A 72,089-nucleotide genomic window follows, 5' to 3' on the forward strand; every position below is an offset into this window, starting at 1 on the left:
ATTCAAAAGAGGGCAACCATCCAAGAAGACTATTTCAAGGTTAATTGCACTCTCTGTTTTTTTCTGTTTCTCTGTACAAGAAATTTAAAAAGGCATGGGAAAAGGCTGAACATTAGGAATAATTAAAGATATGCAAATACAAATGACAAAAACCTATCAGCTCACACCAGTCAGAATGCCCAGCAGCAAAAATTCTGCAAACAATAAAGGCTGAAGGGGTTTTGGAGAAATGCCTACCCTTGGTTCAACGTGGGACATTGTAAGAGCCAGTAATGAAAACAAAAATGAGGTGCCTTGGAAAGGTAAATACTGAGCTACCATTCAATCAAGCATACCCACTGCTGGGCCTATCGCCTGAGGGGATGAGAATCAAAAAGACACTGGCTGGGCGTCACTGGTGGCGCAGTGGTTCAGAGTCCGCCTGCCAATGCAGGGGACACGGGTTCATGCCCTGGTTCAGGAAGATGCCACATGCCGTGGAGCGGCCGGTCCCGTGAGCTATGGCTGCTGGGCCTGCATGTCCGGAGCCTGTGCTGTGCAATGGGAGGGTCCACGGCAATGAGAGGCCCACGTACAGCCAAAAAGAAAAGACACAGACTGGTAATCCTGCACTACAGCAATATTTAACATAGCCAATACTTGGAAGCTACGAAAATGTCCATCAACAGAGGAATGCACAAAGAAGAAGTGGTCCATGTACACAGTGGAATATGACTCCAATCAGAAAACTATAAATTCAATACATAAAGCAAACATAAGTAAGGAGACATCAGCTTTTGGGGGCACATTCCACTCTAATATATAACCGAGGAACACCACTGCCGGGATGGTCTGTTTCCCTAGTTACCAGATTGGGAAAAGCAGAAATGCTGCCGCCCTCTGGCCGTTACCTGCAACAGCAGCTTTAAAACCTGTGCTAAGGGTCACTTCATATGCACCAGTACTGGAGGGCTGTAAATGAAACCTGACCTCAAAATGTCTTGAGGGAGGTAATGGCCAAAATATTTCTAAATGTCACACATACTTCATGAAAACAATTTGAAGAGGTAAGCTGTACTCACAGTTTGAGGAACATAAGGACATGTGAGAAAGCTCCATTTCAAGGGATTATGAGACGCATGAAAATCCAACCACAAAGTGGTGTCAGCTCACACTAGTCAGAATAAACATCAGCAAAAATACTACAAACAATAAACACTGAAGGTGTCGTGGAGAAGATCATAACCTCAACTTTAAGTGGGACGTAACCTGGTAAGAGCCAGTAATGAGAACAGAATGGAGGGTCTTCCAGAAGGTAAACATTTTGCTACCATATGATACAGCAGGCCCACTCCTGGGCCTAGACCCTAAGAAGACAGAATTGGAAAGACACAGGCAGGCAAATGTGCATTGCCGCAGCATTGCAGTAGCCATGACATGGAAGCAACCAAAAAGTCCCTCAACAGATGACTGGACAAAGACGAACTGGTACATGTACAGACAGAATATTAGCCCAGGAAAAAAAGGACACAATGCCATTTGCAGCACCGTAGATGAGTCTAGAGGTAATCACGTGACTTGTAGTAAGTCAGAAAGAGAAAGACACATATCATATGATATCACTTATAGGTGTTACCTAAAAATTGATACCAGTGAAGATATTTCCACAGAGAAGGGCAATCACAGATTCATTAAACAAACTTATGGTTCACTACTGGAAGGGTGTGAGGATTGGATATATTAGGATATTGGGGTTAACAGACATATACAAACACAGGTGAAATATAGAATCACCAAACACCTACGGAATACCAAGAGAAGACTACTCAACATTCTGTCATAACGTACATGGGAAAAGGGTCCCAGGAAGAACAGACATTTGTATATTTGCAAAAGAAGCACATCTTGCACACCTACAACAAGCCAAACATTGTAATCAAACTTGCTGTGATAAAAAATAAAAATTAAATTTAAAAAACGAACAAGAAGTCGTGAGACAAACTTAAGGGGCTTTTTCCTGGCACATTCCATTCGAAATTACAACCTAGAACACGACTTCCACTGAGGCTCTGTTGCCCTAGTAACCAGATTTGGTAAAGGAGAACTGCTGCCACCTTGTGGCCGTTTCACACAACAGCAGCTGTAAGCCCAGCGCTAATGGTCAGTTGATATTCAAGATAATTGCAGGCCTGTAAATGACACCTGCCCTGAAAACAAATCCTGGGTTCGTATATCGACCCAAAATTTTAAAAGGCGTCCATATTTCAAAACAACAGTTTCAAGAGGCATATTTTACGCACATCTCTGTTCTGCTCCCTTTTCTTTCTTTATTTTTTTTTGCTAAAATACGGGAATGGAAAAAGGCAACCCTCAAAATGGGAGAAAATATTTGCAAAGAAATCAATGGACAAAGGTTTAATCTCCAATATATATAAAGAGCTCATGCAGCTTAATATTAAAGAAACAAACAACCCAATAGAAAAATGGGTAGAAGATCTAAATAGACATTTCTTCAAAGAAGATGCAGAGATGGACCAGACGCACATGAAAAGCTTCTCGACATCACTAATTATTAGAGAAATGCAAATCAAAACTACCATGAGGTATCACCTCACACCTGTTAGAATGGGCATCATCAGAAGATCTACAAACAACAAATGCTGGGGAGGGTGTGGACAAAAGGTACCCTCTTCCACCATTGGTGGGAATGTAAATTGATACAGTCACTATGGAGAACAGTATGGAGGTTCCTTAAAAATCTAAAAATAGAATTACCATATGATCCAGCAATCCCACTTCTGGGCATATACCCAGAGAAAACCATAAATCCAAAAGACACATTCACCACAATGTTCACTGCAGCACTATTTACAATAACCACGTAATGGAAGCAACCTAAATGCCCACAGACAGACGAAAGGATAAAGATGTGGCACATATATAAAATGGAATATTACTCAGCCATACAAAGGAATGAAACTGGGTCATTTGTAGAGACGTCGATGGATCTAGAGACTCTCCTACAGAGTGAAGTAAGTCAGAAAGAGAAAAACAAATATTGTTTATTAATGCATATATGTGGAACCTAGAAAAATGATACAGATGAACCGGTTTGCAGGGCAGAAATAGAGACACAGAGGTAGAGAACAAACGTATGGACACCAAGGGGGGGAATCCATGGGGTGGTGGTGGTGGGGTGAGTTGGGAGATTGGGATTGACCTGTATACATGTATATGTATAAAATAGATAACTAATAATAACCTGCTGTATAAAAAAATAAATAAAATAAAATTTCAAAATTTCCAAAAATAAATAAAATTGAAAAATAAAACAGAAAAATGTTCTTCCCTTCACACAGATGTATTTATAGGAATGAATTATTTCCATGCTTATATCTATAAATACATAAAAGAGAAATAAATCTACCTTGAACCAAAAAAGAAAAAAAAAAAAACAGAAGCCACCAGTTATCCAGAGGAAAACGCTATCAGGGCACTTGCTCCAGTGGTAAACAATTCTGAAGTTGGTCAGAGGTGGGGAATCATCTCCCATGCAGCCAGCAGGCCCCCCGCAAGAAGCGACCTCATTGCAAACCTGGGGGACCATGCCGAGGCGTCTGAGCGTAAACGTGAGGGGAGCCCCAGGTCAGCTGCTGCTGAACTGTTCCCACCCTTCCCAGGTAAAACACCTGAATATGTACAAGGACTTGAAAGCCTAGAGGAAGGGCCGTGGAGCCACACCAGCGACAGCACGCAGGCCGACTTGGTGCCTGCAGGCCAGCCAGGATGCTCCTGAGCCCGGGCGCTCTTCTGGAAGCTTTCCATTTCCCTGCCTGAAATACCCCTCCTGTCCCGGCCCCCACTGCTTTTTTCCTTCCTCACCTCTGCCCGGGGAGAAATTCCAGCCGAAGGTATGGGTGACACATCCTCTTCTTTAGCAGGTGGCAGCCTGGCAACTCCTGCAGAATCTCCAGCAGAGCCCCACTCACACCGGACCGCCCACAAAGCCGTGGCCCCTCCCACCCTCCCACCAGCACAGCCCCGAGGCTGCTGACGGGGCAGAGAATATGGCGTCAGGCATACCTGCAGTGCCTCTTGCTGCCTGGAGTGGTGTTTATATTGACCTCAACACAGGCACACCTGGGCAGGGCTGGCCGGCAGGGTCAGGCTGCCCAGCTCAGCCAATCCTCAAACCTCAGGGGCTCACACTGCAGAAAATGGACCTCGCTGAACCGGCCAGGTCCAAGGAACAGGTGTGGGCTCCTAAGAGTCAGGATAGACAAGGGGCTGCAGCTCTGGCTTGTTTTCTAATCATTTTATCGGGCCCATGAGTGGGAGACAACTTCAAGAAGACACTCTCTTAATGAGAGGAACCCAGGAGTCAGGGAGAGGAGGGGTGATGGGTGGAGACAGAGGCCTGGTCCCCGTCTGCAGTGGAAGTCTCTGGAAGACCAGGCAGAGGGAGGCCGCACAGAGTGACGCCCAGGGTCACAGACCTGTCGGAGATGCTGTTTGTTAGTTCAAGTCCTGCTCTGACGTGCTCTGTGTCAGCTCTGAGAGACAGGCCATCTGGGGTGCTCTGAAATGAGGGCTACGTGCACGATTCCTGTGTTCCCGGCCCTGCTGTCCTACCTGCCCACGGGAGCTACATATCCTGGGAGGGGCCTGATCACGAGAGCCCCATGGGCTGCTGGGTAGTTGCACAGGTGAGCTCCATAACCTGGGAGTAGCCTGACCATGAGAGCCCTGTGGTCTGCTGGGGACCTGCCCAGGTGAGCCCCATATCCTGGGAGGGGCCTGACCACGAGAGCCCCATGGGCTGCTGGGTAGTTGCGCAGGTGAGCTCCATAACCTGGCATTGCCCTGACCACATCAGCCCCGTGGGCTGCTGGGGACGTGGTAAAGGATATCAGGACAGTCAGTGAAGTCACCGAGGATATACATCCAGTAGTCCCTAATTCCTACACCCTGCTGGCCATTCTACCATCCACCAGGACATGGTTTTCTGTATTAGACTTCAATGATGCCTTCTTCTGTATTCCATTGGTCCCAGAAAGGCTCTGCTGCCCAGTAACTAGATGTGGGAATGGAGAAATACCGCCACCTTGTGTCCATTTCCAACAACAGCAGCTTTAAACCCAGTGCTAATGGTCACTAAATATTCACACTCATTGCAGGCCTGTGAATGACACCTGCCCTCAAAAACAATCCTGGGGTCGAACATTGACCAAAAAATTCAAAAGAGGGCAACCATCCAAGAAGACTATTTCAAGAGGTTAATTGCACTCTCTGTTTTTTTCTGTTTCTCTGTACAAGAAATTTAAAAAGGCATGGGAAAAGGCTGAACATTAGGAATAATTAAAGATATGCAAATCCAAATGACAAAAACCTATCAGCTCACACCAGTCAGAATGCCCAGCAGCAAAAATTCTGCAAACAATAAAGGCTGAAGGGGTTTTGGAGAAATGCCTACCCTTGGTTCAATGTGGGACATTGTAAGAGCCAGTAATGAAAACAAAAATGAGGTGCCTTGGAAAGGTAAATACTGAGCTACCATTCAATCAAGCATACCCACTGCTGGGCCTATCGCCTGAGGGGATGAGAATCAAAAAGACACAGGCTGGGCGTCACTGGTGGCGCAGTGGTTCAGAGTCCGCCTGCCAATGCAGGGGACACGGGTTCATGCCCTGGTTCAGGAAGATGCCACATGCCGTGGAGCGGCCGGTCCCGTGAGCTATGGCTGCTGGGCCTGCATGTCCGGAGCCTGTGCTGTGCAATGGGAGGGTCCACGGCAATGAGAGGCCCACGTACAGCCAAAAAGAAAAGACACAGGCTGGTAATCCTGCACTACAGCAATATTTAACATAGCCAATACTTGGAAGCTACGAAAATGTCCATCAACAGAGGAATGCACAAAGAAGAAGTGGTCCATGTACACAGTGGAATATGACTCCAATCAGAAAACTATAAATTAAATACATAAAGCAAACATAAGTAAGGAGACATCAGCTTTTGGGGGCACATTCCACTCTAATATATAACCGAGGAACACCACTGCCGGGATGGTCTGTTTCCCTAGTTACCAGATTGGGAAAAGCAGAAATGCTGCCGCCCTCTGGCCGTTACCTGCAACAGCAGCTTTAAAACCTGTGCTAAGGTTCACTTCATATGCACCAGTACTGGAGGGCTGTAAATGAAACCTGACCTCAAAATGTCTTGAGGGAGGTAATGGCCAAAATATTTCTAAATGTCACACATACTTCATGAAAACAATTTGAAGAGGTAAGCTGTACTCACAGTTTGAGGAACATAAGGACATGTGAGAAAGCTCAATTTCAAGGGATTATGAGACGCATGAAAATCCAACCACAAAGTGGTGTCAGCTCACACTAGTCAGAATAAACATCAGCAAAAATACTACAAACAATAAACGCTGAAGGTGTCGTGGAGAAGACCATAACCTCAACTTTAAGTGGGACGTAACCTGGTAAGAGCCAGTAATGAGAACAGAATGGAGGGTCTTCTAGAAGGTAAACATTTTGCTACCATATGATACAGCAGGCCCACTCCTGGGCCTAGACCCTAAGAAGACAGAATTGGAAAGACACAGGCAGGCAAATGTGCATTGCCGCAGCATTGCAGTAGCCATGACATGGAAGCAACCAAAAAGTCCCTCAACAGATGACTGGACAAAGACGAACTGGTACATGTACAGACAGAATATTAGCCCAGGAAAAAAAGGACACAATGCCATTTGCAGCACCGTAGATGAGTCTAGAGGTAATCACGTGACTTGTAGTAAGTCAGAAAGAGAAAGACACATATCATATGATATCACTTATAGTTGTTACCTAAAAATTGATACGAGTGAAGATATTTCCACAGAGAAGGGCAATCACAGATTCATTAAACAAACTTATGGTTCACCACTGGAAAGGTGTGAGGATTGGATATATTAGGATATTGGGGTTAACAGACATATACAAACACAGGTGAAATATAGAATCACCAAACACCTACGGAATACCAAGAGAAGACTACTCAACATTCTGTCATAACGTACATGGGAAAAGGGTCCCAGGAAGAACAGACATATGTATATGTGCAAAAGAACCACATCTTGCACACCTACAACAAGCCAAACATTGTAATCAAACTTGCTGTGATAAAAAATAAAAATTAAATTTAAAAAACGAACAAGAAGTCGTGAGACAAACTTAAGGGGCTTTTTCCTGGCACATTCCATTCGAAATTACAACCTAGAACACGACTTCCACTGAGGCTCTGTGGCCCTAGTAACCAGATTTGGTAAAGGAGAACTGCTGCCACCTTGTGGCCGTTTCACACAACAGCAGCTGTAAGCCCAGCGCTAATGGTCAGTTGATATTCAAGATAATTGCAGGCCTGTAAATGACACCTGCCCTGAAAACAAATCCTGGGTTCGTATATCGACCCAAAATTTTTTTTTTTTTTTTTTTACAAATTTAATCAGTTATACATATACATATGTTCCCATATCCCCTCCCTTTTGCGTCTCCCTCCCACCCTCCCTATCCCACCCCTCCAGGCAGTCACAAAGAACCGAGCTGATCTCCCTGTGCTATGCGGCTGCTTCCCACTAGCTATCTACCTTATGTTTGGTAGTGTATATATGTCCATGCCGCTCTTTCACTTTGTCACAGCTTACCCTTCCCCCTCCCCATATCCTCAAGTACATGCTCTAGTAGGTCTGTGTCTTTATTTCTGTCTTACTCCTATGTTCTTGATGACATTTTTTTTTCTTAAATTCCATATATATGTGTCAGCATACAGTATTTGTCTTTCTCTTTCTGACTTACTTCACTCTGTATGACAGACTCTAGGTCCATCCACCTCATTACAAATAGCTCAATTTCATTTCTTTTTATGGCTGAGTAATATTCCATTGTATATATGTGCCACATCTTCTTTACCCATTCATCCAATGATGGACACTTAGGTTGTTTCCATCTCCGGGCTATTGTAAATAGGGCTGCTATGAACATTTTGGTACATGTCTCTTTTTGAATTATGGTTTTCTCAGGGTATATGCCCAGTAGTGGGATTGCTGGGTCATATGGTAGTTCTATTTGTAGTTTTTTAAGGAACCTCCATACCGTTCTCCATAGTGGCTGTACCAATTCACATTCCCACCAGCAGTGCAAGAGTGTTCCCTTTTTTCCACACCCTCTCCAGCATTTATTGTTTCTAGATTTTTTTGATGATGGCCATTCTGACTGGTGTGAGATGATATCTCATTGTAGTTTTGATTTGCATTTCTCTAATGAGTAAAGATGTTGAGCATCCTTTCATGTGTTTGTTGGCTGTCTGTATATCTTCTGTGGAGAAATGTCTATTTAGGTTTTCTGCCCATTTTTGGATTGGGTTGTTTGTTTTTTTGCTATTGAGCTGCATGAGCTGCTTATAAATTTTGGAGATTAATCCTTTGTCAGTTGCTTCATTTGCAAATATTTTCTCCCATTCTGAGGGTTGTCTTTTCGTCTTGTTTATGGTTTCCTTTGCCGTGCAAAAGCTTTTAAGTTTCATTAGGTCCCATGTGTTTATTTTTGTCTTTATTTCCATTTCTCTAGGAGGTGGGTCAAAAAGGATCTTGCTGTGATTTATGTCATAGAGTGTTCTGCCTATGTTTTCCTCTAGGAGTTTGATAGTGTCTGGCCTTACATTTAGGTCTTTAATCCATTTTGAGCTTATTTTTGTGTATGGTGTTAGGGAGTGATCTAATCTCATACTTTTACATGTCCCTGTCCAGTTTTCCCAGCACCACTTATTGAAGAGACTGTCCTTTCTCCACTGTACATTCCTGCCTCCTTTATCAAAGATAAGGTGACCATATGTCCGTGGGTTTATCTCTGGGCTTTCTATCCTGTTCCATTGATCTATCTTTCTGTTTTTGTGCCAGTACCATACTCTCTTGATTACTGTAGCCTTGTAGTATAGTCTGAAGTCAGGGAGCCTGATTCCTCCAGCTCCATTTTTCGTTCTCAAGATTGCTTTGGCTATTCGGGGTCTTTTGTGTTTCCATACAAATTGTGAAATTTTTTGTTCTAGTTCTGTGAAAAATGCCATTGGTAGTTTGATAGGGATTGCATTGAATCTGTAGATTGCTTTGGGTAGTAGAGTCATTTTCACAATGTTGATTCTTCCAATCCAAGAACATGGTACATCTCTCCATCTATTTGTATCATCTTTAATTTCTTTCATCAGTGTCTTATAATTTTCTGCATACAGGTCTTTTGTCTCCTTAGGTAGGTTTATTCCTAGATATTTTATTCTTTTTGTTGCAATGGTAAATGGGAGTGTTTCCTTGATTTCACTTTCAGATTTTTCATCATTAGTATATAGGAATGCCAGTGCATTAATTTTGTATCCTGCAACTTTACCAAATTCATTGATTAACTCTAGTAGTTTTCTGGTAGCATCTTTAGGATTCTCTATGTATAGTATCACGTCATCTGCAAACAGTGACAGCTTTACTTCTTCTTTTCCCATTTGGATTCCTTTTATTTCCTTTTCTTCTCTGATTGCTGTGGCTAAAACTTCCAAAACTATGTTGAATAAGAGTGGTGAGAGTGGGCAACCTTGTCTTGTTCCTGATCTTAGTGGAAATGGTTTCAATTTTTCACCATTGAGGACGATGCTGGCTGTGGGTTTGTCATATATGGCCTTTATTATGTTGAGGAAAGTTCCCTCTATGCCTACTTTCTGCAGGGTTTTTATCATAAATGGGTGTTGAATTTTGTCAAAAGCTTTCTCTGCATCTATTGAGATGATCATATGGTTTTTCTCCTTCAGTTTGTTAATATGGTGTATCACGTTGATTGATTTGCGTATATTGAAGAATCCTTGCATTCCTGGAATAAACCCCACTTGATCATGGTGTATGATCCTTTTAATGTGCTGTTGGATTCTGTTTGCTAGTATTTTGTTGAGGATTTTTGCATCTATGTTCATCAGTGATATTGGCCTGTAGTTTTCTTTCTTTGTGACATCCTTGTCTGGTTTTGGTATCAAGGTGATGGTGGCCTCGTAGAATGAGTTTGGGAGTGTTCCTCCCTCTGCTATATTTTGGAAGAGTTTGAGAAGGATAGGTGTTAGCTCTTCTCTAAATGCTTGATAGAATTCGCCTGTGAAGCCATCTGGTCCTGGGCTTTTGTTTGTTGGAAGATTTTTAATCACAGTTTCAATTTCAGTGCTTGTGATTGGTCTGTTCATATTTTCTATTTCTTCCTGATTCAGTCTTGGCAGGTTGTGCATTTCTAAGAATTTGTCCATTTCTTCCAGGTTGTCCATTTTATTGGCATAGAGTTGCTTATAGTAATCTCTCATGATCTTTTGTATTTCTGCAGTGTCAGTTGTTACTTCTCCTTTTTCATTTCTAATTCTATTGATTTGAGTCTTCTCCCTTTTTTTCTTGATGAGTCTGGCTAATGGTTTATCAATTTTGTTTATCTTCTCAAAGAACCAGCTTTTAGTTTTATTGATCTTTGCTATCGTTTCCTTCATTTCTTTTTCATTTATTTCTGATCTGATTTTTATGATTTCTTTCCTTCTGCTAACTTTGGGATGTTTTTGTTCTTCTTTCTCTAATTGCTTTAGGTGCAAGGTTAGGTTGTTTATTCGAGATGTTTCCTGTTTCTTAAGGTGGGATTGTATTGCCATAAACTTCCCTCTTAGAACTGCTTTTGCTGCATCCCATAGGTTTTGGGTCGTCGTGTCTCCATTGTCATTTGTTTCTAGGTATTTTTTAATTTCCTCTTTGATTTCTTCAGTGATCACTTCGTTATTAAGTAGTGTATTGTTTAGCCTCCATGTGTTTGTATGTTTTACAGCTCTTTTCCTGTAATTGATATCTAGTCTCATAGCATTGTGGTCGGAAAAGATACTTGATACAATTTCAATTTTCTTAAATTTACCAAGGCTTGATTTGTGACCCAAGATATGATCTATCCTGGAGAATGTTCCATGAGCACTTGAGAAAAATGTGTATTCTGTTGTTTTTGGATGGAATGTCCTATAAATATCAATTAAGTCCATCTTGTTTAATGTATCATTTAAAGCTTGTGTTTCCTTATTTATTTTCATTTTGGATGACCTGTCCATTGGTGAAAGTGGGGTGTTAAAGTCCCCTACTATGATTGTGTTACTGTCGATTTCTCCTTTTATGGCTGTTAATATTTCCCTTATGTATTGAGGTGCTCCTACGTTTGGTGCATAAATATTTACAATTGTTATATCTTCTTCTTGGATCGATCCCTTGATCATTATGTAGTGTCCTTCTGTGTCTCTTCTAGTAGTCTTTATTTTAAAGTCTATTTTGTCTGATATGAGAATTGCTACTCCAGCTTTCTTTTGGTTTCCATTTGCATGGAATATCTTTTTCCATCCCCTTACTTTCAGTCTGTATGTGTCTCTAGGTCTGAGGTGGGTCTCTTGTAGACAGCATATATATGGGTCTTGTTTTTGTATCCATTCAGCCAGTCTGTGTCTTTTGGTGGGAGCATTTAGTCCATTTACATTTAAGGTAATTATTGATATGTATGTTCCTATTCCCATTTTCTTAATTGTTTTGGGTTCGTTATTGTAGTTCTTTTCCTTCTGTTGTGTTTCTTGCCTAGAGAAGTTCCTTTAGCATTTGTTGTAAAGCTGGTTTGGTGGTGCTGAACTCTCTCAGCTTTTGCTTGTCTGTAAACGTTTTAATTTCTCCATCAAATCTGAATGAGATCCTTGCTGGGTAGAGTAATCTTGGTTGCAGGTTTTTCTCCTTCATCACTTTAATTATGTCCTACCACTCCCTTCTGGCTTGTAGAGTTTCTGCTGAGAGATCAGCTGTTATCCTGATGGGGATTCCCTTGTGTGTTATTTGTTGTTTTTGCCTTGCTGCTTTTAATATGATTTCTTTGTGTTTAATTTTTGACAGTTTGATTAATATGTGTCTTGGTGTATTTCTCCTTGGATTTATTCTGTATGGGACTCTCTGTGCCTCCTGGACTTGATTAACTATTTCCTTTTCCATATTAGGGAAGTTTTCAACTATAATCTCTTCAAATATTTTCTCAGTCCCTTTCTTTTTCTCTTCTTTTTCTGGAACCCCTATAATTCGAATGTTGGTGCGTTTAATGTTGTCCCAGAGGTCTCTGAGACTGTCCTCTGTTCTTTTCATTCTTTTTTCTTTATTTTGCTTTGCAGCAGTTATTTCCACTATTTTGTCTTCCACCTCACTTATCCGTTCTTCTGCCTCAGTTATTCTGCTATTGATCCCATCTAGAGTATTTCTTATTTCATTTATTGTGTTTTTAATCGATGCTTGATTCATCTTTAGTTCTTCTAGGTCCTTGTTAACTGTTTCTTGCATTTTGTCTATTCTATTTCCAAGATTTTGGATCATCTTTACCATCATTATTCTGAATTCTTTTTCAGGTAGACTGCCTATTACCTCTTCATTTGTTAGGTCTGGTGGGTTTTTATCTTGCTCCTTCTCCTGCTGTGTGTTTCTCTGTCTTCTCATTTTGCTTATGTTACTGTGTTTGGGGTCTGCTTTTTGCAGGCTGCAGGTTCGTAGTTCCCGTTGTTTTTGGTGTCTGTCCCCAGTGGCTAAGGTCGGTTTAGTGGGTTGTGTAGGCTTCTTGGTGGAGGGGACTAGTGCCTGTGTTCTGGTGGATGAGGCTGGATCTTGTCTTTCTGGTGGGCAGGTCCACGTCTGGTGGTGTGTTTTGGGGTGTCTGCGGACTTTTTATGATTTTAGGCAGCCTCTCTGCTAATGGGTGGCGTTGTGTTCCTGTCTTGCTAGTTGTTTGGCATAGGGTGTCCAGCACTGTAGCTTGCTGGTCGTTGAGTGAAGCTGGGTGCTGGTGTTGAGATGGAGATCTCTGGAAGATTTTCGCCGTTTGATATTGTGTGGAGTTGGGAGGTCTCTTGTGGACCAGTGTCCTGAAGTTGGCTCTCCCACCTCAGAGGCACAGCACTGACTCCTGGCTTCTCAATTTGGGATGATTTGTTGTCTATTCATGTATTCCACAGATGCAGGGTACATCAAGTTGATTGTGGAGCTTTAATCCGTTGCTTCTGAGGCTGCTGGGAGAGGTTCCCCTTTCTCTTCTTTGTTCTCACAGCTCCTGGGTCTCAGCTTTGGATTTGGCCCCGCCTCTGCGTGTAGGTCGCCGGAGGGCGTCTGTTCTTCGCTCAGACAGGACAGGGTTAAAGGAGCAGCCTCTTCGGGGACTCTGGCTCACTCAGGCTCGACCCAAAATTTTAAAAGACGTCCATATTTCAAAACAACAGTTTCAAGAGGCATATTTTACGCACATCTCTGTTCTGCTTCCTTTTCTTTCTTTATTTCTTTTTGCTAAAATACGGGAATGGAAAAAGGCAACCCTCAGAATGGGAGAAAATATTTGCAAAGAAATCAATGGACAAAGGTTTAATCTCCAATATATATAAAGAGCTCATGCAGCTTAATATTAAAGAAACAAACAACCCAATAGAAAAATGGGTAGAAGATCTAAATAGACATTTCTTCAAAGAAGATGCAGAGATGGACCAGACGCACATGAAAAGCTTCTCGACATCACTAATTATTAGAGAAATGCAAATCAAAACTACAATGAGGTATCACCTCACACCTGTTAGAATGGGCATCATCAGAAGATCTACAAACAACAAATGCTGGGGAGGGTGTGGACAAAAGGAACCCTCTTCCACCATTGGTGGGAATGTAAATTGATACAGTCACTATGGAGAACAGTATGGAGGTTCCTTAAAAATCTAAAAATAGAATTACCATATGATCCAGCAATCCCACTTCTGGGCATATACCCAGAGAAAACCATAAATCCAAAAGACACATTCACCACAATGTTCATTTCAGCACTATTTACAATAACCACGTAATGGAAGCAACCTAAATGCCCACAGACAGACGAAAGGATAAAGATGTGGTACATATATAAAATGGAATATTACTCAGCCATACAAAGGAATGAAACTGGGTCATTTGTAGAGACGTCGATGGATCTAGAGACTGTCCTACAGAGTGAAGTAAGTCAGAAAGAGAAAAACAAATATTGTTTATTAATGCATATATGTGGAACCTAGAAAAATGATACAGATGAACCGGTTTGCAGGGCAGAAATAGAGACACAGAGGTAGAGAACAAACGTATGGACACCAAGGGGGGGAATCCATGGGGTGGTGGTGGTGGGGTGAGTTGGGAGATTGGGATTGACCTGTATACATGTATATGTATAAAATAGATAACTAATAATAACCTGCTGTATAAAAAAATAAATAAAATAAAATTTCAAAATTTCCAAAAATAAATAAAATTGAAAAATAAAACAGAAAAATGTTCTTCCCTTCACACAGATGTATTTATAGGAATGAATTATTTCCATGCTTATATCTATAAATACATAAAAGAGAAATAAATCTACCTTGAACCAAAAAAGAAAAAAGAAATTCAGAACCCACCAGTTATACAGAGGAAAACGCTATCAGGGCACTTGCTCCAGTGGTAAACAATTCTGAAGTTGGTCAGAGGTGGGGAATCATCTCCCATGCAGCCAGCAGGCCCCCCGCAAGAAGCGTCCTCATTGCAAACCTGGGGGACCGTGCCGAGGCGTCTGAGCGTAAACGTGAGGGGAGCCCCAGGTCAGCTGCTGCTGAACTGTTCCCACCCTTCCCAGGTAAAACACCTGAATATGTACAAGGACTTGAAAGCCTAGAGGGAGGGCCGTGGAGCCACACCAGCGACAGCACGCAGGCCGACTTGGTGCCTGCAGGCCAGCCAGGATGCTCCTGAGCCCGGGCGCTCTTCTGGAAGCTTTCCATTTCCCTGCCTGAGATACCCCTCCTGTCCCGGCCCCCACTGCTTTTTTCCTTCCTCACCTCTGCCCGGGGAGAAATTCCAGCCGAAGGTATGGGTGACACATCCTCTTCTTTAGCAGGTGGCAGCCTGGCAACTCCTGCAGAATCTCCAGCAGAGCCCCACTCACACCGGACCACCCACAAAGCCGTGGCCCCTCCCACCCTCCCACCAGCACAGCCCCGAGACTGCTGACGGGGCAGAGAATATGGCGTCAGGCATACCTGCAGTGCCTCTTGCTGCCTGGAGTGGTGTTTATATTGACCTCAACACAGGCACACCTGGGCAGGGCTGGCCGGCAGGGTCAGGCTGCCCAGCTCAGCCAATCCTCAAACCTCAGGGGCTCACACTGCAGAAAACGGACCTCGCTGAACCGGCCAGGTCCAAGGAACAGGTGTGGGCTCCTAAGAGTCAGGATAGACAAGGGGCTGCAGCTCTGGCTTGTTTTCTAATCATTTTATCGGGCCCATGAGTGGGAGACAACTTCAAGAAGACACTCTCTTAATGAGAGGAACCCAGGAGTCAGGGAGAGGAGGGGTGATGGGTGGAGACAGAGGCCTGGTCCCCGTCTGCAGTGGAAGTCTCTGGAAGACCAGGCAGAGGGAGACCGCACAGAGTGACGCCCAGGGTCACAGACCTGTCGGAGATGCTGTTTGTTAGTTCAAGTCCTGCTCTGACGTGCTCTGTGTCAGCTCTGAGAGACAGGCCATCTGGGGTGCTCTGAAATGAGGGCTACGTGCACGATTCCTGTGTTCCCGGCCCTGCTGTCCTACCTGCCCACGGGAGCTACATATCCTGGGAGGGTCCTGATCACAAGAGCCCCATGGGCTGCTGGGTAGTTGCACAGGTGAGCTCCATAACCTGGGAGTAGCCTGACCATGAGAGCCCTGTGGTCTGCTGGGGACCTGCCCAGGTGAGCCCCATATCCTGGGAGGGGCCTGACCACGAGAGCCCCATGGGCTGCTGGGTAGTTGCGCAGGTGAGCTCCATAACCTGGCATTGCCCTGACCACGTCAGCCCCGTGGGCTGCTGGGGACGTGGTAAAGGATATCAGGACAGTCAGTGAAGTCACCGAGGATATACATCCAGTAGTCCCTAATTCCTACACCCTGATGGCCATTCTACCATCCACCAGGACATGATTTTCTGTATTAGACTTCAATGATGCCTTCTTCTGTATTCCATTGGTCCCAGAAAGGCTCTGCTGCCCAGTAATTAGATGTGGGAATGGAGAAATACTGCCACCTTGTGTCCATTTCCAACAACAGCAGCTTTAAACCCAGTGCTAATGGTCACTAAATATTCACACTCATTGCAGGCCTGTGAATGACACCTGCCCTCAAAAACAATCCTGGGGTCGAAAATTGACCAAAAAATTCAAAAGAGGGCAACCATCCAAGAAGACTATTTCAAGAGGTTAATTGCACTCTCTGTTTTTTTCTGTTTCTCTGTACAAGAAATTTAAAAAGGCATGGGAAAAGGCTGAACATTAGGAATAATTAAAGATATGCAAATCCAAATGACAAAAACCTATCAGCTCACACCAGTCAGAATGCCCAGCAGCAAAAATTCTGCAAACAATAAAGGCTGAAGTGGTTTTGGTGAAATGCCTACCCTTGGTTCAATGTGGGACATTGTAAGAGCCAGTAATGAAAACAAAAATGAGGTGCCTTGGAAAGGTAAATACTGAGCTACCATTCAATCAAGCATACCCACTGCTGGGCCTATCGCCTGAGGGGATGAGAATCAAAAAGACACAGGCTGGGCGTCACTGGTGGCGCAGTGGTTCAGAGTCCGCCTGCCAATGCAGGGGACACGGGTTCATGCCCTGGTTCAGGAAGATGCCACATGCCGTGGAGCGGCCGGTCCCGTGAGCTATGGCTGCCGGGCCTGCATGTCCGGAGCCTGTGCTGTGCAATGGGAGGGTCCACGGCAATGAGAGGCCCACGTACAGCCAAAAAGAAAAGACACAGGCTGGTAATCCTGCACTACAGCAATATTTAACATAGCCAATACTTGGAAGCTACGAAAATGTCCATCAACAGAGGAATGCACAAAGAAGAAGTGGTCCATGTACACAGTGGAATATGACTCCAATCAGAAAACTATAAATTCAATACATAAAGCAAACATAAGTAAGGAGACATCAGCTTTTGGGGGCACATTCCACTCTAATATATAACCGAGGAACACCACTGCCGGGATGGTCTGTTTCCCTAGTTACCAGATTGGGAAAAGCAGAAATGCTGCCGCCCTCTGGCCGTTACCTGCAACAGCAGCTTTAAAACCTGTGCTAAGGGTCACTTCATATGCACCAGTACTGGAGGGCTGTAAATGAAACCTGACCTCAAAATGTCTTGAGGGAGGTAATGGCCAAAATATTTCTAAATGTCACACATACTTCATGAAAACAATTTGAAGAGGTAAGCTGTACTCACAGTTTGAGGAACATAAGGACATGTGAGAAAGCTCAATTTCAAGGGATTATGAGACGCATGAAAATCCAACCACAAAGTGGTGTCAGCTCACACTAGTCAGAATAAACATCAGCAAAAATACTACAAACAATAAACGCTGAAGGTGTCGTGGAGAAGACCATAACCTCAACTTTAAGTGGGACGTAACCTGGTAAGAGCCAGTAATGAGAACAGAATGGAGGGTCTTCCAGAAGGTAAACATTTTGCTACCATATGATACAGCAGGCCCACTCCTGGTCCTAGACCCTAAGAAGACAGAATTGGAAAGACACAGGCAGGCAAATGTGCATTGCCGCAGCATTGCAGTAGCCATGACATGGAAGCAACCAAAAAGTCCCTCAACAGATGACTGGACAAAGACGAACTGGTACATGTACAGACAGAATATTAGCCCAGGAAAAAAAGGACACAATGCCATTTGCAGCACCGTAGATGAGTCTAGAGGTAATCACGTGACTTGTAGTAAGTCAGAAAGAGAAAGACACATATCATATGATATCACTTATAGGTGTTACCTAAAAATTGATACCAGTGAAGATATTTCCACAGAGAAGGGCAATCACAGATTCATTAAACAAACTTATGGTTCACCACTGGAAAGGTGTGAGGATTGGATATATTAGGATATTGGGGTTAACAGACATATACAAACACAGGTGAAATATAGAATCACCAAACACCTACGGAATACCAAGAGAAGACTACTCAACATTCTGTCATAACGTACATGGGAAAAGGGTCCCAGGAAGAACAGACATATGTATATGTGCAAAAGAACCACATCTTGCACACCTACAACAAGCCAAACATTGTAATCAAACTTGCTGTGATAAAAAATAAAAATTAAATTTAAAAAACGAACAAGAAGTCGTGAGACAAACTTAAGGGGCTTTTTCCTGGCACATTCCATTCGAAATTACAACCTAGAACACGACTTCCACTGAGGCTCTGTGGCCCTAGTAACCAGATTTGGTAAAGGAGAACTGCTGCCACCTTGTGGCCGTTTCACACAACAGCAGCTGTAAGCCCAGCGCTAATGGTCAGTTGATATTCAAGATAATTGCAGGCCTGTAAATGACACCTGCCCTGAAAACAAATCCTGGGTTCGTATATCGACCCAAAATTTTAAAAGACGTCCATATTTCAAAACAACAGTTTCAAGAGGCATATTTTACGCACATCTCTGTTCTGCTTCCTTTTCTTTCTTTATTTTTTTTTGCTAAAATACGGGAATGGAAAAAGGCAACCCTCAGAATGGGAGAAAATATTTGCAAAGAAATCAATGGACAAAGGTTTAATCTCCAATATATATAAAGAGCTCATGCAGCTTAATATTAAAGAAACAAACAACCCAATAGAAAAATGGGTAGAAGATCTAAATAGACATTTCTTCAAAGAAGATGCAGAGATGGACAAGACGCACATGAAAAGCTTCTCGACATCACTAATTATTAGAGAAATGCAAATCAAAACTACAATGAGGTATCACCTCACACCTGTTAGAATGGGCATCATCAGAAGATCTACAAACAACAAATGCTGGGGAGGGTGTGGACAAAAGGTACCCTCTTCCACCATTGGTGGGAATGTAAATTGATACAGTCACTATGGAGAACAGTATGGAGGTTCCTTAAAAATCTAAAAATAGAATTACCATATGATCCAGCAATCCCACTTCTGGGCATATACCCAGAGAAAACCATAAATCCAAAAGACACTTTCACCACAATGTTCACTGCAGCACTATTTACAATAACCACGTAATGGAAGCAACCTAAATGCCCACAGACAGACGAAAGGATAAAGATGTGGCACATAGATAAAATGGAATATTACTCAGCCATACAAAGGAATGAAACTGGGTCATTTGTAGAGACGTCGATGGATCTAGAGACTGTCCTACAGAGTGAAGTAAGTCAGAAAGAGAAAAACAAATATTGTTTATTAATGCATATATGTGGAACCTAGAAAAATGATACAGATGAACCGGTTTGCAGGGCAGAAATAGAGACACAGAGGTAGAGAACAAACGTATGGACACCAAGGGGGGGAATCCATGGGGTGGTGGTGGTGGGGTGAGTTGGGAGATTGGGATTGACCTGTATACATGTATATGTATAAAATAGATAACTAATAATAACCTGCTGTATAAAAAAATAAATAAAATTTCAAAATTTCCAAAAATAAATAAAATTGAAAAATAAAACAGAAAAATGTTCTTCCCTTCACACAGATGTATTTATAGGAATGAATTATTTCCATGCTTATATCTATAAATACATAAAAGAGAAATAAAATTTACCTTGAACCAAAAAAGAAAAAAAAAAACAGAAGCCACCAGTTATACAGAGGAAAACGCTATCAGGGCACTTGCTCCAGTGGTAAACAATTCTGAAGTTGGTCAGAGGTGGGGAATCATCTCCCATGCAGCCAGCAGGCCCCCCGCAAGAAGCGACCTCATTGCAAACCTGGGGGACCGTGCCGAGGCGTCTGAGCGTAAACGTGAGGGGAGCCCCAGGTCAGCTGCTGCTGAACTGTTCCCACCCTTCCCAGGTAAAACACCTGAATATGTACAAGGACTTGAAAGCCTAGAGGGAGGGCCATGGAGCCACACCAGCGACAGCACGCAGGCCGACTTGGTGCCTGCAGGCCAGCCAGGATGCTCCTGAGCCCGGGCGCTCTTCTGGAAGCTTTCCATTTCCCTGCCTGAGATACCCCTCCTGTCCCGGCCCCCACTGCTGTTTTCCTTCCTCACCTCTGCCCGGGGAGAAATTCCAGCCGAAGGTATGGGTGACACATCCTCTTCTTTAGCAGGTGGCAGCCTGGCAACTCCTGCAGAATCTCCAGCAGAGCCCCACTCACACCGGACCACCCACAAAGCCGTGGCCCCTCCCACCCTCCCACCAGCACAGCCCCGAGACTGCTGACGGGGCAGAGAATATGGCGTCAGGCATACCTGCAGTGCCTCTTGCTGCCTGGAGTGGTGTTTATATTGACCTCAACACAGGCACACCTGGGCAGGGCTGGCCGGCAGGGTCAGGCTGCCCAGCTCAGCCAATCCTCAAACCTCAGGGGCTCACACTGCAGAAAACGGACCTCGCTGAACCGGCCAGGTCAAAGGAACAGGTGTGGGCTCCTAAGAGTCAGGATAGACAAGGGGCTGCAGCTCTGGCTTGTTTTCTAATCATTTTATCGGGCCCATGAGTGGGAGACAACTTCAAGAAGACACTCTCTTAATGAGAGGAACCCAGGAGTCAGGGAGAGGAGGGGTGATGGGTGGAGACAGAGGCCTGGTCCCCGTCTGCAGTGGAAGTCTCTGGAAGACCAGGCAGAGGGAGGCCGCACAGAGTGACGCCCAGGGTCACAGACCTGTCGGAGATGCTGTTTGTTAGTTCAAGTCCTGCTCTGACGTGCTCTGTGTCAGCTCTGAGAGACAGGCCATCTGGGGTGCTCTGAAATGAGGGCTACGTGCGCGATTCCTGTGTTCCCGGCCCTGCTGTCCTACCTGCCCACGGGAGCTACGTATCCTGGGAGGGGCCTGATCACGAGAGCCCCATGGGCTGCTGGGTAGTTGCACAGGTGAGCTCCATAACCTGGGAGTAGCCTGACCATGAGAGCCCTGTGGTCTGCTGGGGACCTGCCCAGGTGAGCCCCATATCCTGGGAGGGGCCTGACCACGAGAGCCCCATGGGCTGCTGGGTAGTTGCGCAGGTGAGCTCCATAACCTGGCATTGCCCTGACCACGTCAGCCCCGTGGGCTGCTGGGGACGTGGTAAAGGATATCAGGACAGTCAGTGAAGTCACCGAGGATATACATCCAGTAGTCCCTAATTCCTACACCCTGCTGGCCATTCTACCATCCACCAGGACATGGTTTTCTGTATTAGACTTCAATGATGCCTTCTTCTTTATTCCATTCGTCCCAGAAAGGCTCTGCTGCCCAGTAACTAGATGTGGGAATGGAGAAATACCGCCACCTTGTGTCCATTTCCAACAACAGCAGCTTTAAACCCAGTGCTAATGGTCACTAAATATTCGCACTCATTGCAGGCCTGTGAATGACACCTGCCCTCAAAAACAATCCTGGGGTCGAAAATTGACCAAAAAATTCAAAAGAGGGCAACCATCCAAGAAGACTATTTCAAGAGGTTAATTGCACTCTCTGTTTTTTTCTGTTTCTCTGTACAAGAAATTTAAAAAGGCATGGGAAAAGGCTGAACATTAGGAATAATTAAAGATATGCAAATCCAAATGACAAAAACCTATCAGCTCACACCAGTCAGAATGCCCAGCAGCAAAAATTCTGCAAACAATAAAGGCTGAAGGGGTTTTGGTGAAATGCCTACCCTTGGTTCAATGTGGGACATTGTAAGAGCCAGTAATGAAAACAAAAATGAGGTGCCTTGGAAAGGTAAATACTGAGCTACCATTCAATCAAGCATACCCACTGCTGGGCCTATCGCCTGAGGGGATGAGAATCAAAAAGACACAGGCTGGGCGTCACTGGTGGCGCAGTGGTTCAGAGTCCGCCTGCCAATGCAGGGGACACGGGTTCATGCCCTGGTTCAGGAAGATGCCACATGCCGTGGAGCGGCCGGTCCCGTGAGCTATGGCTGCTGGGCCTGCATGTCCGGAGCCTGTGCTGTGCAATGGGAGGGTCCACGGCAATGAGAGGCCCACGTACAGCCAAAAAGAAAAGACACAGGCTGGTAATCCTGCACTACAGCAATATTTAACATAGCCAATACTTGGAAGCTACGAAAATGTCCATCAACAGAGGAATGCACAAAGAAGAAGTGGTCCATGTACACAGTGGAATATGACTCCAATCAGAAAACTATAAATTCAATACATAAAGCAAACATAAGTAAGGAGACATCAGCTTTTGGGGGCACATTCCACTCTAATATATAACCGAGGAACACCACTGCCGGGATGGTCTGTTTCCCTAGTTACCAGATTGGGAAAAGCAGAAATGCTGCCGCCCTCTGGCCGTTACCTGCAACAGCAGCTTTAAAACCTGTGCTAAGGGTCACTTCATATGCACCAGTACTGGAGGGCTGTAAATGAAACCTGACCTCAAAATGTCTTGAGGGAGGTAATGGCCAAAATATTTCTAAATGTCACACATACTTCATGAAAACAATTTGAAGAGGTAAGCTGTACTCACAGTTTGAGGAACATAAGGACATGTGAGAAAGCTCAATTTCAAGGGATTATGAGACGCATGAAAATCCAACCACAAAGTGGTGTCAGCTCACACTAGTCAGAATAAACATCAGCAAAAATACTACAAACAATAAACGCTGAAGGTGTCGTGGAGAAGACCATAACCTCAACTTTAAGTGGGACGTAACCTGGTAAGAGCCAGTAATGAGAACAGAATGGAGGGTCTTCCAGAAGGTAAACATTTTGCTACCATATGATACAGCAGGCCCACTCCTGGGCCTAGACCCTAAGAAGACAGAATTGGAAAGACACAGGCAGGCAAATGTGCATTGCCGCAGCATTGCAGTAGCCATGACATGGAAGCAACCAAAAAGTCCCTCAACAGATGACTGGACAAAGACGAACTGGTACATGTACAGACAGAATATTAGCCCAGGAAAAAAAGGACACAATGCCATTTGCAGCACCGTAGATGAGTCTAGAGGTAATCACGTGACTTGTAGTAAGTCAGAAAGAGAAAGACACATATCATATGATATCACTTATAGGTGTTACCTAAAAATTGATACCAGTGAAGATATTTCCACAGAGAAGGGCAATCACAGATTCATTAAACAAACTTATGGTTCACCACTGGAAAGGTGTGAGGATTGGATATATTAGGATATTGGGGTTAACAGACATATACAAACACAGGTGAAATATAGAATCACCAAACACCTACGGAATACCAAGAGAAGACTACTCAACATTCTGTCATAACGTACATGGGAAAAGGGTCCCAGGAAGAACAGACATATGTATATGTGCAAAAGAACCACATCTTGCACACCTACAACAAGCCAAACATTGTAATCAAACTTGCTGTGATAAAAAATAAAAATTAAATTTAAAAAACGAACAAGAAGTCGTGAGACAAACTTAAGGGGCTTTTTCCTGGCACATTCCATTCGAAATTACAACCTAGAACACAACTTCCACTGAGGCTCTGTGGCCCTAGTAACCAGATTTGGTAAAGGAGAACTGCTGCCACCTTGTGGCCGTTTCACACAACAGCAGCTGTAAGCCCAGCGCTAATGGTCAGTTGATATTCAAGATAATTGCAGGCCTGTAAATGACACCTGCCCTGAAAACAAATCCTGGGTTCGTATATCGACCCAAAATTTTAAAAGGCGTCCATATTTCAAAACAACAGTTTCAAGAGGCATATTTTACGCACATCTCTGTTCTGCTTCCTTTTCTTTCTTTATTTTTTTTTGCTAAAATACGGGAATGGAAAAAGGCAACCCTCAGAATGGGAGAAAATATTTGCAAAGAAATCAATGGACAAAGGTTTAATCTCCAATATATATAAAGAGCTCATGCAGCTTAATATTAAAGAAACAAACAACCCAATAGAAAAATGGGTAGAAGATCTAAATAGACATTTCTTCAAAGAAGATGCAGAGATGGACAAGACGCACATGAAAAGCTGTTCGATATCACTAATTATTAGAGAAATGCAAATCAAAACTACCATGAGGTATCACCTCACACCTGTTAGAATGGGCATCATCAGAAGATCTACAAACAACAAATGCTGGGGAGGGTGTGGACAAAAGGTACCCTCTTCCACCATTGGTGGGAATGTAAATTGATACAGTCACTATGGAGAACAGTATGGAGGTTCCTTAAAAATCTAAAAATAGAATTACCATATGATCCAGCAATCCCACTTCTGGGCATATACCCAGAGAAAACCATAAATCCAAAAGACACATTCACCACAATGTTCACTGCAGCACTATTTACAATAACCACGTAATGGAAGCAACCTAAATGCCCACAGACAGACGAAAGGATAAAGATGTGGCACATATATAAAATGGAATATTACTCAGCCATACAAAGGAATGAAACTGGGTCATTTGTAGAGACGTCGATGGATCTAGAGACTGTCCTACAGAGTGAAGTAAGTCAGAAAGAGAAAAACAAATATTGTTTATTAATGCATATATGTGGAACCTAGAAAAATGATACAGATGAACCGGTTTGCAGGGCAGAAATAGAGACACAGAGGTAGAGAACAAACGTATGGACACCAAGGGGGGGAATCCATGGGGTGGTGGTGGTGGGGTGAGTTGGGAGATTGGGATTGACCTGTATACATGTATATGTATAAAATAGATAACTAATAATAACCTGCTGTATAAAAAAATAAATAAAATAAAATTTCAAAATTTCCAAAAATAAATAAAATTGAAAAATAAAACAGAAAAATGTTCTTCCCTTCACACAGATGTATTTATAGGAATGAATTATTTCCATGCTTATATCTATAAATACATAAAAGAGAAATAAATCTACCTTGAAGCAAAAAAGAAAAAAAAAAACAGAACCCACCAGTTATACAGAGGAAAACGCTATCAGGGCACTTGCTCCAGTGGTAAACAATTCTGAAGTTGGTCAGAGGTGGGGAATCATCTCCCATGCAGCCAGCAGGCCCCCCGCAAGAAGCGTCCTCATTGCAAACCTTGGGGACCGTGCCGAGGCGTCTGAGCGTAAACGTGAGGGGAGCCCCAGGTCAGCTGCTGCTGAACTGTTCCCACCCTTCCCAGGTAAAACACCTGAATATGTACAAGGACTTGAAAGCCTAGAGGGAGGGCCATGGAGCCACACCAGCGACAGCACGCAGGCCGACTTGGTGCCTGCAGGCCAGCCAGGATGCTCCTGAGCCCGGGCACTCTTCTGGAAGCTTTCCATTTCCCTGCCTGAGATACCCCTCCTGTCCTGGCCCCCACTGCTTTTTTCCTTCCTCACCTCTGCCCGGGGAGAAATTCCAGCCGAAGGTATGGGTGACACATCCTCTTCTTTAGCAGGTGGCAGCCTGGCAACTCCTGCAGAATCTCCAGCAGAGCCCCACTCACACCGGACCACCCACAAAGCCGTGGCCCCTCCCACCCTCCCACCAGCACAGCCCCGAGACTGCTGACGGGGCAGAGAATATGGCGTCAGGCATACCTGCAGTGCCTCTTGCTGCCTGGAGTGGTGTTTATATTGACCTCAACACAGGCACACCTGGGCAGGGCTGGCCGGCAGGGTCAGGCTGCCCAGCTCAGCCAATCCTCAAACCTCAGGGGCTCACACTGCAGAAAACGGACCTCGCTGAACCGGCCAGGTCCAAGGAACAGGTGTGGGCTCCTAAGAGTCAGGATAGACAAGGGGCTGCAGCTCTGGCTTGTTTTCTAATCATTTTATCGGGCCCATGAGTGGGAGACAACTTCAAGAAGACACTCTCTTAATGAGAGGAACCCAGGAGTCAGGGAGAGGAGGGGTGATGGGTGGAGACAGAGGCCTGGTCCCCGTCTGCAGTGGAAGTCTCTGGAAGACCAGGCAGAAGAGACCGCACAGAGTGACGCCCAGGGTCACAGACCTGTCGGAGATGCTGTTTGTTAGTTCAAGTCCTGCTCTGGCGTGCTCTGTGTCAGCTCTGAGAGACAGGCCATCTGGGGTGCTCTGAAATGAGGGCTACGTGCACGATTCCTGTGTTCCCGGCCCTGCTGTCCTACCTGCCCACGGGAGCTACGTATCCTGGGAGGTGCCTGATCACGAGAGCCCCATGGGCTGCTGGGTAGTTGCACAGGTGAGCTCCATAACCTGGGAGTAGCCTGACCATGAGAGCCCTGTGGTCTGCTGGGGACCTGCCCAGGTGAGCCCCATATCCTGGGAGGGGCCTGACCACGAGAGCCCCATGGGCTGCTGGGTAGTTGCGCAGGTGAGCTCCATAACCTGGCATTGCCCTGACCACATCAGCCCTGTGGGCTGCTGGGGACGTGGTAAAGGATATCAGGACAGTCAGTGAAGTCACCGAGGATATACATCCAGTAGTCCCTAATTCCTACACCCTGCTGGCCATTCTACCATCCACCAGGACATGGTTTTCTGTATTAGACTTCAATGATGCCTTCTTCTGTATTCCATTGGTTCCAGAAAGGCTCTGCTGCCCAGTAACTAGATGTGGGAATGGAGAAATACTGCCACCTTGTGTCCATTTCCAACAACAGCAGCTTTAAACCCAGTGCTAATGGTCACTAAATATTCACACTCATTGCAGGCCTGTGAATGACACCTGCCCTCAAAAACAATCCTGGGGTCGAAAATTGACCAAAAAATTCAAAAGAGGGCAACCATCCAAGAAGACTATTTCAAGAGGTTAATTGCACTCTCTGTTTTTTTCTGTTTCTCTGTACAAGAAATTTAAAAAGGCATGGGAAAAGGCTGAACATTAGGAATAATTTAAGATATGAAAATCCAAATGACAAAAACCTATCAGCTCACACCAGTCAGAATGCCCAGCAGCAAAAATTCTGCAAACAATAAAGGCTGAAGGGGTTTTGGTGAAATGCCTACCCTTGGTTCAATGTGGGACATTGTAAGAGCCAGTAATGAAAACAAAAATGAGGTGCCTTGGAAAGGTAAATACTGAGCTACCATTCAATCAAGCATACCCACTGCTGGGCCTATCGCCTGAGGGGATGAGAATCAAAAAGACACAGGCTGGGCGTCACTGGTGGCGCAGTGGTTCAGAGTCCGCCTGCCAATGCAGGGGACACGGGTTCATGCCCTGGTTCAGGAAGATGCCACATGCCGTGGAGCGGCCGGTCCCGTGAGCTATGGCTGCTGGGCCTGCATGTCCGGAGCCTGTGCTGTGCAATGGGAGGGTCCACGGCAATGAGAGGCCCACGTACAGCCAAAAAGAAAAGACACAGGCTGGTAATCCTGCACTACAGCAATATTTAACATAGCCAATACTTGGAAGCTACGAAAATGTCCATCAACAGAGGAATGCACAAAGAAGAAGTGGTCCATGTACACAGTGGAATATGACTCCAATCAGAAAACTATAAATTCAATACATAAAGCAAACATAAGTAAGGAGACATCAGCTTTTGGGGGCACATTCCACTCTAATATATAACCGAGGAACACCACTGCCGGGATGGTCTGTTTCCCTAGTTACCAGATTGGGAAAAGCAGAAATGCTGCCGCCCTCTGGCCGTTACCTGCAACAGCAGCTTTAAAACCTGTGCTAAGGGTCACTTCATATGCACCAGTACTGGAGGGCTGTAAATGAAACCTGACCTCAAAATGTCTTGAGGGAGGTAATGGCCAAAATATTTCTAAATGTCACACATACTTCATGAAAACAATTTGAAGAGGTAAGCTGTACTCACAGTTTGAGGAACATAAGGACATGTGAGAAAGCTCAATTTCAAGGGATTATGAGACGCATGAAAATCCAACCACAAAGTGGTGTCAGCTCACACTAGTCAGAATAAACATCAGCAAAAATACTACAAACAATAAACGCTGAAGGTGTCGTGGAGAAGACCATAACCTCAACTTTAAGTGGGACGTAACCTGGTAAGAGCCAGTAATGAGAACAGAATGGAGGGTCTTCCAGAAGGTAAACATTTTGCTACCATATGATACAGCAGGCCCACTCCTGGGCCTAGACCCTAAGAAGAGAGAATTGGAAAGACACAGGCAGGCAAATGTGCATTGCCGCAGCATTGCAGTAGCCATGACATGGAAGCAACCAAAAAGTCCCTCAACAGATGACTGGACAAAGACGAACTGGTACATGTACAGACAGAATATTAGCCCAGGAAAAAAAGGACACAATGCCATTTGCAGCACCGTAGATGAGTCTAGAGGTAATCACGTGACTTGTAGTAAGTCAGAAAGAGAAAGACACATATCATATGATATCACTTATAGGTGTTACCTAAAAATTGATACCAGTGAAGATATTTCCACAGAGAAGGGCAATCACAGATTCATTAAACAAACTTATGGTTCACCACTGGAAAGGTGTGAGGATTGGATATATTAGGATATTGGGGTTAACAGACATATACAAACACAGGTGAAATATAGAATCACCAAACACCTACGGAATACCAAGAGAAGACTACTCAACATTCTGTCATAACGTACATGGGAAAAGGGTCCCAGGAAGAACAGACATATGTATATGTGCAAAAGAACCACATCTTGCACACCTACAACAAGCCAAACATTGTAATCAAACTTGCTGTGATAAAAAATAAAAATTAAATTTAAAAAACGAACAAGAAGTCGTGAGACAAACTTAAGGGGCTTTTTCCTGGCACATTCCATTCGAAATTACAACCTAGAACACGACTTCCACTGAGGCTCTGTGGCCCTAGTAACCAGATTTGGTAAAGGAGAACTGCTGCCACCTTGTGGCCGTTTCACACAACAGCAGCTGTAAGCCCAGCGCTAATGGTCAGTTGATATTCAAGATAATTGCAGGCCTGTAAATGACACCTGCCCTGAAAACAAATCCTGGGTTCGTATATCGACCCAAAATTTTAAAAGGCGTCCATATTTCAAAACAACAGTTTCAAGAGGCATATTTTACGCACATCTCTGTTCTGCTTCCTTTTCTTTCTTTATTTTTTTTTGCTAAAATACGGGAATGGAAAAAGGCAACCCTCAGAATGGGAGAAAATATTTGCAAAGAAATCAATGGACAAAGGTTTAATCTCCAATATATATAAAGAGCTCATGCAGCTTAATATTAAAGAAACAAACAACCCAATAGAAAAATGGGTAGAAGATCTAAATAGACATTTCTTCAAAGAAGATGCAGAGATGGACCAGACGCACATGAAAAGCTTCTCGACATCACTAATTATTAGAGAAATGCAAATCAAAACTACAATGAGGTATCACCTCACACCTGTTAGAATGGGCATCATCAGAAGATCTACAAACAACAAATGCTGGGGAGGGTGTGGACAAAAGGTACCCTCTTCCACCATTGGTGGGAATGTAAATTGATACAGTCACTATGGAGAACAGTATGGAGGTTCCTTAAAAATCTAAAAATAGAATTACCATATGATCCAGCAATCCCACTTCTGGGCATATACCCAGAGAAAACCATAAATCCAAAAGACACATTCACCACAATGTTCACTGCAGCACTATTTACAATAACCACGTAATGGAAGCAACCTAAATGCCCACAGACAGACGAAAGGATAAAGATGTGGCACATATATAAAATGGAATATTACTCAGCCATACAAAGGAATGAAACTGGGTCATTTGTAGAGACGTCGATGGATCTAGAGACTGTCCTACAGAGTGAAGTAAGTCAGAAAGAGAAAAACAAATATTGTTTATTAATGCATATATGTGGAACCTAGAAAAATGATACAGATGAACCGGTTTGCAGGGCAGAAATAGAGACACAGAGGTAGAGAACAAACGTATGGACACCAACGGGGGGAATCCATGGGGTGGTGGTGGTGGGGTGAGTTGGGAGATTGGGATTGACCTGTATACATGTATATGTATAAAATAGATAACTAATAATAACCTGCTGTATAAAAAAATAAATAAAATAAAATTTCAAAATTTCCAAAAATAAATAAAATTGAAAAATAAAACAGAAAAATGTTCTTCCCTTCACACAGATGTATTTATAGGAATGAATTATTTCCATGCTTATATCTATAAATACATAAAAGAGAAATAAATCTACCTTGAACCAAAAAAGAAAAAAAAAAATACAGAACCCACCAGTTATACAGAGGAAAACGCTATCAGGGCACTTGCTCCAGTGGTAAACAATTCTGAAGTTGGTCAGAGGTGGGGAATCATCTCCCATGCAGCCAGCAGGCCCCCCGCAAGAAGCGTCCTCATTGCAAACCTGGGGGACCGTGCCGAGGCGTCTGAGCGTAAACGTGAGGGGAGCCCCAGGTCAGCTGCTGCTGAACTGTTCCCACCCTTCCCAGGTAAAACACCTGAATATGTACAAGGACTTGAAAGCCTAGAGGGAGGGCCGTGGAGCCACACCAGCAACAGCACGCAGGCCGACTTGGTGCCTGCAGGCCAGCCAGGATGCTCCTGAGCCCGGGCGCTCTTCTGGAAGCTTTCCATTTCCCTTCCTGAGATACCCCTCCTGTCCCGGCCCCCACTGCATTTTTCCTTCCTCACCTCTGCCCGGGGAGAAATTCCAGCCGAAGGTATGGGTGACACATCCTCTTCTTTAGCAGGTGGCAGCCTGGCAACTCCTGCAGAATCTCCAGCAGAGCCCCACTCACACCGGACCACCCACAAAGCCGTGGCCCCTCCCACCCTCCCACCAGCACAGCCCCGAGACTGCTGACGGGGCAGAGAATATGGCGTCAGGCATACCTGCAGTGCCTCTTGCTGCCTGGAGTGGTGTTTATATTGACCTCAACACAGGCACACCTGGGCAGGGCTGGCCGGCAGGGTCAGGCTGCCCAGCTCAGCCAATCCTCAAACCTCAGGGGCTCACACTGCAGAAAACGGAACTCGCTGAACCGGCCAGGTCCAAGGAACAGGTGTGGGCTCCTAAGAGTCAGGATAGACAAGGGGCTGCAGCTCTGGCTTGTTTTGTAATCATTTTATAGGGCCCATGAGTGGGAGACAACTTCAAGAAGACACTCTCTTAATGAGAGGAACCCAGGAGTCAGGGAGAGGAGGGGTGATGGGTGGAGACAGAGGCCTGGTCCCCGTCTGCAGTGGAAGTCTCTGGAAGACCAGGCAGAGGGAGACCGCACAGAGTGACGCCCAGGGTCACAGACCTGTCGGAGATGCTGTTTGTTAGTTCAAGTCCTGCTCTGACGTGCTCTGTGTCAGCTCTGAGAGACAGGCCATCTGGGGTGCTCTGAAATGAGGGCTACGTGCACGATTCCTGTGTTCCCGGCCCTGCTGTCCTACCTGCCCACGGGAGGAACGTATCCTGGGAGGGGCCTGATCACGAGAGCCCCATGGGCTGCTGGGTAGTTGCACAGGTGAGCTCCATAACCTGGGAGTAGCCTGACCATGAGAGCCCTGTGGTCTGCTGGGGACCTGCCCAGGTGAGCCCCATATCCTGGGAGGGGCCTGACCACGAGAGCCCCATGGGCTGCTGGGTAGTTGCGCAGGTGAGCTCCATAACCTGGCATTGCCCTGACCACGTCAGCCCCGTGGGCTGCTGGGGACGTGGTAAAGGATATCAGGACAGTCAGTGAAGTCACCGAGGATATACATCCAGTAGTCCCTAATTCCTACACCCTGCTGGCCATTCTACCATCCACCAGGACATGGTTTTCTGTATTAGACTTCAATGATGCCTTCTTCTGTATTCCATTCGTCCCAGAAAGGCTCTGCTGCCCAGTAATTAGATGTGGGAATGGAGAAATACTGCCACCTTGTGTCCATTTCCAACAACAGCAGCTTTAAACCCAGTGCTAATGGTCACTAAATATTCACACTCATTGCAGGCCTGTGAATGACACCTGCCCTCAAAAACAATCCTGGGGTCGAAAATTGACCAAAAAATTCAAAAGAGGGCAACCATCCAAGAAGACTATTTCAAGAGGTTAATTGCACTCTCTGTTTTTTTCTGTTTTTCTGTACAAGAAATTTAAAAAGGCACGGGAAAAGGCTGAACATTAGGAATAATTAAAGATATGCAAATCCAAATGACAAAAACCTATCAGCTCACACCAGTCAGAATGCCCAGCAGCAAAAATTCTGCAAACAATAAAGGCTGAAGGGGTTTTGGAGAAATGCCTACCCTTGGTTCAATGTGGGACATTGTAAGAGCCAGTAATGAAAACAAAAATGAGGTGCCTTGGAAAGGTAAATACTGAGCTACCATTCAATCAAGCATACCCGCTGCTGGGCCTATCGCCTGATGGGATGAGAATCAAAAAGACACAGGCTGGGCGTCACTGGTGGCGCAGTGGTTCAGAGTCCGCCTGCCAATGCAGGGGACACGGGTTCATGCCCCGGTTCAGGAAGATGCCACATGCCGTGGAGCGGCCGGTCCCGTGAGCTATGGCTGCTGGGCCTGCATGTCCGGAGCCTGTGCTGTAGAATGGGAGGGTCCACGGCAATGAGAGGCCCACGTACAGCCAAAAAGAAAAGACACAGGCTGGTAATCCTGCACTACAGCAATATTTAACATAGACAATATTTGGAAGCTACGAAAATGTCCATCAACAGAGGAATGCACAAAGAAGAAGTGGTCCATGTACACAGTGGAATATGACTCCAATCAGAAAACTATAAATTCAATACATAAAGCAAACATAAGTAAGGAGACATCAGCTTTTGGGGGCACATTCCACTCTAATATATAACCGAAGAACACCACTGCCGGGATGGTCTGTTTCCCTAGTTACCAGATTGGGAAAAGCAGAAATGCTGCCGCCCTCTGGCCGTTACCTGCAACAGCAGCTTTAAAACCTGTGCTAAGGGTCACTTCATATGCACCAGTACTGGAGGGCTGTAAATGAAACCTGACCTCAAAATGTCTTGAGGGAGGTAATGGCCAAAATATTTCTAAATGTCACACATACTTCATGAAAACAATTTGAAGAGGTAAGCTGTACTCACAGTTTGAGGAACATAAGGACATGTGAGAAAGCTCCATTTCAAGGGATTATGAGACGCATGAAAATCCAACCACAAAGTGGTGTCAGCTCACACTAGTCAGAATAAACATCAGCAAAAATACTACAAACAATAAACGCTGAAGGTGTCGTGGAGAAGACCATAACCTCAACTTTACGTGGGACGTAACCTGGTAAGAGCCAGTAATGAGAACAGAATGGAGGGTCTTCTAGAAGGTAAACATTTTGCTACCATATGATACAGCAGGCCCACTCCTGGGCCTAGACCCTAAAAAGACAGAATTGGAAAGACACAGGCAGGCAAATGTGCATTGCCGCAGCATTGCAGTAGCCATGACATGGAAGCAACCAAAAAGTCCCTCAACAGATGACTGGACAAAGACGAACTGGTACATGTACAGACAGAATATTAGCCCAGGAAAAAAAGGACACAATGCCATTTGCAGCACCGTAGATGAGTCTAGAGGTAATCACGTGACTTGTAGTAAGTCAGAAAGAGAAAGACACATATCATATGATATCACTTATAGTTGTTACCTAAAAATTGATACGAGTGAAGATATTTCCACAGAGAAGGGCAATCACAGATTCATTAAACAAACTTATGGTTCACCACTGGAAAGGTGTGAGGATTGGATATATTAGGATATTGGGGTTAACAGACATATACAAACACAGGTGAAATAGAGAATCACCAAACACCTACGGAATACCAAGAGAAGACTACTCAACATTCTGTCATAACGTACATGGGAAAAGGGTCCCAGGAAGAACAGACATATGTATATGTGCAAAAGAACCACATCTTGCACACCTAAAACAAGCCAAACATTGTAATCAAACTTGCTGTGATAAAAAATAAAAATTAAATTTAAAAAACGAACAAGAAGTCGTGAGACAAACTTAAGGGGCTTTTTCCTGGCACATTCCATTCGAAATTACAACCTAGAACACGACTTCCACTGAGGCTCTGTGGCCCTAGTAACCAGATTTGGTAAAGGAGAACTGCTGCCACCTTGTGGCCGTTTCACACAACAGCAGCTGTAAGCCCAGCGCTAATGGTCAGTTGATATTCAAAATAATTGCAGGCCTGTAAATGACACCTGCCCTGAAAACAAATCCTGGGTTCGTATATCGACCCAAAATTTTAAAAGACGTCCATATTTCAAAACGACAGTTTCAAGAGGCATATTTTACACACATCTCTGTTCTGCTTCCTTTTGTTTCTTTATTTTTTTTTGCTAAAACACGGGAATGGAAAAAGGCAACCCTCAGAATGGGAGAAAATATTTGCAAAGAAATCAATGGACAAAGGTTTAATCTCCAATATATATAAAGAGCTCATGCAGCTTAATATTAAAGAAACAAACAACCCAATAGAAAAATGAGTAGAAGATCTAAATAGACATTTCTTCAAAGAAGATGCAGAGATGGACAAGACGCACATGAAAAGCTGCTCGACATCACTAATTATTAGAGAAATGCAAATCAAAACTACAATGAGGTATCACCTCACACCTGTTAGAATGGGCATCATCAGAAGATCTACAAACAACAAATGCTGGGGAGGGTGTGGACAAAAGGAACCCTCTTCCACCATTGGTGGGAATGTAAATTGATACAGTCACTATGGAGAACAGTATGGAGGTTCCTTAAAAATCTAAAAATAGAATTACCATATGATCCAGCAATCCCACTTCTGGGCATATACCCAGAGAAAACCATAAATCCAAAAGACACATTCACCACAATGTTCACTGCAGCACTATTTACAATAACCACGTAATGGAAGCAACCTAAATGCCCACAGACAGACGAAAGGATAAAGATGTGGCACATATATAAAATGGAATATTACTCAGCCATACAAAGGAATGAAACTGGGTCATTTGTAGAGATGTCGATGGATCTAGAGACTGTCCTACAGAGTGAAGTAAGTCAGAAAGAGAAAAACAAATATTGTTTATTAATGCATATATGCGGAACCTAGAAAAATGATACAGATGAACCGGTTTGCAGGGCAGAAATAGAGACACAGAGGTAGAGAACAAACGTATGGACACCAAGGGGGGGAATCCATGGGGTGGTGGTGGTGGGGTGAGTTGGGAGATTGGGATTGACCTGTATACATGTATATGTATAAAATAGATAACTAATAATAACCTGCTGTATAAAAAAATAAATAAAATAAAATTTCAAAATTTCCAAAAATAAATAAAATTGAAAAATAAAACAGAAAAATGTTCTTCCCTTCACACAGATGTATTTATAGGAATGAATTATTTCCATGCTTATATCTATAAATACATAAAAGAGAAATAAATCTACCTTGAAGCAAAAAAGAAAAAAAAAAAACAGAACCCACCAGTTATACAGAGGAAAACGCTATCAGGGCACTTGCTCCAGTGGTAAACAATTCTGAAGTTGGTCAGAGGTGGGGAATCATCTCCCATGCAGCCAGCAGGCCCCCCGCAAGAAGCGTCCTCATTGCAAACCTGGGGGACCGTGCCAAGGCGTCTGAGCGTAAACGTGAGGGGAGCCCCAGGTCAGCTGCTGCTGAACTGTTCCCACCCTTCCCAGGTAAAACACCTGAATATGTACAAGGACTTGAAAGCCTAGAGGGAGGGCCGTGGAGCCACACCAGCGACAGCACGCAGGCCGACTTGGTGCCTGCAGGCCAGCCAGGATGCTCCTGAGCCCGGGCGCTCTTCTGGAAGCTTTCCATTTCCCTGCCTGAGATACCCCTCCTGTCCCGGCCCCCACTGCTTTTTTCCTTCCTCACCTCTGCCCGGGGAGAAATTCCAGCCGAAGGTATGGGTGACACATCCTCTTCTTTAGCAGGTGGCAGCCTGGCAACTCCTGCAGAATCTCCAGCAGAGCCCCACTCACACCGGACCACCCACAAAGCCGTGGCCCCTCCCACCCTCCCACCAGCACAGCCCCGAGACTGCTGACGGGGCAGAGAATATGGCGTCAGGCATACCTGCAGTGCCTCTTGCTGCCTGGAGTGGTGTTTATATTGACCTCAACACAGGCACACCTGGGCAGGGCTGGCCGGCAGGGTCAGGCTGCCCAGCTCAGCCAATCCTCAAACCTCAGGGGCTCACACTGCAGAAAACGGACCTCGCTGAACCGGCCAGGTCCAAGGAACAGGTGTGGGCTCCTAAGAGTCAGGATAGACAAGGGGCTGCAGCTCTGGCTTGTTTTCTAATCATTTTATCGGGCCCATGAGTGGGAGACAACTTCAAGAAGACACTCTCTTAATGAGAGGAACCCAGGAGTCAGGGAGAGGAGGGGTGATGGGTGGAGACAGAGGCCTGGTCCCCGTCTGCAGTGGAAGTCTCTGGAAGACCAGGCAGAGGGAGACCGCACAGAGTGACGCCCAGGGTCACAGACCTGTCGGAGATGCTGTTTGTTAGTTCAAGTCCTGCTCTGACGTGCTCTGTGTCAGCTCTGAGAGACAGGCCATCTGGGGTGCTCTGAAATGAGGGCTACGTGCACGATTCCTGTGTTCCCGGCCCTGCTGTCCTACCTGCCCACGGGAGCTACGTATCCTGGGAGGGGCCTGATCACGAGAGCCCCATGGGCTGCTGGGTAGTTGCACAGGTGAGCTCCATTACCTGGGAGTAGCCTGACCATGAGAGCCCTGTGGTCTGCTGGGGACCTGCCCAGGTGAGCCCCATATCCTGGGAGGGGCCTGACCACGAGAGCCCCATGGGCTGCTGGGTAGTTGCGCAGGTGAGCTCCATAACCTGGCATTGCCCTGACCACGTCAGCCCCGTGGGCTGCTGGGGACGTGGTAAAGGATATCAGGACAGTCAGTGAAGTCACCGAGGATATACATCCAGTAGTCCCTAATTCCTACACCCTGCTGGCCATTCTACCATCCACCAGGACATGGTTTTCTGTATTAGACTTCAATGATGCCTTCTTCTGTATTCCATTGGTCCCAGAAAGGCTCTGCTGCCCAGGAACTAGATGTGGGAATGGAGAAAACCGCCACCTTGTGTCCATTTCCAACAACAGCAGCTTTAAACCCAGTGCTAATGGTCACTAAATATTCACACTCATTGCAGGCCTGTGAATGACACCTGCCCTCAAAAACAATCCTGGGGTCGAAAATTGACCAAAAAATTCAAAAGAGGGCAACCATCCAAGAAGACTATTTCAAGAGGTTAATTGCACTCTCTGTTTTTTTCTGTTTCTCTGTACAAGAAATTTAAAAAGGCATGGGAAAAGGCTGAACATTAGGAATAATTAAAGATATGCAAATCCAAATGACAAAAACCTATCAGCTCACACCAGTCAGAATGCCCAGCAGCAAAAATTCTGCAAACAATAAAGGCTGAAGGGGTTTTGGTGAAATGCCTACCCTTGGTTCAACGTGGGACATTGTAAGAGCCAGTAATGAAAACAAAAATGAGGTGCCTTGGAAAGGTAAATACTGAGCTACCATTCAATCAAGCATACCCGCTGCTGGGCCTATCGCCTGAGGGGATGAGAATCAAAAAGACACAGGCTGGGCGTCACTGGTGGCGCAGTGGTTCAGAGTCCGCCTGCCAATGCAGGGGACACGGGTTCATGCCCTGGTTCAGGAAGATGCCACATGCCGTGGAGCGGCCGGTCCCGTGAGCTATGGCTGCTGGGCCTGCATGTCCGGAGCCTGTGCTGTGCAATGGGAGGGTCCACGGCAATGAGAGGCCCACGTACAGCCAAAAAGAAAAGACACAGGCTGGTAATCCTGCACTACAGCAATATTTAACATAGCCAATACTTGGAAGCTACGAAAATGTCCATCAACAGAGGAATGCACAAAGAAGAAGTGGTCCATGTACACAGTGGAATATGACTCCAATCAGAAAACTATAAATTCAATACATAAAGCAAACATAAGTAAGGAGACATCAGCTTTTGGGGGCACATTCCACTCTAATATATAACCGAGGAACACCAATGCCGGGATGGTCTGTTTCCCTAGTTACCAGATTGGGAAAAGCAGAAATGCTGCCGCCCTCTGGCCGTTACCTGCAACAGCAGCTTTAAAACCTGTGCTAAGGGTCACTTCATATGCACCAGTACTGGAGGGCTGTAAATGAAACCTGACCTCAAAATGTCTTGAGGGAGGTAATGGCCAAAATATTTCTAAATGTCACACATACTTCATGAAAACAATTTGAAGAGGTAAGCTGTACTCACAGTTTGAGGAACATAAGGACATGTGAGAAAGCTCCATTTCAAGGGATTATGAGACGCATGAAAATCCAACCACAAAGTGGTGTCAGCTCACACTAGTCAGAATAAACATCAGCAAAAATACTACAAACAATAAACGCTGAAGGTGTCGTGGAGAAGACCATAACCTCAACTTTAAGTGGGACGTAACCTGGTAAGAGCCAGTAATGAGAACAGAATGGAGGGTCTTCTAGAAGGTAAACCTTTTGCTACCATATGATACAGCAGGACCACTCCTGGGCCTAGACCCTAAGAAGACAGAATTGGAAAGACACAGGCAGGCAAATGTGCATTGCCGCAGCATTGCAGTAGCCATGACATGGAAGCAACCAAAAAGTCCCTCAACAGATGACTGGACAAAGACGAACTGGTACATGTACAGACAGAATATTAGCCCAGGAAAAAAAGGACACAATGCCATTTGCAGCACCGTAGATGAGTCTAGAGGTAATCACGTGACTTGTAGTAAGTCAGAAAGAGAAAGACACATATCATATGATATCACTTATAGTTGTTACCTAAAAATTGATACGAGTGAAGATATTTCCACAGAGAAGGGCAATCACAGATTCATTAAACAAACTTATGGTTCACCACTGGAAAGGTGTGAGGATTGGATATATTAGGATATTGGGGTTAACAGACATATACAAACACAGGTGAAATATAGAATCACCAAACACCTACGGAATACCAAGAGAAGACTACTCAACATTCTGTCATAACGTACATGGGAAAAGGGTCCCAGGAAGAACAGACATATGTATATGTGCAAAAGAACCACATCTTGCACACCTACAACAAGCCAAACATTGTAATCAAACTTGCTGTGATAAAAAATAAAAATTAAATTTAAAAAACGAACAAGAAGTCGTGAGACAAACTTAAGGGGCTTTTTCCTGGCACATTCCATTCGAAATTACAACCTAGAACACGACTTCCACTGAGGCTCTGTGGCCCTAGTAACCAGATTTGGTAAAGGAGAACTGCTGCCACCTTGTGGCCGTTTCACACAACAGCAGCTGTAAGCCCAGCGCTAATGGTCAGTTGATATTCAAGATTATTGCAGGCCTGTAAATGACACCTGCCCTGAAAACAAATCCTGGGTTCGTATATCGACCCAAAATTTTAAAAGACGTCCATATTTCAAAACAACAGTTTCAAGAGGCATATTTTATGCACATCTCTGTTCTGCTTCCTTTTCTTTCTTTATTTTTTTTTGCTAAAATACGGGAATGGAAAAAGGCAACCCTCAGAATGGGAGAAAATATTTGCAAAGAAATCAATGGACAAAGGTTTAATCTCCAATATATATAAAGAGCTCATGCAGCTTAATATTAAAGAAACAAACAACCCAATAGAAAAATGGGTAGAAGATCTAAATAGACATTTCTTCAAAGAAGATGCAGAGATGGACAAGACGCACATGAAAAGCTTCTCGACATCACTAATTATTAGAGAAATGCAAATCAAAACTACAATGAGGTATCACCTCACACCTGTTAGAATGGGCATCATCAGAAGATCTACAAACAACAAATGCTGGGGAGGGTGTGGACAAAAGGTACCCTCTTCCACCATTGGTGGGAATGTAAATTGATACAGTCACTATGGAGAACAGTATGGAGGTTCCTTAAAAATCTAAAAATAGAATTACCATATGATCCAGCAATCCCACTTCTGGGCATATACCCAGAGAAAACCATAAATCCAAAAGACACATTCACCACAATGTTCACTGCAGCACTATTTACAATAACCACGTAATGGAAGCAACCTAAATGCCCACAGACAGACGAAAGGATAAAGATGTGGCACGTATATAAAATGGAATATTACTCAGCCATACAAAGGAATGAAACTGGGTCATTTGTAGAGACGTCGATGGATCTAGAGACTGTCCTACAGAGTGAAGTAAGTCAGAAAGAGAAAAACAAATATTGTTTATTAATGCATATATGTGGAACCTAGAAAAATGATACAGATGAACCGGTTTGCAGGGCAGAAATAGAGACACAGAGGTAGAGAACAAACGTATGGACACCAAGGTGGGGAATCCATGGGGTGGTGGTGGTGGGGTGAGTTGGGAGATTGGGATTGACCTGTATACATGTATATGTATAAAATAGATAACTAATAATAACCTGCTGTATAAAAAAATAAATAAAATTTCAAATTTTCCAAAAATAAATAAAATTGAAAAATAAAACAGAAAAATGTTCTTCCCTTCACACAGATGTATTTATAGGAATGAATTATTTCCATGCTTATATCTATAAATACATAAAAGAGAAATAAAATCTACCTTGAACCAAAAAAGAAAAAAAAAAAAACAGAAGCCACCAGTTATACAGAGGAAAACGCTATCAGGGCACTTGCTCCAGTGGTAAACAATTCTGAAGTTGGTCAGAGGTGGGGAATCATCTCCCATGCAGCCAGCAGGCCCCCCGCAAGAAGCGACCTCATTGCAAACCTGGGGGACCGTGCCGAGGCGTCTGAGCGTAAACGTGAGGGGAGCCCCAGGTCAGCTGCTGCTGAACTGTTCCCACCCTTCCCAGGTAAAACACCTGAATATGTACAAGGACTTGAAAGCCTAGAGGAAGGGCCGTGGAGCCACACCAGCGACAGCACGCAGGCCGACTTGGTGCCTGCAGGCCAGCCAGGATGCTCCTGAGCCCGGGCGCTCTTCTGGAAGCTTTCCATTTCCCTGCCTGAGATACCCCTCCTGTCCCGGCCCCCACTGCTTTTTTCCTTCCTCACCTCTGCCCGGGGAGAAATTCCAGCCGAAGGTATGGGTGACACATCCTCTTCTTTAGCAGGTGGCAGCCTGGCAACTCCTGCAGAATCTCCAGCAGAGCCCCACTCACACCGGACCACCCACAAAGCCGTGGCCCCTCCCACCCTCCCACCAGCACAGCCCCGAGACTGCTGACGGGGCAGAGAATATGGCGTCAGGCATACCTGCAGTGCCTCTTGCTGCCTGGAGTGGTGTTTATATTGACCTCAACACAGGCACACCTGGGCAGGGCTGGCCGGCAGGGTCAGGCTGCCCAGCTCAGCCAATCCTCAAACCTCAGGGGCTCACACTGCAGAAAACGGAACTCGCTGAACCGGCCAGGTCCAAGGAACAGGTGTGGGCTCCTAAGAGTCAGGATAGACAAGGGGCTGCAGCTCTGGCTTGTTTTCTAATCATTTTATCGGGCCCATGAGTGGGAGACAACTTCAAGAAGACACTCTCTTAATGAGAGGAACCCAGGAGTCAGGGAGAGGAGGGGTGATGGGTGGAGACAGAGGCCTGGTCCCCGTCTGCAGTGGAAGTCTCTGGAAGACCAGGCAGAGGGAGACCGCACAGAGTGACGCCCAGGGTCACAGACCTGTCGGAGATGCTGTTTGTTAGTTCAAGTCCTGCTCTGACGTGCTCTGTGTCAGCTCTGAGAGACAGGCCATCTGGGGTGCTCTGAAATGAGGGCTACGTGCACGATTCCTGTGTTCCCGGCCCTGCTGTCCTACCTGCCCACGGGAGGAACGTATCCTGGGAGGGGCCTGATCACGAGAGCCCCATGGGCTGCTGGGTAGTTGCACAGGTGAGCTCCATAACCTGGGAGTAGCCTGACCATGAGAGCCCTGTGGTCTGCTGGGGACCTGCCCAGGTGAGCCCCATATCCTGGGAGGGGCCTGACCACGAGAGCCCCATGGGCTGCTGGGTAGTTGCGCAGGTGAGCTCCATAACCTGGCATTGCCCTGACCACGTCAGCCCCGTGGGCTGCTGGGGACGTGGTAAAGGATATCAGGACAGTCAGTGAAGTCACCGAGGATATACATCCAGTAGTCCCTAATTCCTACACCCTGCTGGCCATTCTACCATCCACCAGGACATGGTTTTCTGTATTAGACTTCAATGATGCCTTCTTCTGTATTCCATTCGTCCCAGAAAGGCTCTGCTGTCCAGTAATTAGATGTGGGAATGGAGAAATACTGCCACCTTGTGTCCATTTCCAACAACAGCAGCTTTAAACCCAGTGCTAATGGTCACTAAATATTCACACTCATTGCAGGCCTGTGAATGACACCTGCCCTCAAAAACAATCCTGGGGTCGAAAATTGACCAAAAAATTCAAAAGAGGGCAACCATCCAAGAAGACTATTTCAAGAGGTTAATTGCACTCTCTGTTTTTTTCTGTTTTTCTGTACAAGAAATTTAAAAAGGCACGGGAAAAGGCTGAACATTAGGAATAATTAAAGATATGCAAATCCAAATGACAAAAACCTATCAGCTCACACCAGTCAGAATGCCCAGCAGCAAAAATTCTGCAAACAATAAAGGCTGAAGGGGTTTTGGAGAAATGCCTACCCTTGGTTCAATGTGGGACATTGTAAGAGCCAGTAATGAAAACAAAAATGAGGTGCCTTGGAAAGGTAAATACTGAGCTACCATTCAATCAAGCATACCCGCTGCTGGGCCTATCGCCTGAGGGGATGAGAATCAAAAAGACACAGGCTGGGCGTCACTGGTGGCGCAGTGGTTCAGAGTCCGCCTGCCAATGCAGGGGACATGGGTTCATGCCCCGGTTCAGGAAGATGCCACATGCCGTGGAGCGGCCGGTCCCGTGAGCTATGGCTGCTGGGCCTGCATGTCCGGAGCCTGTGCTGTAGAATGGGAGTGTCCACGGCAATGAGAGGCCCACGTACAGCCAAAAAGAAAAGACACAGGCTGGTAATCCTGCACTACAGCAATATTTAACATAGACAATATTTGGAAGCTACGAAAATGTCCATCAACAGAGGAATGCACAAAGAAGAAGTGGTCCATGTACACAGTGGAATATGACTCCAATCAGAAAACTATAAATTCAATACATAAAGCAAACATAAGTAAGGAGACATCAGCTTTTGGGGGCACATTCCACTCTAATATATAACCGAAGAACACCACTGCCGGGATGGTCTGTTTCCCTAGTTACCAGATTGGGAAAAGCAGAAATGCTGCCGCCCTCTGGCCGTTACCTGCAACAGCAGCTTTAAAACCTGTGCTAAGGGTCAGTTCATATGCACCAGTACTGGAGGGCTGTAAATGAAACCTGACCTCAAAATGTCTTGAGGGAGGTAATGGCCAAAATATTTCTAAATGTCACACATACTTCATGAAAACAATTTGAAGAGGTAAGCTGTACTCACAGTTTGAGGAACATAAGGACATGTGAGAAAGCTCCATTTCAAGGGATTATGAGACGCATGAAAATCCAACCACAAAGTGGTGTCAGCTCACACTAGTCAGAATAAACATCAGCAAAAATACTACAAACAATAAACGCTGAAGGTGTCGTGGAGAAGACCATAACCTCAACTTTACGTGGGACGTAACCTGGTAAGAGCCAGTAATGAGAACAGAATGGAGGGTCTTCTAGAAGGTAAACATTTTGCTACCATATGATACAGCAGGCCCACTCCTGGGCCTAGACCCTAAAAAGACAGAATTGGAAAGACACAGGCAGGCAAATGTGCATTGCCGCAGCATTGCAGTAGCCATGACATGGAAGCAACCAAAAAGTCCCTCAACAGATGACTGGACAAAGACGAACTGGTACATGTACAGACAGAATATTAGCCCAGGAAAAAAAGGACACAATGCCATTTGCAGCACCGTAGATGAGTCTAGAGGTAATCACGTGACTTGTAGTAAGTCAGAAAGAGAAAGACACATATCATATGATATCACTTATAGTTGTTACCTAAAAATTGATACGAGTGAAGATATTTCCACAGAGAAGGGCAATCACAGATTCATTAAACAAACTTATGGTTCACCACTGGAAAGGTGTGAGGATTGGATATATTAGGATATTGGGGTTAACAGACATATACAAACACAGGTGAAATAGAGAATCACCAAACACCTACGGAATACCAAGAGAAGACTACTCAACATTCTGTCATAACGTACATGGGAAAAGGGTCCCAGGAAGAACAGACATATGTATATGTGCAAAAGAACCACATCTTGCACACCTAAAACAAGCCAAACATTGTAATCAAACTTGCTGTGATAAAAAATAAAAATTAAATTTAAAAAACGAACAAGAAGTCGTGAGACAAACTTAAGGGGCTTTTTCCTGGCACATTCCATTCGAAATTACAACCTAGAACACGACTTCCACTGAGGCTCTGTGGCCCTAGTAACCAGATTTGGTAAAGGAGAACTGCTGCCACCTTGTGGCCGTTTCACACAACAGCAGCTGTAAGCCCAGCGCTAATGGTCAGTTGATATTCAAAATAATTGCAGGCCTGTAAATGACACCTGCCCTGAAAACAAATCCTGGGTTCGTATATCGACCCAAAATTTTAAAAGACGTCCATATTTCAAAACGACAGTTTCAAGAGGCATATTTTACACACATCTCTGTTCTGCTTCCTTTTGTTTCTTTATTTTTTTTTGCTAAAACACGGGAATGGAAAAAGGCAACCCTCAGAATGGGAGAAAATATTTGCAAAGAAATCAATGGACAAAGGTTTAATCTCCAATATATATAAAGAGCTCATGCAGCTTAATATTAAAGAAACAAACAACCCAATAGAAAAATGAGTAGAAGATCTAAATAGACATTTCTTCAAAGAAGATGCAGAGATGGACAAGACGCACATGAAAAGCTGCTCGACATCACTAATTATTAGAGAAATGCAAATCAAAACTACAATGAGGTATCACCTCACACCTGTTAGAATGGGCATCATCAGAAGATCTACAAACAACAAATGCTGGGGAGGGTGTGGACAAAAGGAACCCTCTTCCACCATTGGTGGGAATGTAAATTGATACAGTCACTATGGAGAACAGTATGGAGGTTCCTTAAAAATCTAAAAATAGAATTACCATATGATCCAGCAATCCCACTTCTGGGCATATACCCAGAGAAAACCATAAATCCAAAAGACACATTCACCACAATGTTCACTGCAGCACTATTTACAATAACCACGTAATGGAAGCAACCTAAATGCCCACAGACAGACGAAAGGATAAAGATGTGGCACATATATAAAATGGAATATTACTCAGCCATACAAAGGAATGAAACTGGGTCATTTGTAGAGATGTCGATGGATCTAGAGACTGTCCTACAGAGTGAAGTAAGTCAGAAAGAGAAAAACAAATATTGTTTATTAATGCATATATGCGGAACCTAGAAAAATGATACAGATGAACCGGTTTGCAGGGCAGAAATAGAGACACAGAGGTAGAGAACAAACGTATGGACACCAAGGGGGGGAATCCATGGGGTGGTGGTGGTGGGGTGAGTTGGGAGATTGGGATTGACCTGTATACATGTATATGTATAAAATAGATAACTAATAATAACCTGCTGTATAAAAAAATAAATAAAATAAAATTTCAAAATTTCCAAAAATAAATAAAATTGAAAAATAAAACAGAAAAATGTTCTTCCCTTCACACAGATGTATTTATAGGAATGAATTATTTCCATGCTTATATCTATAAATACATAAAAGAGAAATAAATCTACCTTGAAGCAAAAAAGAAAAAAAAAAAAACAGAACCCACCAGTTATACAGAGGAAAACGCTATCAGGGCACTTGCTCCAGTGGTAAACAATTCTGAAGTTGGTCAGAGGTGGGGAATCATCTCCCATGCAGCCAGCAGGCCCCCCGCAAGAAGCGTCCTCATTGCAAACCTGGGGGACCGTGCCAAGGCGTCTGAGCGTAAACGTGAGGGGAGCCCCAGGTCAGCTGCTGCTGAACTGTTCCCACCCTTCCCAGGTAAAACACCTGAATATGTACAAGGACTTGAAAGCCTAGAGGGAGGGCCGTGGAGCCACACCAGCGACAGCACGCAGGCCGACTTGGTGCCTGCAGGCCAGCCAGGATGCTCCTGAGCCCGGGCGCTCTTCTGGAAGCTTTCCATTTCCCTGCCTGAGATACCCCTCCTGTCCCGGCCCCCACTGCTTTTTTCCTTCCTCACCTCTGCCCGGGGAGAAATTCCAGCCGAAGGTATGGGTGACACATCCTCTTCTTTAGCAGGTGGCAGCCTGGCAACTCCTGCAGAATCTCCAGCAGAGCCCCACTCACACCGGACCACCCACAAAGCCGTGGCCCCTCCCACCCTCCCACCAGCACAGCCCCGAGACTGCTGACGGGGCAGAGAATATGGCGTCAGGCATACCTGCAGTGCCTCTTGCTGCCTGGAGTGGTGTTTATATTGACCTCAACACAGGCACACCTGGGCAGGGCTGGCCGGCAGGGTCAGGCTGCCCAGCTCAGCCAATCCTCAAACCTCAGGGGCTCACACTGCAGAAAACGGACCTCGCTGAACCGGCCAGGTCCAAGGAACAGGTGTGGGCTCCTAAGAGTCAGGATAGACAAGGGGCTGCAGCTCTGGCTTGTTTTCTAATCATTTTATCGGGCCCATGAGTGGGAGACAACTTCAAGAAGACACTCTCTTAATGAGAGGAACCCAGGAGTCAGGGAGAGGAGGGGTGATGGGTGGAGACAGAGGCCTGGTCCCCGTCTGCAGTGGAAGTCTCTGGAAGACCAGGCAGAGGGAGACCGCACAGAGTGACGCCCAGGGTCACAGACCTGTCGGAGATGCTGTTTGTTAGTTCAAGTCCTGCTCTGACGTGCTCTGTGTCAGCTCTGAGAGACAGGCCATCTGGGGTGCTCTGAAATGAGGGCTACGTGCACGATTCCTGTGTTCCCGGCCCTGCTGTCCTACCTGCCCACGGGAGCTACGTATCCTGGGAGGGGCCTGATCACGAGAGCCCCATGGGCTGCTGGGTAGTTGCACAGGTGAGCTCCATTACCTGGGAGTAGCCTGACCATGAGAGCCCTGTGGTCTGCTGGGGACCTGCCCAGGTGAGCCCCATATCCTGGGAGGGGCCTGACCACGAGAGCCCCATGGGCTGCTGGGTAGTTGCGCAGGTGAGCTCCATAACCTGGCATTGCCCTGACCACGTCAGCCCCGTGGGCTGCTGGGGACGTGGTAAAGGATATCAGGACAGTCAGTGAAGTCACCGAGGATATACATCCAGTAGTCCCTAATTCCTACACCCTGCTGGCCATTCTACCATCCACCAGGACATGGTTTTCTGTATTAGACTTCAATGATGCCTTCTTCTGTATTCCATTGGTCCCAGAAAGGCTCTGCTGCCCAGGAACTAGATGTGGGAATGGAGAAAACCGCCACCTTGTGTCCATTTCCAACAACAGCAGCTTTAAACCCAGTGCTAATGGTCACTAAATATTCACACTCATTGCAGGCCTGTGAATGACACCTGCCCTCAAAAACAATCCTGGGGTCGAAAATTGACCAAAAAATTCAAAAGAGGGCAACCATCCAAGAAGACTATTTCAAGAGGTTAATTGCACTCTCTGTTTTTTTCTGTTTCTCTGTACAAGAAATTTAAAAAGGCATGGGAAAAGGCTGAACATTAGGAATAATTAAAGATATGCAAATCCAAATGACAAAAACCTATCAGCTCACACCAGTCAGAATGCCCAGCAGCAAAAATTCTGCAAACAATAAAGGCTGAAGGGGTTTTGGTGAAATGCCTACCCTTGGTTCAACGTGGGACATTGTAAGAGCCAGTAATGAAAACAAAAATGAGGTGCCTTGGAAAGGTAAATACTGAGCTACCATTCAATCAAGCATACCCGCTGCTGGGCCTATCGCCTGAGGGGATGAGAATCAAAAAGACACAGGCTGGGCGTCACTGGTGGCGCAGTGGTTCAGAGTCCGCCTGCCAATGCAGGGGACACGGGTTCATGCCCTGGTTCAGGAAGATGCCACATGCCGTGGAGCGGCCGGTCCCGTGAGCTATGGCTGCTGGGCCTGCATGTCCGGAGCCTGTGCTGTGCAATGGGAGGGTCCACGGCAATGAGAGGCCCACGTACAGCCAAAAAGAAAAGACACAGGCTGGTAATCCTGCACTACAGCAATATTTAACATAGCCAATACTTGGAAGCTACGAAAATGTCCATCAACAGAGGAATGCACAAAGAAGAAGTGGTCCATGTACACAGTGGAATATGACTCCAATCAGAAAACTATAAATTCAATACATAAAGCAAACATAAGTAAGGAGACATCAGCTTTTGGGGGCACATTCCACTCTAATATATAACCGAGGAACACCAATGCCGGGATGGTCTGTTTCCCTAGTTACCAGATTGGGAAAAGCAGAAATGCTGCCGCCCTCTGGCCGTTACCTGCAACAGCAGCTTTAAAACCTGTGCTAAGGGTCACTTCATATGCACCAGTACTGGAGGGCTGTAAATGAAACCTGACCTCAAAATGTCTTGAGGGAGGTAATGGCCAAAATATTTCTAAATGTCACACATACTTCATGAAAACAATTTGAAGAGGTAAGCTGTACTCACAGTTTGAGGAACATAAGGACATGTGAGAAAGCTCCATTTCAAGGGATTATGAGACGCATGAAAATCCAACCACAAAGTGGTGTCAGCTCACACTAGTCAGAATAAACATCAGCAAAAATACTACAAACAATAAACGCTGAAGGTGTCGTGGAGAAGACCATAACCTCAACTTTAAGTGGGACGTAACCTGGTAAGAGCCAGTAATGAGAACAGAATGGAGGGTCTTCTAGAAGGTAAACCTTTTGCTACCATATGATACAGCAGGACCACTCCTGGGCCTAGACCCTAAGAAGACAGAATTGGAAAGACACAGGCAGGCAAATGTGCATTGCCGCAGCATTGCAGTAGCCATGACATGGAAGCAACCAAAAAGTCCCTCAACAGATGACTGGACAAAGACGAACTGGTACATGTACAGACAGAATATTAGCCCAGGAAAAAAAGGACACAATGCCATTTGCAGCACCGTAGATGAGTCTAGAGGTAATCACGTGACTTGTAGTAAGTCAGAAAGAGAAAGACACATATCATATGATATCACTTATAGTTGTTACCTAAAAATTGATACCAGTGAAGATATTTCCACAGAGAAGGGCAATCACAGATTCATTAAACAAACTTATGGTTCACCACTGGAAAGGTGTGAGGATTGGATATATTAGGATATTGGGGTTAACAGACATATACAAACACAGGTGAAATATAGAATCACCAAACACCTACGGAATACCAAGAGAAGACTACTCAACATTCTGTCATAACGTACATGGGAAAAGGGTCCCAGGAAGAACAGACATATGTATATGTGCAAAAGAACCACATCTTGCACACCTACAACAAGCCAAACATTGTAATCAAACTTGCTGTGATAAAAAATAAAAATTAAATTTAAAAAACGAACAAGAAGTCGTGAGACAAACTTAAGGGGCTTTTTCCTGGCACATTCCATTCGAAATTACAACCTAGAACACGACTTCCACTGAGGCTCTGTGGCCCTAGTAACCAGATTTGGTAAAGGAGAACTGCTGCCACCTTGTGGCCGTTTCACACAACAGCAGCTGTAAGCCCAGCGCTAATGGTCAGTTGATATTCAAGATAATTGCAGGCCTGTAAATGACACCTGCCCTGAAAACAAATCCTGGGTTCGTATATCGACCCAAAATTTTAAAAGACGTCCATATTTCAAAACAACAGTTTCAAGAGTCATATTTTACGCACATCTCTGTTCTGCTTCCTTTTCTTTCTTTATTTTTTTTTGCTAAAATACGGGAATGGAAAAAGGCAACCCTCAGAATGGGAGAAAATATTTGCAAAGAAATCAATGGACAAAGGTTTAATCTCCAATATATATAAAGAGCTCATGCAGCTTAATATTAAAGAAACAAACAACCCAATAGAAAAATGGGTAGAAGATCTAAATAGACATTTCTTCAAAGAAGATGCAGAGATGGACAAGACGCACATGAAAAGCTTCTCGACATCACTAATTATTAGAGAAATGCAAATCAAAACTACAATGAGGTATCACCTCACACCTGTTAGAATGGGCATCATCAGAAGATCTACAAACAACAAATGCTGGGGAGGGTGTGGACAAAAGGTACCCTCTTCCACCATTGGTGGGAATGTAAATTGATACAGTCACTATGGAGAACAGTATGGAGGTTCCTTAAAAATCTAAAAATAGAATTACCATATGATCCAGCAATCCCACTTCTGGGCATATACCCAGAGAAAACCATAAATCCAAAAGACACATTCACCACAATGTTCACTGCAGCACTATTTACAATAACCACGTAATGGAAGCAACCTAAATGCCCACAGACAGACGAAAGGATAAAGATGTGGCACGTATATAAAATGGAATATTACTCAGCCATACAAAGGAATGAAACTGGGTCATTTGTAGAGACGTCGATGGATCTAGAGACTGTCCTACAGAGTGAAGTAAGTCAGAAAGAGAAAAACAAATATTGTTTATTAATGCATATATGTGGAACCTAGAAAAATGATACAGATGAACCGGTTTGCAGGGCAGAAATAGAGACACAGAGGTAGAGAACAAACGTATGGACACCAAGGGGGGGAATCCATGGGGTGGTGGTGGTGGGGTGAGTTGGGAGATTGGGATTGACCTGTATACATGTATATGTATAAAATAGATAACTAATAATAACCTGCTGTATAAAAAAATAAATAAAATTTCAAAATTTCCAAAAATAAATAAAATTGAAAAATAAAACAGAAAAATGTTCTTCCCTTCACACAGATGTATTTATAGGAATGAATTATTTCCATGCTTATATCTATAAATACATAAAAGAGAAATAAATCTACCTTGAAGCAAAAAAGAAAATAAAAAACAGAACCCACCAGTTATACAGAGGAAAACGCTATCAGGGCACTTGCTCCAGTGGTAAACAATTCTGAAGTTGGTCAGAGGTGGGGAATCATCTCCCATGCAGCCAGCAGGCCCCCCGCAAGAAGCGTCCTCATTGCAAACCTGGGGGACCGTGCCGAGGCGTCTGAGCGTAAACGTGAGGGGAGCCCCAGGTCAGCTGCTGCTGAACTGTTCCCACCCTTCCCAGGTAAAACACCTGAATATGTACAAGGACTTGAAAGCCTAGAGGGAGGGCCGTGGAGCCACACCAGCGACAGCACGCAGGCCGACTTGGTGCCTGCAGGCCAGCCAGGATGCTCCTGAGCCCGGGCGCTCTTCTGGAAGCTTTCCATTTCCCTGCCTGAGATACCCCTCCTGTCCCGGCCCCCACTGCTTTTTTCCTTCCTCACCTCTGCCCGGGGAGAAATTCCAGCCGAAGGTATGGGTGACACATCCTCTTCTTTAGCAGGTGGCAGCCTGGCAACTCCTGCAGAATCTCCAGCAGAGCCCCACTCACACCGGACCACCCACAAAGCCGTGGCCCCTCCCACCCTCCCACCAGCACAGCCCCGAGACTGCTGACGGGGCAGAGAATATGGCGTCAGGCATACCTGCAGTGCCTCTTGCTGCCTGGAGTGGTGTTTATATTGACCTCAACACAGGCACACCTGGGCAGGGCTGGCCGGCAGGGTCAGGCTGCCCAGCTCAGCCAATCCTCAAACTTCAGGGGCTCACACTGCAGAAAACGGACCTCGCTGAACCGGCCAGGTCCAAGGAACAGGTGTGGGCTCCTAAGAGTCAGGATAGACAAGGGGCTGCAGCTCTGGCTTGTTTTCTAATCATTTTATCGGGCCCATGAGTGGGAGACAACTTCAAGAAGACACTCTCTTAATGAGAGGAACCCAGGAGTCAGGGAGAGGAGGGGTGATGGGTGGAGACAGAGGCCTGGTCCCCGTCTGCAGTGGAAGTCTCTGGAAGACCAGGCAGAGGGAGACCGCACAGAGTGACGCCCAGGGTCACAGACCTGTCGGAGATGCTGTTTGTTAGTTCAAGTCCTGCTCTGACGTGCTCTGTGTCAGCTCTGAGAGACAGGCCATCGGGGGTGCTCTGAAATGAGGGCTACGTGCACGATTCCTGTGTTCCCGGCCCTGCTGTCCTACCTGCCCACGGGAGCTACGTATCCTGGGAGGGGCCTGATCACGAGAGCCCCATGGGCTGCTGGGTAGTTGCACAGGTGAGCTCCATAACCTGGGAGTAGCCTGACCATGAGAGCCCTGTGGTCTGCTGGGGACCTGCCCAGGTGAGCCCCATATCCTGGGAGGGGCCTGACCACGAGAGCCCCATGGGCTGCTGGGTAGTTGCGCAGGTGAGCTCCATAACCTGGCATTGCCCTGACCACGTCAGCCCCGTGGGCTGCTGGGGACGTGGTAAAGGATATCAGGACAGTCAGTGAAGTCACCGAGGATATACATCCAGTAGTCCCTAATTCCTACACCCTGCTGGCCATTCTACCATCCACCAGGACATGGTTTTCTGTATTAGACTTCAATGATGCCTTCTTCTGTATTCCATTGGTCCCAGAAAGGCTCTGCTGCCCAGTAACTAGATGTGGGAATGGAGAAATACCGCCACCTTGTGTCCATTTCCAACAACAGCAGCTTTAAACCCAGTGCTAATGGTCACTAAATATTCACACTCATTGCAGGCCTGTGAATGACACCTGCCCTCAAAAACAATCCTGGGGTCGAAAATTGACCAAAAAATTCAAAAGAGGGCAACCATCCAAGAAGACTATTTCAAGAGGTTAATTGCACTCTCTGTTTTTTTCTGTTTCTCTGTACAAGAAATTTAAAAAGGCATGGGAAAAGGCTGAACATTAGGAATAATTAAAGATATGCAAATCCAAATGACAAAAACCTATCAGCTCACACCAGTCAGAATGCCCAGCAGCAAAAATTCTGCAAACAATAAAGGCTGAAGGGGTTTTGGAGAAATGCCTACCCTTGGTTCAATGTGGGACATTGTAAGAGCCAGTAATGAAAACAAAAATGAGGTGCCTTGGAAAGGTAAATACTGAGCTACCATTCAATCAAGCATACCCACTGCTGGGCCTATCGCCTGAGGGGATGAGAATCAAAAAGACACAGGCTGGGCGTCACTGGTGGCGCAGTGGTTCAGAGTCCGCCTGCCAATGCAGGGGACACGGGTTCATGCCCTGGTTCAGGAAGATGCCACATGCCGTGGAGCGGCCGGTCCCGTGAGCTATGGCTGCTGGGCCTGCATGTCCGGAGCCTGTGCTGTGCAATGGGAGGGTCCACGGCAATGAGAGGCCCACGTACAGCCAAAAAGAAAAGACACAGGCTGGTAATCCTGCACTACAGCAATATTTAACATAGCCAATACTTGGAAGCTACGAAAATGTCCATCAACAGAGGAATGCACAAAGAAGAAGTGGTCCATGTACACAGTGGAATATGACTCCAATCAGAAAACTATAAATTCAATACATAAAGCAAACATAAGTAAGGAGACATCAGCTTTTGGGGGCACATTCCACTCTAATATATAACCGAGGAACACCAATGCCGGGATGGTCTGTTTCCCTAGTTACCAGATTGGGAAAAGCAGAAATGCTGCCGCCCTCTGGCCGTTACCTGCAACAGCAGCTTTAAAACCTGTGCTAAGGGTCACTTCATATGCACCAGTACTGGAGGGCTGTAAATGAAACCTGACCTCAAAATGTCTTGAGGGAGGTAATGGCCAAAATATTTCTAAATGTCACACATACTTCATGAAAACAATTTGAAGAGGTAAGCTGTACTCACAGTTTGAGGAACATAAGGACATGTGAGAAAGCTCCATTTCAAGGGATTATGAGACGCATGAAAATCCAACCACAAAGTGGTGTCAGCTCACACTAGTCAGAATAAACATCAGCAAAAATACTACAAACAATAAACGCTGAAGGTGTCGTGGAGAAGACCATAACCTCAACTTTAAGTGGGACGTAACCTGGTAAGAGCCAGTAATGAGAACAGAATGGAGGGTCTTCTAGAAGGTAAACCTTTTGCTACCATATGATACAGCAGGCCCACTCCTGGGCCTAGACCCTAAGAAGACAGAATTGGAAAGACACAGGCAGGCAAATGTGCATTGCCGCAGCATTGCAGTAGCCATGACATGGAAGCAACCAAAAAGTCCCTCAACAGATGACTGGACAAAGACGAACTGGTACATGTACAGACAGAATATTAGCCCAGGAAAAAAAGGACACAATGCCATTTGCAGCACCGTAGATGAGTCTAGAGGTAATCACGTGACTTGTAGTAAGTCAGAAAGAGAAAGACACATATCATATGATATCACTTATAGTTGTTACCTAAAAATTGATACGAGTGAAGATATTTCCACAGAGAAGGGCAATCACAGATTCATTAAACAAACTTATGGTTCACCACTGGAAAGGTGTGAGGATTGGATATATTAGGATATTGGGGTTAACAGACATATACAAACACAGGTGAAATATAGAATCACCAAACACCTACGGAATACCAAGAGAAGACTACTCAACATTCTGTCATAACGTACATGGGAAAAGGGTCCCAGGAAGAACAGACATATGTATATGTGCAAAAGAACCACATCTTGCACACCTACAACAAGCCAAACATTGTAATCAAACTTGCTGTGATAAAAAATAAAAATTAAATTTAAAAAACGAACAAGAAGTCGTGAGACAAACTTAAGGGGCTTTTTCCTGGCACATTCCATTCGAAATTACAACCTAGAACACGACTTCCACTGAGGCTCTGTGGCCCTAGTAACCAGATTTGGTAAAGGAGAACTGCTGCCACCTTGTGGCCGTTTCACACAACAGCAGCTGTAAGCCCAGCGCTAATGGTCAGTTGATATTCAAGATAATTGCAGGCCTGTAAATGACACCTGCCCTGAAAACAAATCCTGGGTTCGTATATCGACCCAAAATTTTAAAAGACGTCCATATTTCAAAACAACAGTTTCAAGAGTCATATTTTACGCACATCTCTGTTCTGCTTCCTTTTCTTTCTTTATTTTTTTTTGCTAAAATACGGGAATGGAAAAAGGCAACCCTCAGAATGGGAGAAAATATTTGCAAAGAAATCAATGGACAAAGGTTTAATCTCCAATATATATAAAGAGCTCATGCAGCTTAATATTAAAGAAACAAACAACCCAATAGAAAAATGGGTAGAAGATCTAAATAGACATTTCTTCAAAGAAGATGCAGAGATGGACAAGACGCACATGAAAAGCTTCTCGACATCACTAATTATTAGAGAAATGCAAATCAAAACTACAATGAGGTATCACCTCACACCTGTTAGAATGGGCATCATCAGAAGATCTACAAACAACAAATGCTGGGGAGGGTGTGGACAAAAGGTACCCTCTTCCACCATTGGTGGGAATGTAAATTGATACAGTCACTATGGAGAACAGTATGGAGGTTCCTTAAAAATCTAAAAATAGAATTACCATATGATCCAGCAATCCCACTTCTGGGCATATACCCAGAGAAAACCATAAATCCAAAAGACACATTCACCACAATGTTCACTGCAGCACTATTTACAATAACCACGTAATGGAAGCAACCTAAATGCCCACAGACAGACGAAAGGATAAAGATGTGGCACGTATATAAAATGGAATATTACTCAGCCATACAAAGGAATGAAACTGGGTCATTTGTAGAGACGTCGATGGATCTAGAGACTGTCCTACAGAGTGAAGTAAGTCAGAAAGAGAAAAACAAATATTGTTTATTAATGCATATATGTGGAACCTAGAAAAATGATACAGATGAACCGGTTTGCAGGGCAGAAATAGAGACACAGAGGTAGAGAACAAACGTATGGACACCAAGGGGGGGAATCCATGGGGTGGTGGTGGTGGGGTGAGTTGGGAGATTGGGATTGACCTGTATACATGTATATGTATAAAATAGATAACTAATAATAACCTGCTGTATAAAAAAATAAATAAAATTTCAAAATTTCCAAAAATAAATAAAATTGAAAAATAAAACAGAAAAATGTTCTTCCCTTCACACAGATGTATTTATAGGAATGAATTATTTCCATGCTTATATCTATAAATACATAAAAGAGAAATAAAATCTACCTTGAAGCAAAAAAGAAAAAAAAAAAAACAGAAGCCACCAGTTATACAGAGGAAAACGCTATCAGGGCACTTGCTCCAGTGGTAAACAATTCTGAAGTTGGTCAGAGGTGGGGAATCATCTCCCATGCAGCCAGCAGGCCCCCCGCAATAAGCGACCTCATTGCAAACCTGGGGGACTGTGCCGAGGTGTCTGAGCGTAAACGTGAGGGGAGCCCCAGGTCAGCTGCTGCTGAACTGTTCCCACCCTTCCCAGGTAAAACACCTGAATATGTACAAGGACTTGAAAGCCTAGAGGAAGGGCCGTGGAGCCACACCAGCGACAGCACGCAGGCCGACTTGGTGCCTGCAGGCCAGCCAGGATGCTCCTGAGCCCGGGTGCTCTTCTGGAAGCTTTCCATTTCCCTGCCTGAGATACCCCTCCTGTCCCGGCCCCCACTGCTTTTTTCCTTCCTCACCTCTGCCCGGGGAGAAATTCCAGCCGAAGGTATGGGTGACACATCCTCTTCTTTAGCAGGTGGCAGCCTGGCAACTCCTGCAGAATCTCCAGCAGAGCCCCACTCACACCGGACCACCCACAAAGCCGTGGCCCCTCCCACCCTCCCACCAGCACAGCCCCGAGACTGCTGACGGGGCAGAGAATATGGCGTCAGGCATACCTGCAGTGCCTCTTGCTGCCTGGAGTGGTGTTTATATTGACCTCAACACAGGCACACCTGGGCAGGGCTGGCCGGCAGGGTCAGGCTGCCCAGCTCAGCCAATCCTCAAACCTCAGGGGCTCACACTGCAGAAAACGGACCTCGCTGAACCGGCCAGGTCCAAGGAACAGGTGTGGGCTCCTAAGAGTCAGGATAGACAAGGGGCTGCAGCTCTGGCTTGTTTTCTAATCATTTTATCGGGCCCATGAGTGGGAGACAACTTCAAGAAGACACTCTCTTAATGAGAGGAACCCAGGAGTCAGGGAGAGGAGGGGTGATGGGTGGAGACAGAGGCCTGGTCCCCGTCTGCAGTGGAAGTCTCTGGAAGACCAGGCAGAGGGAGGCCGCACAGAGTGACGCCCAGGGTCACAGACCTGTCGGAGATGCTGTTTGTTAGTTCAAGTCCTGCTCTGACGTGCTCTGTGTCAGCTCTGAGAGACAGGCCATCTGGGGTGCTCTGAAATGAGGGCTACGTGCACGATTCCTGTGTTCCCGGCCCTGCTGTCCTACCTGCCCACGGGAGCTACGTATCCTGGGAGGGGCCTGATAACGAGAGCCCCATGGGCTGCTGGGTAGTTGCACAGGTGAGCTCCATAACCTGGGAGTAGCCTGACCATGAGAGCCCTGTGGTCTGCTGGGGACCTGCCCAGGTGAGCCCCATATCCTGGGAGGGGCCTGACCACGAGAGCCCCATGGGCTGCTGGGTAGTTGCGCAGGTGAGCTCCATAACCTGGCATTGCCCTGACCACGTCAGCCCCGTGGGCTGCTGGGGACGTGGTAAAGGATATCAGGACAGTCAGTGAAGTCACCGAGGATATACATCCAGTAGTCCCTAATTCCTACACCCTGCTGGCCATTCTACCATCCACCAGGACATGGTTTTCTGTATTAGACTTCAATGATGCCTTCTTCTGTATTCCATTGGTCCCAGAAAGGCTCTGCTGCCCAGTAACTAGATGTGGGAATGGAGAAATACCGCCACCTTGTGTCCATTTCCAACAACAGCAGCTTTAAACCCAGTGCTAATGGTCACTAAATATTCACACTCATTGCAGGCCTGTGAATGACACCTGCCCTCAAAAACAATCCTGGGGTCGAAAATTGACCAAAAAATTCAAAAGAGGGCAACCATCCAAGAAGACTATTTCAAGAGGTTAATTGCACTCTCTGTTTTTTTCTGTTTCTCTGTACAAGAAATTTAAAAAGGCATGGGAAAAGGCTGAACATTAGGAATAATTAAAGATATGCAAATCCAAATGACAAAAACCTATCAGCTCACACCAGTCAGAATGCCCAGCAGCAAAAATTCTGCAAACAATAAAGGCTGAAGGGGTTTTGGAGAAATACCTACCCTTGGTTCAACATGGGACATTGTAAGAGCCAGTAATGAAAACAAAAATGAGGTGCCTTGGAAAGGTAAATACTGAGCTACCGTTCAATCAAGCATACCCACTGCTGGGCCTATCGCCTGAGGGGATGAGAATCAAAAAGACACAGGCTGGGCGTCACTGGTGGCGCAGTGGTTCAGAGTCCGCCTGCCAATGCAGGGGACACGGGTTCATGCCCTGGTTCAGGAAGATGCCACATGCCGTGGAGCGGCCGGTCCCATGAGCTATGGCTGCTGGGCCTGCATGTCCGGAGCCTGTGCTGTGCAATGGGAGGGTCCACGGCAATGAGAGGCCCACGTACAGCCAAAAAGAAAAGACACAGGCTGGTAATCCTGCACTACAGCAATATTTAACATAGCCAATACTTGGAAGCTACGAAAATGTCCATCAACAGAGGAATGCACAAAGAAGAAGTGGTCCATGTACACAGTGGAATATGACTCCAATCAGAAAACTATAAATTCAATACATAAAGCAAACATAAGTAAGGAGACATCAGCTTTTGGGGGCACATTCCACTCTAATATATAACCGAGGAACACCAATGCCGGGATGGTCTGTTTCCCTAGTTACCAGATTGGGAAAAGCAGAAATGCTGCCGCCCTCTGGCCGTTACCTGCAACAGCAGCTTTAAAACCTGTGCTAAGGGTCACTTCATATGCACCAGTACTGGAGGGCTGTAAATGAAACCTGACCTCAAAATGTCTTGAGGGAGGTAATGGCCAAAATATTTCTAAATGTCACACATACTTCATGAAAACAATTTGAAGAGGTAAGCTGTACTCACAGTTTGAGGAACATAAGGACATGTGAGAAAGCTCCATTTCAAGGGATTATGAGACGCATGAAAATCCAACCACAAAGTGGTGTCAGCTCACACTAGTCAGAATAAACATCAGCAAAAATACTACAAACAATAAACGCTGAAGGTGTCGTGGAGAAGACCATAACCTCAACTTTAAGTGGGACGTAACCTGGTAAGAGCCAGTAATGAGAACAGAATGGAGGGTCTTCCAGAAGGTAAACATTTTGCTACCATATGATACAGCAGGCCCACTCCTGGGCCTAGACCCTAAGAAGACAGAATTGGAAAGACACAGGCAGGCAAATGTGCATTGCCGCAGCATTGCAGTAGCCATGACATGGAAGCAACCAAAAAGTCCCTCAACAGATGACTGGACAAAGACGAACTGGTACATGTACAGACAGAATATTAGCCCAGGAAAAAAAGGACACAATGCCATTTGCAGCACCGTAGATGAGTCTAGAGGTAATCACGTGACTTGTAGTAAGTCAGAAAGAGAAAGACACATATCATATGATATCACTTATAGGTGTTACCTAAAAATTGATACCAGTGAAGATATTTCCACAGAGAAGGGCAATCACAGATTCATTAAACAAACTTATGGTTCACCACTGGAAAGGTGTGAGGATTGGATATATTAGGATATTGGGGTTAACAGACATATACAAACACAGGTGAAATATAGAATCACCAAACACCTACGGAATACCAAGAGAAGACTACTCAACATTCTGTCATAACGTACATGGGAAAAGGGTCCCAGGAAGAACAGACATATGTATATGTGCAAAAGAACCACATCTTGCACACCTACAACAAGCCAAACATTGTAATCAAACTTGCTGTGATAAAAAATAAAAATTAAATTTAAAAAACGAACAAGAAGTCGTGAGACAAACTTAAGGGGCTTTTTCCTGGCACATTCCATTCGAAATTACAACCTAGAACACGACTTCCACTGAGGCTCTGTGGCCCTAGTAACCAGATTTGGTAAAGGAGAACTGCTGCCACCTTGTGGCCGTTTCACACAACAGCAGCTGTAAGCCCAGCGCTAATGGTCAGTTGATATTCAAGATAATTGCAGGCCTGTAAATGACACCTGCCCTGAAAACAAATCCTGGGTTCGCATATCGACCCAAAATTTTAAAAGACGTCCATATTTCAAAACAACAGTTTCAAGAGGCATATTTTACGCACATCTCTGTTCTGCTTCCTTTTCTTTCTTTATTTTTTTTTTGCTAAAATACGGGAATGGAAAAAGGCAACCCTCAGAATGGGAGAAAATATTTGCAAAGAAATCAATGGACAAAGGTTTAATCTCCAATATATATAAAGAGCTCATGCAGCTTAATATTAAAGAAACAAACAACCCAATAGAAAAATGGGTAGAAGATCTAAATAGACATTTCTTCAAAGAAGATGCAGAGATGGACAAGACGCACATGAAAAGCTTCTCGACATCACTAATTATTAGAGAAATGCAAATCAAAACTACAATGAGGTATCACCTCACACCTGTTAGAATGGGCATCATCAGAAGATCTACAAACAACAAATGCTGGGGAGGGTGTGGACAAAAGGAACCCTCTTCCACCATTGGTGGGAATGTAAATTGATACAGTCACTATGGAGAACAGTATGGAGGTTCCTTAAAAATCTAAAAATAGAATTACCATATGATCCAGCAATCCCACTTCTGGGCATATACCCAGAGAAAACCATAAATCCAAAAGACACATTCACCACAATGTTCACTGCAGCGCTATTTACAATAACCACATAATGGAAGCAACCTAAATGCCCACAGACAGATGAAAGGATAAAGATGTGGCACATATATAAAATGGAATATTACTCAGCCATACAAAGGAATGAAACTGGGTCATTTGTAGAGACGTCGATGGATCTAGAGACTGTCCTACAGAGTGAAGTAAGTCAGAAAGAGAAAAACAAATATTGTTTATTAATGCATATATGTGGAACCTAGAAAAATGATACAGATGAACCGGTTTGCAGGGCAGAAATAGAGACACAGAGGTAGAGAACAAACGTATGGACACCAAGGGGGGGAATCCATGGGGTGGTGGTGGTGGGGTGAGTTGGGAGATTGGGATTGACCTGTATACATGTATATGTATAAAATAGATAACTAATAATAACCTGCTGTATAAAAAAATAAATAAAATTTCAAAATTTCCAAAAATAAATAAAATTGAAAAATAAAACAGAAAAATGTTCTTCCCTTCACACAGATGTATTTATAGAAATGAATTATTTCCATGCTTATATCTATAAATACATAAAAGAGAAATAAAATCTACCTTGAACCAAAAAAGAAAAAAAAAAAAAAACAGAAGCCAACAGTTATACAGAGGAAAACGCTATCAGGGCACTTGCTCCAGTGGTAAACAATTCTGAAGTTGGTCAGAGGTGGGGAATCATCTCCCATGCAGCCAGCAGGCCCCCCGCAAGAAGCGACCTCATTGCAAACCTGGGGGACCGTGCGGAGGCGTCTGAGCGTAAACGTGAGGGGAGCCCCAGGTCAGCTGCTGCTGAACTGTTCCCACCCTTCCCAGGTAAAACACCTGAATATGTACAAGGACTTGAAAGCCTAGAGGAAGGGCCATGGAGCCACACCAGCGACAGCACGCAGGCCGACTTGGTGCCTGCAGGCCAGCCAGGATGCTCCTGAGCCCGGGCGCTCTTCTGGAAGCTTTCCATTTCCCTGCCTGAGATACCCCTCCTGTCCCGGCCCCCACTGCTTTTTTCCTTCCTCACCTCTGCCCGGGGAGAAATTCCAGCCGAAGGTATGGGTGACACATCCTCTTCTTTAGCAGGTGGCAGCCTGGCAACTCCTGCAGAATCTCCAGCAGAGCCCCACTCACACCGGACCACCCACAAAGCCGTGGCCCCTCCCACCCTCCCACCAGCACAGCCCCGAGACTGCTGACGGGGCAGAGAATATGGCGTCAGGCATACCTGCAGTGCCTCTTGCTGCCTGGAGTGGTGTTTATATTGACCTCAACACAGGCACACCTGGGCAGGCCTGGCCGGCAGGGTCAGGCTGCCCAGCTCAGCCAATCCTCAAACCTCAGGGGCTCACACTGCAGAAAACGGACCTCGCTGAACCGGCCAGGTCCAAGGAACAGGTGTGGGCTCCTAAGAGTCAGGATAGACAAGGGGCTGCAGCTCTGGCTTGTTTTCTAATCATTTTATCGGGCCCATGAGTGGGAGACAACTTCAAGAAGACACTCTCTTAATGAGAGGAACCCAGGAGTCAGGGAGAGGAGGGGTGATGGGTGGAGACAGAGGCCTGGTCCCCGTCTGCAGTGGAAGTCTCTGGAAGACCAGGCAGAGGGAGACCGCACAGAGTGACGCCCAGGGTCACAGACCTGTCGGAGATGCTGTTTGTTAGTTCAAGTCCTGCTCTGACGTGCTCTGTGTCAGCTCTGAGAGACAGGCCATCGGGGGTGCTCTGAAATGAGGGCTACGTGCACGATTCCTGTGTTCCCGGCCCTGCTGTCCTACCTGCCCACGGGAGCTACGTATCCTGGGAGGGGCCTGATCACGAGAGCCCCATGGGCTGCTGGGTAGTTGCACAGGTGAGCTCCATAACCTGGGAGTAGCCTGACCATGAGAGCCCTGTGGTCTGCTGGGGACCTGCCCAGGTGAGCCCCATATCCTGGGAGGGGCCTGACCACGAGAGCCCCATGGGCTGCTGGGTAGTTGCGCAGGTGAGCTCCATAACCTGGCATTGCCCTGACCACGTCAGCCCCGTGGGCTGCTGGGGACGTGGTAAAGGATATCAGGACAGTCAGTGAAGTCACCGAGGATATACATCCAGTAGTCCCTAATTCCTACACCCTGCTGGCCATTCTACCATCCACCAGGACATGGTTTTCTGTATTAGACTTCAATGATGCCTTCTTCTGTATTCCATTGGTCCCAGAAAGGCTCTGCTGCCCAGTAATTAGATGTGGGAATGGAGAAATACTGCCACCTTGTGTCCATTTCCAACAACAGCAGCTTTAAACCCAGTGCTAATGGTCACTAAATATTCACACTCATTGCAGGCCTGTGAATGACACCTGCCCTCAAAAACAATCCTGGGGTCGAAAATTGACCAAAAAATTCAAAAGAGGGCAACCATCCAAGAAGACTATTTCAAGAGGTTAATTGCACTCTCTGTTTTTTTCTGTTTTTCTGTACAAGAAATTTAAAAAGGCACGGGAAAAGGCTGAACATTAGGAATAATTAAAGATATGCAAATCCAAATGACAAAAACTTATCAGCTCACACCAGTCAGAATGCCCAGCAGCAAAAATTCTGCAAACAATAAAGGCTGAAGGGGTTTTGGTGAAATGCCTACCCTTGGTTCAATGTGGGACATTGTAAGAGCCAGTAATGAAAACAAAAATGAGGTGCCTTGGAAAGGTAAATACTGAGCTACCATTCAATCAAGCATACCCGCTGCTGGGCCTATCGCCTGAGGGGATGAGAATCAAAAAGACACAGGCTGGGCGTCACTGGTGGCGCAGTGGTTCAGAGTCCGCCTGCCAATGCAGGGGACACGGGTTCATGCCCCGGTTCAGGAAGATGCCACATGCCGTGGAGCGGCCGGTCCCGTGAGCTATGGCTGCTGGGCCTGCATGTCCGGAGCCTGTGCTGTAGAATGGGAGGGTCCACGGCAATGAGAGGCCCACGTACAGCCAAAAAGAAAAGACACAGGCTGGTAATCCTGCACTACAGCAATATTTAACATAGACAATATTTGGAAGCTACGAAAATGTCCATCAACAGAGGAATGCACAAAGAAGAAGTGGTCCATGTACACAGTGGAATATGACTCCAATCAGAAAACTATAAATTCAATACATAAAGCAAACATAAGTAAGGAGACATCAGCTTTTTGGGGCACATTCCACTCTAATATATAACCGAAGAACACCACTGCCGGGATGGTCTGTTTCCCTAGTTACCAGATTGGGAAAAGCAGAAATGCTGCCGCCCTCTGGCCGTTACCTGCAACAGCAGCTTTAAAACCTGTGCTAAGGGTCAGTTCATATGCACCAGTACTGGAGGGCTGTAAATGAAACCTGACCTCAAAATGTCTTGAGGGAGGTAATGGCCAAAATATTTCTAAATGTCACACATACTTCATGAAAACAATTTGAAGAGGTAAGCTGTACTCACAGTTTGAGGAACATAAGGACATGTGAGAAAGCTCCATTTCAAGGGATTATGAGACGCATGAAAATCCAACCACAAAGTGGTGTCAGCTCACACTAGTCAGAATAAACATCAGCAAAAATACTACAAACAATAAACGCTGAAGGTGTCGTGGAGAAGACCATAACCTCAACTTTAAGTGGGACGTAACCTGGTAAGAGCCAGTAATGAGAACAGAATGGAGGGTCTTCTAGAAGGTAAACATTTTGCTACCATATGATACAGCAGGCCCACTCCTGGGCCTAGACCCTAAAAAGACAGAATTGGAAAGACACAGGCAGGCAAATGTGCATTGCCGCAGCATTGCAGTAGCCATGACATGGAAGCAACCAAAAAGTCCCTCAACAGATGACTGGACAAAGACGAACTGGTACATGTACAGACAGAATATTAGCCCAGGAAAAAAAGGACACAATGCCATTTGCAGCACCGTAGATGAGTCTAGAGGTAATCACGTGACTTGTAGTAAGTCAGAAAGAGAAAGACACATATCATATGATATCACTTATAGTTGTTACCTAAAAATTGATACGAGTGAAGATATTTCCACAGAGAAGGGCAATCACAGATTCATTAAACAAACTTATGGTTCACCACTGGAAAGGTGTGAGGATTGGATATATTAGGATATTGGGGTTAACAGACATATACAAACACAGGTGAAATATAGAATCACCAAACACCTACGGAATACCAAGAGAAGACTACTCAACATTCTGTCATAACGTACATGGGAAAAGGGTCCCAGGAAGAACAGACATATGTATATGTGCAAAAGAACCACATCTTGCACACCTACAACAAGCCAAACATTGTAATCAAACTTGCTGTGATAAAAAATAAAAATTAAATTTAAAAAACGAACAAGAAGTCGTGAGACAAACTTAAGGGGCTTTTTCCTGGCACATTCCATTCGAAATTACAACCTAGAACACGACTTCCACTGAGGCTCTGTGGCCCTAGTAACCAGATTTGGTAAAGGAGAACTGCTGCCACCTTGTGGCCGTTTCACACAACAGCAGCTGTAAGCCCAGCGCTAATGGTCAGTTGATATTCAAAATAATTGCAGGCCTGTAAATGACACCTGCCCTGAAAACAAATCCTGGGTTCGTATATCGACCCAAAATTTTAAAAGACGTCCATATTTCAAAACAACAGTTTCAAGAGGCATATTTTACGCACATCTCTGTTCTGCTTCCTTTTCTTTCTTTATTTTTTTTTGCTAAAACACGGGAATGGAAAAAGGCAACCCTCAGAATGGGAGAAAATATTTGCAAAGAAATCAATGGACAAAGGTTTAATCTCCAATATATATAAAGAGCTCATGCAGCTTAATATTAAAGAAACAAACAACCCAATAGAAAAATGAGTAGAAGATCTAAATAGACATTTCTTCAAAGAAGATGCAGAGATGGACAAGACGCACATGAAAAGCTGCTCGACATCACTAATTATTAGAGAAATGCAAATCAAAACTACAATGAGGTATCACCTCACACCTGTTAGAATGGGCATCATCAGAAGATCTACAAACAACAAATGCTGGGGAGGGTGTGGACAAAAGGAACCCTCTTCCACCATTGGTGGGAATGTAAATTGATACAGTCACTATGGAGAACAGTATGGAGGTTCCTTAAAAATCTAAAAATAGAATTACCATATGATCCAGCAATCCCACTTCTGGGCATATACCCAGAGAAAACCATAAATCCAAAAGACACATTCACCACAATGTTCACTGCAGCACTATTTACAATAACCACGTAATGGAAGCAACCTAAATGCCCACAGACAGACGAAAGGATAAAGATGTGGCACATATATAAAATGGAATATTACTCAGCCATACAAAGGAATGAAACTGGGTCATTTGTAGAGACGTCGATGGATCTAGAGACTGTCCTACAGAGTGAAGTAAGTCAGAAAGAGAAAAACAAATATTGTTTATTAATGCATATATGCGGAACCTAGAAAAATGATACAGATGAACCGGTTTGCAGGGCAGAAATAGAGACACAGAGGTAGAGAACAAACGTATGGACACCAAGGGGGGGAATCCATGGGGTGGTGGTGGTGGGGTGAGTTGGGAGATTGGGATTGACCTGTATACATGTATATGTATAAAATAGATAACTAATAATAACCTGCTGTATAAAAAAATAAATAAAATAAAATTTCAAAATTTCCAAAAATAAATAAAATTGAAAAATAAAACAGAAAAATGTTCTTCCCTTCACACAGATGTATTTATAGGAATGAATTATTTCCATGCTTATATCTATAAATACATAAAAGAGAAATAAATCTACCTTGAAGCAAAAAAGAAAAAAAAAAACAGAACCCACCAGTTATACAGAGGAAAACGCTATCAGGGCACTTGCTCCAGTGGTAAACAATTCTGAAGTTGGTCAGAGGTGGGGAATCATCTCCCATGCAGCCAGCAGGCCCCCCGCAAGAAGCGTCCTCATTGCAAACCTGGGGGACCGTGCCGAGGCGTCTGAGCGTAAACGTGAGGGGAGCCCCAGGTCAGCTGCTGCTGAACTGTTCCCACCCTTCCCAGGTAAAACACCTGAATATGTACAAGGACTTGAAAGCCTAGAGGGAGGGCCGTGGAGCCACACCAGCGACAGCACGCAGGCCGACTTGGTGCCTGCAGGCCAGCCAGGATGCTCCTGAGCCCGGGCGCTCTTCTGGAAGCTTTCCATTTCCCTGCCTGAGATACCCCTCCTGTCCCGGCCCCCACTGCTTTTTTCCTTCCTCACCTCTGCCCGGGGAGAAATTCCAGCCGAAGGTATGGGTGACACATCCTCTTCTTTAGCAGGTGGCAGCCTGGCAACTCCTGCAGAATCTCCAGCAGAGCCCCACTCACACCGGACCACCCACAAAGCCGTGGCCCCTCCCACCCTCCCACCAGCACAGCCCCGAGACTGCTGACGGGGCAGAGAATATGGCGTCAGGCATACCTGCAGTGCCTCTTGCTGCCTGGAGTGGTGTTTATATTGACCTCAACACAGGCACACCTGGGCAGGGCTGGCCGGCAGGGTCAGGCCGCCCAGCTCAGCCAATCCTCAAACCTCAGGGGCTCACACTGCAGAAAACGGACCTCGCTGAACCGGCCAGGTCCAAGGAACAGGTGTGGGCTCCTAAGAGTCAGGATAGACAAGGGGCTGCAGCTCTGGCTTGTTTTCTAATCATTTTATCGGGCCCATGAGTGGGAGACAACTTCAAGAAGACACTCTCTTAATGAGAGGAACCCAGGAGTCAGGGAGAGGAGGGGTGATGGGTGGAGACAGAGGCCTGGTCCCCGTCTGCAGTGGAAGTCTCTGGAAGACCAGGCAGAAGAGACCGCACAGAGTGACGCCCAGGGTCACAGACCTGTCGGAGATGCTGTTTGTTAGTTCAAGTCCTGCTCTGACGTGCTCTGTGTCAGCTCTGAGAGACAGGCCATCTGGGGTGCTCTGAAATGAGGGCTACGTGCACGATTCCTGTGTTCCCGGCCCTGCTGTCCTACCTGCCCACGGGAGCTAAGTATCCTGGGAGGGGCCTGATCACGAGAGCCCCATGGGCTGCTGGGTAGTTGCACAGGTGAGCTCCATAACCTGGGAGTAGCCTGACCATGAGAGCCCTGTGGTCTGCTGGGGACCTGCCCAGGTGAGCCCCATATCCTGGGAGGGGCCTGACCACGAGAGCCCCATGGGCTGCTGGGTAGTTGCGCAGGTGAGCTCCATAACCTGGCATTGCCCTGACCACGTCAGCCCCGTGGGCTGCTGGGGACGTGGTAAAGGATATCAGGACAGTCAGTGAAGTCACCGAGGATATACATCCAGTAGTCCCTAATTCCTACACCCTGCTGGCCATTCTACCATCCACCAGGACATGGTTTTCTGTATTAGACTTCAATGATGCCTACTTCTGTATTCCATTCGTCCCAGAAAGGCTCTGCTGCCCAGTAATTAGATGTGGGAAAGGAGAAATACTGCCACCTTGTGTCCATTTCCAACAACAGCAGCTTTAAACCCAGTGCTAATGGTCACTAAATATTCACACTCATTGCAGGCCTGTGAATGACACCTGCCCTCAAAAACAATCCTGGGGTCGAAAATTGACCAAAAAATTCAAAAGAGGGCAACCATCCAAGAAGACTATTTCAAGAGGTTAATTGCACTCTCTGTTTTTTTCTGTTTTTCTGTACAAGAAATTTAAAAAGGCACGGGAAAAGGCTGAACATTAGGAATAATTAAAGATATGCAAATCCAAATGACAAAAACCTATCAGCTCACACCAGTCAGAATGCCCAGCAGCAAAAATTCTGCAAACAATAAAGGCTGAAGGGGTTTTGGTGAAATGCCTACCCTTGGTTCAATGTGGGACATTGTAAGAGCCAGTAATGAAAACAAAAATGAGGTGCCTTGGAAAGGTAAATACTGAGCTACCATTCAATCAAGCATACCCGCTGCTGGGCCTATCGCCTGAGGGGATGAGAATCAAAAAGACACAGGCTGGGCGTCACTGGTGGCGCAGTGGTTCAGAGTCCGCCTGCCAATGCAGGGGACACGGGTTCATGCCCCGGTTCAGGAAGATGCCACATGCCGTGGAGCGGCCGGTCCCGTGAGCTATGGCTGCTGGGCCTGCATGTCCGGAGCCTGTGCTGTAGAATGGGAGGGTCCACGGCAATGAGAGGCCCACGTACAGCCAAAAAGAAAAGACACAGGCTGGTAATCCTGCACTACAGCAATATTTAACATAGACAATATTTGGAAGCTACGAAAATGTCCATCAACAGAGGAATGCACAAAGAAGAAGTGGTCCATGTACACAGTGGAATATGACTCCAATCAGAAAACTATAAATTCAATACATAAAGCAAACATAAGTAAGGAGACATCAGCTTTTGGGGGCACATTCCACTCTAATATATAACCGAAGAACACCACTACCGGGATGGTCTGTTTCCCTAGTTACCAGATTGGGAAAAGCAGAAATGCTGCCGCCCTCTGGCCGTTACCTGCAACAGCAGCTTTAAAACCTGTGCTAAGGGTCACTTCTTATGCACCAGTACTGGAGGGCTGTAAATGAAACCTGACCTCAAAATGTCTTGAGGGAGGTAATGGCCAAAATATTTCTAAATGTCACACATACTTCATGAAAACAATTTGAAGAGTTAAGCTGTACTCACAGTTTGAGGAACATAAGGACATGTGAGAAAGCTCCATTTCAAGGGATTATGAGACGCATGAAAATCCAACCACAAAGTGGTGTCAGCTCACACTAGTCAGAATAAACATCAGCAAAAATACTACAAACAATAAACGCTGAAGGTGTCGTGGAGAAGACCATAACCTCAACTTTACGTGGGACGTAACCTGGTAAGAGCCAGTAATGAGAACAGAATGGAGGGTCTTCTAGAAGGTAAACATTTTGCTACCATATGATACAGCAGGCCCACTCCTGGGCCTAGACCCTAAGAAGACAGAATTGGAAAGACACAGGCAGGCAAATGTGCATTGCCGCAGCATTGCAGTAGCCATGACTTGGAAGCAACCAAAAAGTCCCTCAACAGATGACTGGACAAAGACGAACTGGTACATGTACAGACAGAATATTAGCCCAGGAAAAAAAGGACACAATGCCATTTGCAGCACCGTAGATGAGTCTAGAGGTAATCACATGACTTGTAGTAAGTCAGAAATAGAAAGACACATATCATATGATATCACTTATAGTTGTTACCTAAAAATTGATACGAGTGAAGATATTTCCACAGAGAAGGGCAATCACAGATTCATTAAACAAACTTATGGTTCACCACTGGAAAGGTGTGAGGATTGGATATATTAGGATATTGGGGTTAACAGACATATACAAACACAGGTGAAATATAGAATCACCAAACACCTACGGAATACCAAGAGAAGACTACTCAACATTCTGTCATAACGTACATGGGAAAAGGGTCCCAGGAAGAACAGACATATGTATATGTGCAAAAGAACCACATCTTGCACACCTACAACAAGCCAAACATTGTAATCAAACTTGCTGTGATAAAAAAGAAAAATTAAATTTAAAAAACAAACAAGAAGTCGTGAGACAAACTTAAGGGGCTTTTTCCTGGCACATTCCATTCGAAATTACAACCTAGAACACGACTTCCACTGAGGCTCTGTGGCCCTAGTAACCAGATTTGGTAAAGGAGAACTGCTGCCACCTTGTGGCCGTTTCACACAACAGCAGCTGTAAGCCCAGCGCTAATGGTCAGTTGATATTCAAGATAATTGCAGGCCTGTAAATGACACCTGCCCTGAAAACAAATCCTGGGTTCGTATATCGACTCAAAATTTTAAAAGACGTCCATATTTCAAAACGACAGTTTCAAGAGGCATATTTTACACACATCTCTGTTCTGCTTCCTTTTCTTTCTTTATTTTTTTTTGCTAAAACACGGGAATGGAAAAAGGCAACCCTCAGAATGGGAGAAAATATTTGCAAAGAAATCAATGGACAAAGGTTTAATCTCCAATATATATAAAGAGCTCATGCAGCTTAATATTAAAGAAACAAACAACCCAATAGAAAAATGAGTAGAAGATCTAAATAGACATTTCTTCAAAGAAGATGCAGAGATGGACAAGACGCACATGAAAAGCTGCTCGACATCACTAATTATTAGAGAAATGCAAATCAAAACTACAATGAGGTATCACCTCACACCTGTTAGAATGGGCATCATCAGAAGATCTACAAACAACAAATGCTGGGGAGGGTGTGGACAAAAGGAACCCTCTTCCACCATTGGTGGGAATGTAAATTGATACAGTCACTATAGAGAACAGTATGGAGGTTCCTTAAAAATCTAAAAATAGAATTACCATATGATCCAGCAATCCCACTTCTGGGCATATACCCAGAGAAAACCATAAATCCAAAAGACACATTCACCACAATGTTCACTGCAGCACTATTTACAATAACCACGTAATGGAAGCAACCTAAATGCCCACAGACAGACGAAAGGATAAAGATGTGGCACATATATAAAATGGAATATTACTCAGCCATAGAAAGGAATGAAACTGGGTCATTTGTAGAGACGTCGATGGATCTAGAGACTGTCCTACAGAGTGAAGTAAGTCAGAAAGAGAAAAACAAATATTGTTTATTAATGCATATATGTGGAACCTAGAAAAATGATACAGATGAACCGGTTTGCAGGGCAGAAATAGAGACACAGAGGTAGAGAACAAACGTATGGACACCAACGGGGGGAATCCATGGGGTGGTGGTGGTGGGGTGAGTTGGGAGATTGGGATTGACCTGTATACATGTATATGTATAAAATAGATAACTAATAATAACCTGCTGTATAAAAAAATAAATAAAATTTCAAAATTTCCAAAAATAAATAAAATTGAAAAATAAAACAGAAAAATGTTCTTCCCTTCACACAGATGTATTTATAGGAATGAATTATTTCCATGCTTATATCTATAAATACATAAAAGAGAAATAAATCTACCTTGAAGCAAAAAAGAAAAAAAAAAAAACAGAACCCACCAGTTATACAGAGGAAAACGCTATCAGGGCACTTGCTCCAGTGGTAAACAATTCTGAAGTTGGTCAGAGGTGGGGAATCATCTCCCATGCAGCAAGCAGGCCCCCCGCAAGAAGCGTCCTCATTGCAAACCTGGGGGACCGTGCCGAGGCGTCTGAGCGTAAACGTGAGGGGAGCCCCAGGTCAGCTGCTGCTGAACTGTTCCCACCCTTCCCAGGTAAAACACCTGAATATGTACAAGGACTTGAAAGCCTAGAGGGAGGGCCGTGGAGCCACAC

This window comes from Mesoplodon densirostris, chromosome 18, assembly GCF_025265405.1.
Source record: "Mesoplodon densirostris isolate mMesDen1 chromosome 18, mMesDen1 primary haplotype, whole genome shotgun sequence".
NCBI lineage: Eukaryota > Metazoa > Chordata > Mammalia > Artiodactyla > Ziphiidae > Mesoplodon > Mesoplodon densirostris.